Genomic DNA, 71,893 nt, shown 5'->3' on the forward strand with positions numbered 1-71,893 from the left:
AAAAACAAATCAAACAAATTCATATTCGAATGAAGGGTGGGTTATTCGAATGAATGCTTATGTTTTAGAAAGAAAGGCAATGGGCTATTTGGATGAACGTAAGGTTATTCGAATGTGCTGAGGGCTTTTTTAAACGATTGGACACTTCATTCAAATGAATTTGGCTCTCATTCGAATGAATTTTGAACAGTAACCCACTTAACAAAGGTTTTGCATAGGTCATTCAAATGCAACAGTAACGCATTCGAATGAATTTCACGGACATTCGAATTTCTTTGAGAGCATTCGAATGGTTTTAGCGTTATGCTCGCTAAGGCCTTATGGGTCATTCGAATATGCCTGAGCTCATTCGAATGCTGCAAAGATCACTTGAATATGTTATTTGAATATCAAAACTTCTTTCTCTTTTTTTTTTCTTATTTATTGGAATGAACTATTAACTAAGACTTAATGGAAATAAATTGCCACAATTTAAACACAAACAATAAAGCAAAAATAAAAATAAGCATGGCTCAGGCATAAGAATAGACATACCTTATTCCTTCTTACAGCATGAAATAAATCAGAGGGAGTTGGAAGAATACCTGGTAGTCTTTAAGACAGATGTGAATCCATCAGCTTGCTAAAATACTAAAAATCAAAATAAAGAGTGAGAACAGCATATCAAAACAAGACACCATATTTTTTTCATTTTCTTTTTATATACACAATTTTTTTTTTCATTTCCCTGGATCAGCAAGATCCATGCTCGTTTCCTCATTAGACAGCAGCTCAAGATAAGCTTTCAGTCTATCCCCATTTACCTTAGTCACTTGACCATCATGAAGATTTTCTATGTCATAGGCACCATGCTTTGAGATAGATCGAATTCTAAAAGGTCCAGTCCATTTGGACTTCAACTTTCTAGGAAACAAATGAAGCCTAGAATTATATAGAAGCACATATTGACCTACCTTGAAATCTTTTCTACTTATGTGCCTATCATGCAGGTTCTTGATGTGCATTTTTGAAATTCTAGCATTCTCAAAAGCTTCATGTCTCACTTCTTCTAGTTCATTCATCTGCAATTTTCTATTGTGGCCTACCTTATTTGGATGTTCATTAATTTTCTGATAGGCCAATAAGCCTTATGTTCTATTTCCACAAGCAGATGGCAAGGATTTTCAAATACCAATCTATCAGGAGACATGCCTAAGATGATTTTGTATGCAGTCTTGTAAGCCCATAGAGCATCAATCAACCTTAAAGACCAGTCTTTTCGATTAGAATTGACAACCTTTTCCCAAAATTCTCTTTATTTCCCTATTAGCTAGTTCAGCTTGGCCATTGGTCTATGGGTGATAAGGTGTGAAGACTTTGTGCACTACCCCAAATTTTCTCATGAGCTCTGCCACTGGCCTATTGCAAAAGTGTGATCCTCCATCACTGATGATGGCACGTGGCATACCAAAATGACTAAAAATATTTTCTTTCAGGAATTTCACCATTGTCCTATGATCATTGTTTCTAGCAAGTATAGTTTCAACCCATTTGGATACATAGTTTGCAGCAATCAAAATGTACTCATATCCAAAAGAATTGACAAATGGACCCATAAAATCTATTCCCCAACAATCAAAGATTTCTAGGACATAGATGGGCTGCAGAGGCATCATGTTTCTTTTGGTTAGACTTCCTAATCTTTGACAACGGTCACATGAAGCACAAAATTGGTTCACATCCTTAAACAATGTCGACCAATAAAATCCACTCTAAAAAAATTTTTGCAATGGTTTTTCTTGTGGAGAAATGGCCTCCGCAAGCAAGAGTATGACAAAAATTGATTACACTATGTTGTTCATGCTCTGGAATGCATCTCCTAAGGATTTGGTTAGCACAATATTTGAACAGATATGGCTCAAACTAAAAATAAGTTTTCACTTTTCAAAAGAACTTTTGTTTGTCTAATCTGGTCCAATGGTTTGGAATCAACCCTACAGCTAGGTAATTTGCAATATCAGCATACCAAGGGACATAGGCTTGACTAGAAATAGAGTTTGCATGCAAGAGTTGCTCATCTGGGAAATTGCCATGCATTGGCAATTCAGATTGTGTGAGATCCTGACCTGGGATTCTAGACAAATGATTAGTCACAACATTTTCTACCCCTTTTTGTCCTTGATTTCTAAATGAAACTCTTGAAGCAGTAAAATCCACCTTATGAGACGTGGCTTAGCATCTTGTTTTAGAAAGAGGTATTTCAATGCAGTATGATCAGTGTACACTATGACATGTGACCCTACCAAGTATGATCTAAACTTTTCTAGGGCAAACACAATAGTCAACAACTCTTTTTCAGTTGTTGTGTAATTCTTTTAGGTCTCATTGAGTGTTTGATTGGCGTAGCAAATAACATGAGGTTTATTTTCCTTCCTTTGCCCTAAAATTGCCCCTATTGCAAAATCACTTGCATCACACATCAACTCAAAAGGTAATGTCCAGTCTTGTGGTTGGATGATGGGTGTTGAGATGTGTGCATTTTTTAATTTATGAAAAGCATTTTGACAAGCAGGAGTCCATTCAAACGGAACATCCTAAGACAACAAATAGCACAAGGGCCTTGTTATGGTGTTAAAAGAAGCAATGAATCTCCTATAAAACCATGCATGTTCTAAAAAGCTTCTGATGTCTTTCACATTCCTAGGAGTGGGGAGTTTTTGAATTATTTCAATTTTTGACTTGTCTACCTCCATTCCCCTAGATGAAACTATATGCCCTAAGACTATGCCTTGTTTCACCATGAAGTGACTCTTTTCCCAGTTGAGTATCAGATTTGTTTCCTCACATCTTGCTAAAACTTTTTTTAGATTTTTCAAACATGCCTCAAAATTGCTTCCATAAACAAAGAAGTCATCCATGAATACTTTAACAATCTGCTCAACCATTTCACTAAAAATGCTCATCATACACCTTTGAAATGTGGCTAGAGCATTGCATAACTCAAATGGCTTGCACCTGTAAGAAAATGTCCCAAATGGACATGTGAAAGTAATCTTCTCCTGATCTTCTAGTGTAATTTCTATCTGATTATACCTTGAGTACCCATCTAAGAAATAATAGTAAGCTTGGCCTACTATTCTCTTTAAAACTTGATCCAAGACAGGTAGAGGAAAATGGTCTTTCCTAATCATGGAATGAGCTCATTCTTTTCATTTTGGACTACAGTGACTCTAGATCTCTTTGGCACTACTTGAGTTGGACTTACCCACTTAGAATAAGAGATTGGATAAATTATTCCAGCATCCAACAGTTTAAGCACTTCTTTTCTGACAATTTCTTTCATGTTAGGAATTAATCTTCTTTGCATTTGTCTAACTGTTTTTGCTACTTCTTCTAAGAATATCCTATGAGTACAGATCAAAGGGCTAATAACTTGCAAATCTGTGATGATCCATCCTAATGACTTCTTGTGTGCTTTTAGAATTTCTATCAGCTGTTGCTCTTGTTGAGGTGCCAAACTAGAAGAGATAACCACTGAGAATGCTTCCCTTTCTCCAAGAAAGACATACTTCAAATCATTGGATAATGGCTTTCTCTCAGGTGTGGACGAGAGGCTCATAGCAGATGTAAGCTTACTGTTCAAGTTCCCTAATGGCTCTAAACTAGGCATCCATGTGCGTTTTTTACTCTCTTTGCCTATGAATTCCACTTCTCTCATTTCCTCAAAATCATGGTTTCCTTCTTTGGGTCTTCTCATGTACTCTTCTTCAAAATAATCATTGGTCAGTATTTAGATCAAATCTACCTCCTCCACTTCACTCTCAGTGTCCTGATGTTTGGCTACCCTAAAGATATTCATTTCTACAGTCATATTCCCAAAAGATAGTTTCAACACACAATTTCTGCAATTGATGATGACATTTGATGTTGCTAAGAACGGTCTACCCAGGATGACAGGAACAAGAGGTTGAGGACACTGATGAGGCTGGGTGTCTAACACTATGAAATCTACTAGAAAGTAGAATTTATCCATTTGAACCAAGACATCCTCAACTATCCCTCTAGTCACTTTGACTGACATATCTTCCAACTGTAGAGTAACTCTGGTAGGCCTCAATTCTCCTAGACTCAATTGTTGGTACACACAGTATGGCAAAAGATTGACACTTGCTCCTAAGTCTAAGAGTGCTTGGTCCACTTTCTGGCTTCCTATGATGCATGAGATGGTTAGATAGCCTGGATCTTTGTATTTGGGAGGGGTCTTGAATTGTAGGATGAAACTGACCTGTTCAGTTAGAAATGTTTTTTCATACACATTTATTTTTCTTTTTACAATGTAGAGATCTTTCAAAAACTTGACATATGAAGGTGTTTGTTTTATTGCATCCAAAAGTAGAATGTTGATTCTCACTTGCTTAAACATTTCATATATATTTGCATTTTGTTGCTCATTTTTTAAATAATTCAATCTTTGTGGAAAATGTGGTTTGGGTCTATATTGAATTTATTTCCCTGAAATGTTATTACCTCTCCCATATTTTGTTTTTCATTTTTTTTTCTATTTTTTCATTTTTCTCCACGATAGGTTCATGATCTTTTGGTTCTTCCTCTTCAACAGCAGGTTGACTTATCCTAAGGTCAGTTGGTTTCTTAATTATTCTTCCACTTCTTAGGACAGTCACTGCTTGAACTTATTCATGAGTGTTGGTTTCACTACTTAAAGCTTCTACCTGATTGGTTTGCCTAATTGGATTAGGATTTGGTTGGGATGGAAACCTTCCAGGTTCTCTCACACTCAATATTTGGGTTAACTTGGTCAACTGGGTCCTGATGTCTTCCATGGCTCTGTTTGTTTGCTCCTGAGTTTTGGAAACTTGATTATTGATCCCTGTTTAGCTCTGGATGAATTGATGCAATGTGTCTTCTAAAAGTCTTCTATGAGGTGGCTGGTAAGTGCTGGATAAGGAACCTTGATTTGGTTAGAAAGATTGTTGTGCATGTTGTTTAGGGAAGAGTGGTTGAGAATGATTTGCAGAATCATTTCTCCAAGAAAAATTTGGGTGGTTTCTATTGTTGGGATGATATGAGTTGTAGTTCTAGTTATGCCCATAAAAGTTTCCCCCTTGATTTTAGTTTTGCCTACCCTCAAAGTTGTGTGGATGTGTGTTATTTGTTTGTCTATACAAAACCTCTTTAAAAGTAGGTAACGTAGGACATTCCTCAGTCTTGTGTCTTGTTGCGTCACAAACTGCACATTTCACTTCCACTTGATTAACAGATTGTGTTTTCTTGGTTTCTAGACTTTCAATTTTTCTTGTTAAGGCTGTTATTCTAGCATTCGGATCATCACTCTCACTCAGTTGGTACCTACCTCTAGACTGTGGATTTTCTCTTGAGTCATTAGAGGATAATGGTCTGATCTCCCAGTTTCTAGTGTTTTCTACTAAGGTATCAAAGAATTGGAACACCTCATCTAGAGTCTTCTCATAAAACTCACCATTACATATGGTGGACACTAGCATTTTCAAGTGAGGACTAAGAATGTCATAAAAGAAACTGACCACTCTCCATTGTTCGAAAGTATGGTGTGGGCAAGCATGGAGAAGGTCCTTAAACCTCTCCCAAGTTTGAGCAAAGTTCTCATTGGGTTTGCACACAAAATTCACAATCTGCCTCTGGAGAGTGGCGGTTCTATTGGATAGGAAATATTTTTTCAAAAATGTCGTTTGCATTTCCCTCCAGGTTCCTATGGACCTAGGTGGAAGAGTGCTCAACCACATCTTAGCCTTATCCTTAAGTGAAAATGGAAAGAGCTTCAACCCTATGACATCTTCATTCACTATGTGATCCATACAGGTGCTACACACCTCCTCAAATTCTTTCATATGGGTGTATAGGTTTTCAGAGTCCATGCCATAGAAAGTTGGCAACAGTTGGATGGTGTCAGGTTTGAAATTAAACCTATGATGGTTGATGGGAATAGTGATGCATGATGGAGTTATCTACCTAGGAGGATGAAGATACTCCCTAAGGGGTCTGATCAATTCCTTATCAACAGGATCAGGCTCACGGTGGTCACTACCATGCCCAGACATGTTATTATGTTGAGACAAAAGTGAATGCAATAGTGAAAGCTCAAATCAGATAAGAGTATTTTCTGAATGCAAAACTTGTTCCACCACTCTACCAAACCTAAGTCTTATGCACAACACAAAATTAAAAAGAAACTAAAACAAAGAGAAAGCAATGAAATGAGCAGAATGAAATGGGAATGATTACTTTCTTACCTTAACCTCCCCTGCAACGATGCCAAAATTTGCTACATCACTCACCCTGTATTGTCACTTTTTATACTTTTTCTAGTTATAACACAGATAATTTAATAGCTCAAATTGTCAAAAAGAGTGAGGCGTTTAGACTCGCTAGTGCACAAGTGTAATCCTAGTAGAAAATTAAATTTTTCGAGTAAGACCAGGTCGATTCTCAGGGAGATTACTCATGGAAGGAGGTAATCACACCAAATCAATCAGCTTAAAGAATATGAGAAATTGTTCAAATTGATGATGATAATCTGTTGTCTGGATATGGAGAAATCTTGGGTCAAGACAATTCAAGTGCCAAGCTCAACTGATTCCCATAAAACTTACTTAAGTATAATAGAATATTTAGATTGCTTGAGGTTTAGCCATTAAATGCACGATTGAGATAATGATAACTCTAGTTTAAGCAATCCCATACATGGCATGGAGGATTCTATGTCAAGCAGCTATCATAAATCAGTGTGTAAATAATGTGTTGCAAAGATAATCGTTCGGGCTTGGGTATGAGGACATTTCCAGGTTAAGTAACCTTCATACATGGCATGAAGACTCTAGGTTAGGTATACGAACCAATCCAAGCCTAAAGTTTTAAATGAAGAACAACTCTCAAGCTTTCTTGGTTTCTCCTATTGAACACATGAAGTTTGGTTACTTTGGGTAATTAAAGGCATTGGACACTGTCCTTGCCTTTCCCCAAGTTTAGAGTTAGCTACTCATCTTCATGGAAAATAAAACAAATTGAATTTAACTCAGTAGATAAAATGATGAACAAAATAGAGGCAAACAATAACAATAACTGGAAGATGAACTACTATTGCATTGAATACTTGAACAAAGCTATGACTGGTATTGAACTTACAGTAAACTCAAAGAACAAAACAAATAACGAGAATTGGAATGCTAAAAAGTACAGACAAACATGCAGAATGTAAAGACTACGCTACTGATTCCTTTCTGGTTCTAAACACAAAAAGAGATTTTTGTTCTTGTCCCTACTACCTTGATTCCGAGGAGGATTATCCCCTTTTAAGATTGTCACGCATGAAGGAGGGGGACCACTTGGTGAAAAGTTGTTCAAAAAATTCGTGAAATTTACCACTTGTGCCACCGTGTTCATTTGCACGTTTGAAGGCTTGTTTCGGGTGATCATTTGAATGAGTGAGAAGAGACATTCGAATGTCTTGAAGAATTCCTTTGGCCGCTTGCATCATTCGAATGAGTTCAAGGCTCATTCGAATGAATTTCATGTTTGTTGTTCATTTGTATGGCAATTTCCTCTGTCATTCAAATGCAACAGTAGCCAAATTCGAATGAATTTCTAATTTTACTCTTTGATTTCTTTTACACATTCGAATGACTTTAGCAACATTTGAATGTCCTTATTTTCATCCGAATGATCTTGGGCTATACGAATTACCTTGACTTATTGAATTGCTACTTCACATTTGAATTAGGCTAACCTCATTCGAATGTATTCCCAATTGCTACTTCACATTCGAATGTCTTAAAGAATTCATTGGAATGATTTTCCTTGACTGCTTTGCATCTGAATTGCTTTATCTTCATTCGAATGTGCACTTGGTGATCCTCTCATTCGAATGATTGTAGAGTTTATTCGAATGCCTTTGATTTTCTTCTACATTGTCTTCCATCTGAATTGCTCCATCCTTATCCGAATGACTCTCTCATTCGAATGACTGCAGATTTCATTTGAATGATATGCCTTGGCTGCTCCTTTTTTCTTTCTTTACTTGGGTCACTCATTTTCATTTGATTATGCTTGATCACGCCTCAATTGAATTATTTTTAGTCATTGATCCATATCTCCCCTTGAATCCTACAAACAAGTATTTTTTATATTTTATCTCATTAAATTGATTAGGGATCAATAAATATTATGAAAAAATTTGATATTTTTGATTATCAATTAGTAGCTCATCTGTCAATTCGAAGTCTTCTGAGCCCACTCCCGCAGCAACAAGAAGGTCAAGGATCTCGATCTCTCTGGTCGACAAGGTCAGCCTTCCACTTCCAAAGTATGCACAACATAGTAAGAATGTCAAAGATAATAAAAGGAAATGAAAGAACTTGTGCGAACAGGTATGTCCTTACTTGGAACCAGCGTGAAGTTGTAATTTTTGAGAGGCTGAAGAGAGGGGCAAGAAATGAAGAACCAATGGGACTTGTAATTGCCCACATTGGACTTCCCTTTGGCCCTGCATCGGCAAGGAAGGGATTTGTAGGGTGAAAGACGAGCTGTTAAGTAGTACAACCCGTCCTTAGCATTTTTTAAAGAAAAAAGAAATTTGATGAGTCTCGGTGATGGGGGAGAAAGCTCGTTCATAAGGAATAAAATGGATAAAGAAGTGAGTTGGGTGTAGGAGTTTGGGGTTAATTGGAAAGGCGCGAGCTTGAGCTCGTTCAGTAAGTTGAGGAAATATGGGTTGATTGGAAACCTAAACCCAGACTCAATATGATAGGGGTATTTTCTGAACCATTTCTTATGGGCTGAACTCGACTCAGCAGGTCGGCCCAATCTCCTAAAGCCCAATAGGCCCAAGGCCAAGTTCATCAAAACAAGGTCACACGTCATTGAGACTCGAGCTCAAATCGTGGAACTAGGCGAGCTCCCAGTGATGCTTCCAACTCGCTGGGCTTTCAGCTCGCTGGCCTAATTGTTCAGTTCGCATAATAACAAAGATCGTGGAACAACTGGAGGCAGGGACCCACCTACTTTATCAGAGGCAAACCAGATCCCTGGTAATACTGAACCCACTCCCGATTTCATGGAATTGATAAGGACACTTTATCCCCGATGACATTATCCTTCCATTTATGGATTTTGTGAAAAATTATAAATATCCCACACTATAAATAGGGGTCAAAACACCATTGTAAGGGGATGGACAACAATAATATGTTGTTACTCTACCAGAATAACAAAAGAACAGTCGTGGACTAGGCATTATTCTGGTCGAACCATGTAAAAACTTCCCTATATGTGACTTATTATTGGTTTTCATTGGTTCCTCCTCTTTGCATTTGTGCTCATTTTTCTCATTGCGGGCCTATGAATCACAGTCGATCGACTCTGAACGTCGACATATAGGAAGTTATTAAATGAGAATAGACTCGTTATAACTTAGAAATAGGGTAACAGATACTTTAGGAGATTTCGTAATCACATACTCAATTTATTTATTCATTGGCATAAAAATCTATGATTTACATTGCATAGCTAGGTTCATACATGTTCTTTAGTTATTAAAATCCACTGATTTCTTTGATTCAAGTTGCTTTCTAAATCAATTTTATTTTATTAGTTTAATTTAAATTTTCTTCATCAATTTTTTTACTTGTTCTTTATTAAACCTGAAATTTCTGATTGTCTAAATAATATAAAAAGTTTGAAAATTTGGTATTTGAAATCTGTTCTCGTGGGAATGATATTCTTACTCACTACTATATTACTTACGCGACCTATACACTTGTGGTAGATTTTAGGGCGATCACTGTCGACTGGTGAGGTGACATGTCGACCGTTTGGTGACACTAAAGCGAATCGCCGATCGGGTCGAGGACAGTTGTCGACTGATTGCTCTTAGTCATGGACTGTCAACCGACTCTACCATTATGTGACATATTGCATGGCATCGTAGTGCATGGGACTGGGTTTGCACCATTGGGGGAAACATAAGCTATGTATGCTTGGACACGTACATCTTAAAATGTCTAGGTGTGCAAGCATTGCATTAGATGTGTATTTATTACAGTAATGGAAGGATCCAAGAATCATGTCCCTAACAATTAAGCAAATCTCATCAGATCATAATCACATGATTTTAGGCAATCCCTTGATTGTCGATCATGGTGTAGATGGAATGTTTGACTTTGTTATTATCTTGTACAAAATATTGTATAAATTCAATATGTATATCCCTACCAGAAACAGTGGTGGATTTTCTCATTACCTTCTCTGTATTCCTATGTGGGCGAAACATGGCCTGATGCTTGGCTTATGGAGGTCAATGAATCATGTTTATGCTTACTACACCATTGCATTTATTATTTATTTCATTGCATGGTTCCATTATGATGTGGTATAGAGTTGACCCTCGATAGCGATGAGTGGAGCTAGGCTCCAAGTAGCTATGATTTGGGAACTTTAGCATGTGGATTATGTTGTGAGGGCCTCAGGCTCATGTGAATTATGTTGTGAGAGCCTCATGTTCATGTGGATTATTTTATGAGGGTCTCAGGTTCATGTGTCTTATGCTACCCAGTCATAGTTATGGCAAGTTTGTATGCCGGAACTTGGGTGCCAAGTTGTACATTTCGTATGTGGGCCCCAAAAACCAATATGTGCATTGGTATATTTATGTTGAGAACTAGATATCTTGGTGCATGACTTGATGTGACATTATCATTTGCAGCATTGCATTTTGTGGGACATATTCTGGGTGAGAGATTTATCCACATTCCTATCATTATTTCTCTTTTTAGACTTGCTAAGCTTTATGGCTCATCTTGATTTTAATATCATTCCAGTGTAGGAGTTGATGTCAAGAATGGATCATTTGGCACGTCAGTCTTAGATGGCTATGTGTACAAGGCAATCCCGACCGAAAAGATCTTTGGAAGTGAGTTGTTGACAAGGGCTCAAATGTTGTGTTTTGCTAGATTTGGTTAATTGATGTCTTGTAGTGTATGATAAAGTCCCTGAAATGTGTATCATAATTTTGTCGCTTCCATTGTTGTATATTTAAGTTATTAGAGTGTTTGTAGATAATAATTGAGAAAATTCTGGGGGTGTTATAATAAATTTTAATTTGTGTTTGATTAATCAATTTTTTAAAAAAGTTTTTTTGAGGAGAATTTGCTTTCGAAAGTTATCCTAAATAATAAGTAACTTAAATTCATACGGTCAAGGTACATGAAATTTAAAAATATAATATAAATTCATTTTAATATAAATGAGTTTAATTAAATTATTTTTTAAAATTAAATAAAAATATGAATGAAATTATGCTTGATCCGTTAATTAGGATCATTAAAAGAAATAGTAGTTAATTATACATTAAAATTAACATTTTATATACTTATATATGTTTATCTAAATATCCTAAATGCTAAATTAATCTTTTATAAATACTTAATTCAATTTGAATAGATTTAACTAATATCATTAAATATTATAGATTTATGGGATTATTAATATTGCATAACAATTTAATTAGGTTTAGGCTGGTACTCTACTCATTGCTTTCTTCTATTGTTGCAATTTCAGTCATTTCATTTGTATTTACAATTCATTTAATAATCTTATTAGTTGATGAAATAGAAAAATTATATTATTTGTCAGAAAATGGCATGATAGCTATTTTTTTCTGTATAACAAGATTATAATTAGTTACTTGTTGGATTTATTTGGGCTATTTCCAATTAAGTAATTTATATAAATCATTAATCTTCCTTTCAAAAGTGCAACAACTTTCAACTGCTATATATTTGGCTTCAGCTATTGAAAGTGTAATTGATGTTTGATTTTACTAAACCAAGAGATAAGTTAACTTTTCAAGAATTGACAAGTTCTACTTGTAACTTTTTCTATTAATTTACTTTCAGCCAAATTTGGATTTGAGTACCCAATTAATTCAAAAGAAAAGCATTTGGGATATCAAAGCCTTAGATCTTTTGTTCCTAAAAGATACTTAAAAATTCTTGTTACAGTCGTTAATTTTATACAATAATTTATATTATTAATTTGATACAATAATATAAATTATTATATTATCATATTTTAGATTATTATCATAAATTATTATTTAAAATATTTAATAATTGTCATAATTAATTTTTTTTTCAGTTATCATAATCATAAGTTATTTTATGTTTATCAATTGAATAATTATTAATAATATTTTTTATAAATTATTTTATCATTAAGAAAACAACTAAATGTCTAAAAAAATACAAAAAAAAGGCTCCAATTGTATTGGCGGGGGATTCCCCGCCTTTTTTTCCCTTGGCCAAATCCCCAAAACTCCAACAACTTGGCTTCATCTCCTTTTCTCAACCCGTTAAAGCATTCTCTGATTCTCATCGCTATCGCTACCTCTACGTCGTTGCCGCTACATCGCTGCCGTATCCAGTTCTTTGCTAAAGCCCTCTTTGCTTGTCATTGCCTCTCCTACCTCAACATCATCACTGACTCCAGCTCCATTGCAGCCTCCTTCCTGCCTCTACGTCATTGCCGCCTCCAGATCCACCGCTCCAATTGCCGCCTCTAGATCTACTATTGCCAAATTCGTTGCATCTACATTGCTACCACCTCTAGATCTATCGCCTCTAGATCCGCATGACCAGAGAGAAGTTGGAGCATGTAATACCCATAATTCTTATAGAATTATGTGTTTTGAAGAAAGGAACGATGTCCCAATGCTTGGTGAAAAATAGAAAAATTTTCATGCAAAAGTGTAATTTTTCGAAGCTATAGGGCAAAAATGCAATTTTTACAAAATTCAAACTTGGGTAAGGCGGGAAACAATGCCCAATGAGGGCTTGAGAATCTTATAGGGGCATGGATAAAAGATATTAGAAGGGGAAAATAATGTATTCAAGCTGTTGGGGGATTAAACATAAATATGCAAAGTTGAAGACCAAAGTGAAAATGAAGAAACCTTGCAACCAACTTTACTAGAGGAAGGAACCAGCCATCACCAGAGAAAGGAACCGCCTATAAATATGGAAGAAAATCTAAAGGATGAGGAACAAACCATGAAACCAGTCCAAACGTGAGAATCCTAAGTTTATTTGAGGGATTTCAAGGTGAGGAATAGAACCACAATAGGGAGAGGAAGATTCTTCAACAAACGGAAAGAGTTTTGGTGTTAAACTGAGAGAGAGATAGGTGGGTGACCAGAAAATCGCATTTGGCCGGAATCTGGGTTGGGTGACCAGAAACTCAATCTGAAAGTAAAAACTGAAGCTATATCATTGTAGAGGCGGGAGAGAGGAAGATATAGGTGTAAATGAGAGGCAAAATAGAGTTTAAAAGAAGGAGAAAAGTCGAATAAATTGGAGTTGCTCGTGATCGTCGACGAAGGAATGCGAGGAAGAAGGCACACATACAGTACACGCGCCAACCAACCAGGTGCGTGAGCCACGAGTAGGCTCCATTCCCGAGGAGTGTGGGGGTGCGTGAACAGGTAAGAAAATCTAAAAAAATGCAAAAAATAAAATAAAACAATATCTAGTGTTTTGTGGAAGAAAAATCCAAAAATTAGGTCAAATAACTCTCGATTTTATACATAAAAAGGCAATTCGGTAGTCCTAATTGCTTTATGTCAAGCCACTCAGTAAAGGTAAGTGGTTTTCTTGCCCATACTTGCATCTTGGCCATATTTGACTATCATTTTTGGTGATTTGCATCTCATGTTTCTTTTGGCTAGCATATCTCTTTGTTTCAACACTAAAATTCGATACACTAAGCCAACGATTATAATACACACCATGGGTGATGTTGGACATCATTTGGCCTAAATTTGGCTATGGGACATGGTGAATGGACGGGATTTATGGTTACTAACTCGGTGTTAATTTTTATGGATGTTGCATTTCAAATTTTATGTTTGTATATGCATATTTTGGAAACCAATATAGGACCACTTAGATGTTCATATCTAACCTCGGCATATTCAAATTTACCAGGTACCTTGAGCATGGGCAAAGACAAAGGAAATGAGGTGGCTAGTCCTTAGTAATTTATTTCTCATGTTTCTCTTGTTTAAAAATTTATTCCTTTTTTTCCCTCCACTATCTTTTTAAGCTATGTAATTGAAAGATGGATTTATTTTGGTTTGGGATACTATTGGATAATTTATATCATCTCTATATGGATTAAATATGGATGCATGACTGAAACTCATGTGAACAAATGCCTAGACAATATTTGGATTATGACTTATATTTGGACCCTGAATGGATTGTGTTTGGATCCTGTGTGGACAATGTTTGGACTGTGTATAGATTATATCTGAACCATGAATGAACTATACCTGGACTGTATTGGAACTGGAAAGGAAATATAAAACAAAGACTCCTAAACAAAGGAAACTAAAATTGTAAAAGAAAATAATAAAAATAATAAATATACTCCAGAGGTTTGATCCTTCAGTAAAATAGTCTTTTCACCCTATATTTTGGGTACGGTGAGCGGGACATTTCAGAGCACAACTTTTGGTGGACTTGGAGCAACTTTGTTCTTGTTGGTATCTTCGATATCACCCTCCCCCTCCTTGTCTATAAGGGCATTGTCCGTGAATTCGTATTTCTTTCTCCTACTGTAGATTTGATATTTCATTTTGTCATTCGTTACTTCTTTTAGAGTGTGCTTGATTGCATTATCTATAATTTAATTTTAGGTAATGATTGTCTAGAAAATAAAAATCACCACACCCCCTTAGAAAATAAATTTTATGGAAAGAAACTTTAAATGCTTGTACCATACATAATTTTTCTATAGAAAAGTTAAAGGTGTTTGATTGTTTCCGTAAAAAATATATGTAATAATTACATATGATTAGATATTTTCTATGAAAAATATGTGCTATCATACATACAGGCCCTTAGAGTTTCTTCTCTCCAAACATCAACAAACAGCTTCAGTCAATAAAACCTTATTGGTGAAGGTTCACTTGGCCGTGTTTACAAAGGAGAATTTCCTAACGGAAAGGTACTTTCATTTTGCTTCTATACTCATCCATATTTTTAGTTATTACTCAGATGTATTTTAGGATGTAAAATTTTGATAAAGCAGCAGAGTCATGGCAAAGTAGTAGCATATGGCAAAATGAAGGGGATTATAATGGTCTCCAAATGACAATTTAAGATCCAAACAACTTCCATTATGTAATACTTTCTTCAGAATTTTTCAATAGGATTGCAGTCTGTAATCTTTCATTTGATCATAATTAATCTAGATGATGCATATGTGCTTCTTGGTCTAGGCACTATCTTATGTTCAATCCCAAATCAATTTGCATCTTAGTTGAGGGATATGTCAGAAACTTGTATCTGTTGTTTCGGTTACCAACATGCTATCTTTTGTCTTCATAACATGTTGAGTTGCTTGCTACTTGATAAGTGTCTTTTATACACTTATTTTGGTCTATAAACTTAGCATTTATACATTCAATAAGCATGATTTCTATTTGATTTGGTTCTATATATGGTTATGTAGATGTGGAACATGTGTTGAAGACAATAGGAGCACAAAGTGATGATAATGTCGCATTTTTGGAGGTATAATGGCAGTAAAGGCAAGGTCAAAGGTCCATTCGAGGTCGAGGATGATGATGTCACAAAGCGCCGGAAGAATGACGTCATTGGTGAAGTGTTGGAAATCAAAGAGAAACTGCTCACGATGCTGTCACGCAAAGCATTGTGTGGTAGGGTCGTGGTAAGAATTGTTTTCTGTGACTCACGGTCTTATCGCGGAAAGCATTCCGTGATAAAGCCGTGGTTGAAGAAGTATTCTGTGGCTCACAACCTTACCACAGAAAGCATTCTGTGGTAAGCCCGTGACAAGATTTTCATTCTGTGGCTCACAACCTTACCGCGGAATGCATTCCGTGGTAAGGCCGCAGTAAGGCTCTAAGCTTCGTAAAAAGGCTGTTTTAAGCCCGTTTCCTTTCAAATCAAGTGGAGATGGGATCTCTCAAGGGGCACGACTTTGAAGACCTAAAAAGCACTATATAAGGAAGGATTCTTGATAGATTGAGGAGCTTTTGGAGGAGGAGAAGACGACAAGTCTAGGAAGAAGAGGGAGATTTTCTTGAAGATCTTCGGTTTGGTTGTATTTTTCCATTCTTTCTTCTCTCCAACATCATGAACTTTGTTTTTATTATTCTTTCATTGGTTGAAACTATGCTAGGCTAAGTACTTTGTTGCTAGGGTGATTGATGAAACCTAGTTCAATGATGATTTAACTAAAAGTATTTGGGTTTTATTATATTCTTATCTTTCGGGTTGATCGTTTGTTATGCACTAATTCCGTTTTGATGCTTGGCCGCCATTAGAACGTGTTTGTGATTTATATTGCTTTCGAGAGATTCAATATAGATTAGCACTTGGTAATAAACGACATAAGGTTCAATAATAGGTAGAGATACCGTTATGTCTTGTGAAATCTTATTTTGATAATCATTGTGAATAAATGCATGTTTGTATATTTGCAGATTAATTAGAGATAATTAATCTCATATGTAAGCATAGATTCAATCGACCATCGAGAGAGGCTTTTGATTAACTTAGGATCATTGATTTTCAACTTCAAGCAAGAATTATAAAACCCGATCACTGAAAGATTAAATCAATTAAAGAACTACGGTGGATTCATAAACCCTAGTGCATTAGATTTCTACATTTAAAACCTAAAGAATTATTTTGTGTTTTCCATTTAGTGAGTTGGTTTTAGTTAATATAGAACTTCCATTGAGTATTATTTTGATTGTGTGTGACTTATTAAAGTTAATAGTGGTTAAAGTAGAGATTGAAAGCTAATCCTCGTGGGAATGATACTCTATTCATCATTATATTACTTGTTACGATTCCGTTCACTTGCGGGAAAAAATACGCGAACACTACTGATCTTGATTGCTTTACCCAGATAATCAGGACTTCCCTTGAACTAAAATTAACAATACTTGATGGTAATCCATAATGAGAACAAGTAAAAACTATTTTTGTTGTGGTTTATGAAACACGTACAGACTTGATTAAACAAATTATCTTTTCTCATTGTTTGGAGTCATATATTTCCTGTCAACTTTATGTTAAGGCAAACGAAAGTTGAGTACACATTTTGTGCCTTATCCATTACATATGAGTCCACGTAAAAATGTTTCTGTTTGGATTTATGAAGTGCTAATCCACTTGGTTCTACTAGTTAATTCTCAGCATTTGGGGATGCTATCCAATCATGTCTTGCTGATCTGCATTATCCAAAACTTAACTTTTTTTGGTTTGGAATGATTTATCTCTCATTATTTCAACCACAGATGTTTGGTCTTCTTGCCCTTCAAGCAGCGTCTTTGATCTAAGCCATGTGAGATTTGTTAGAGGTGTACACATACGCGCTGCCTTTTTGTTATTAGAAATAGCAAAAGATATCATTGCATGAATGTATGAGCTGACCACTATGTAATGCATTCATGAAAAGTTATCTTTTGTTATTGCCATGTTCGAGGAATATAGCCATAAATGAGCTACTAATTAACTGGAAACGTCAAAATTTATAGGATAATGCTAGACGAACGTAAGGTTGGACAAACAGGTGAACAACTTCAATTTATCACGATATTTTGAAACCAAAATATCGCGATATTTTATATCTAAATTTTTGAATGCCCGCCCACATTTTCTTTATCCTTCCTCCCCCCCTTTTCTCTCTCTCTCTCTCTCTCTCGCTTCATTCCTCTGCCTCCGTCGTCCACCTCCGCCTACTGCCTCCATCTGCTTCTGTCTACCTTCGTCGTCCGTTCGCCTCCACCTCCACCCATTTTCTCTCTCATCTCTCACTCTTTGCATCCCCCTGCTGCCTCCATCTGCTTCTGTCTACCTTCATCGTTCGTTCGCCTCCGCCTCCACCTCCGCCCATTTTCTCTCTCATCTCTCACTCTTTGCATCACTCTCGCTCAAGCTAATCTAATATTTTTACCCTGATTAAGTAAAATGCATTGACACACACAAATAACTGCAGGTTCTCACTCTCATGCAAGCTCTTGATAACAAAAAGTTCCGGTATGCTTCACTGGATTTTCTAATAAAGGCCCAACAAATTGAAGCAAGTTTTGCAAAATAAAAAAAAACAATAATTAGATTAGCTTTCTTCAAGCACACAGAAGCATACAGGGTTCAAATATTAATGGGATGCCAGATTATTTTTACCAGATGGTATATAACTCAAGTACCATTTAACGTATATAAGCATTCATGTATTGTATAATTGCAAATAGGCATATTGTTACTTGAACTAAATGACAAATAGTAATTGGAACTCCTTAATTTAAGTGCTGCAAAGAGAAGCATCCTATGTGTTGTCCTTCAATTGCAGTGAGAGAAACTTTTCAGAACAAAAATGGTTCCTTGTGGGCATGTCATATTCACTGTGATTCAAACAACTTTCTAGTTTTTCCACGACATGTGAATATTAGTTGCTATTGTCTTTCATACTCCACATCCTTCACATTACCTCCAGTTGGAAGGATTTCTCTTGCAAACCTTTATTGCTTAAATGTTCAAGAATATAAGTTCATAGAAGTTATAAAAACTGTTGTTGAATTAAAATTTGAATAACCTTTCACCACATACTACTGAGGCTTGCAAAGCCTAATTCCTGGCGATTAAGAAAAAAGCATTATCCCTTCATTCCTCTACATCATGGGAATAAAAAAAGCATTGCTTTCATCATCACCTTCATCTCTATGAGACACTTTCTGCCTCACAGAGAATGAGAGGTGAGAGAGAGAACAGGTGAGAGGTGAGAGCTTCAGTGAGAATGATGCAGAGACTGAGAGATGAGAGAGAGAATGGGTGAGAGGTGAGAGTTTTAGTGAGAGGGATGCAGAGAGTGAGAGGGAGAGTGAGAGTGGGCAGGCTGTCTCGATAAAAGAGAGAGTGGGTGAGTGAGAGTGATAGAAAGACTGTCTCAATTGAGGGTAAATTTGTCTTTTAAACAAAGGGTTAATATGGTAATTTTCGACGAGTTGTTCACCCGTTTGTCCAACTTTACGTTCGTCTAGCATTATCCAAATTTATATCCAAATTTATATGCTTTTTTTTGTCTAAGCTGATGTGCTAAAATTTGGGTTTAAGTTAGTTATCATGTACTGCTGCTTCAACTTTTTGACTGAGCTTTGTTTTATTGCAATAAGCATGGCATGCCAATGTAGATTCCAAGGATTGTGTTTTTACTTATGCTTCAGGTGCAAATAATGCAATAGATTCAGGCTTGTTTCCATGAAGAGCTAGTCTGCTTTCTCTCTCATTGTCATCTATTCTACTTGGAAGTTGTGTCATTGGATAACTAACTACTTGTTTCCGAGTTTTGGAATCTCAAGTAAGCTTGACACCAACAATCATCATCATTACCATTAGCTGAATCATTAGATTTTTTTTTTCTCTGACTTGTATTTCATATATGTTTTAATGATCAAGTAGTTAATTTGAACATTATGTTTATTCTAGACAATAACAATTAAGAAATTCGACAATGCTGTGCTTTCACTATAGAAGAAAGATAATTTTTTTGAAGTTGTTTCAAATATGTCATGATTGAAGATGTTATATTATTATTATTGTATATTTATAGACGATGTTAGTATTATTACTATTGAATATTTTAGCATGGATGATGTTATTTATTATGATGAATGTATATTTATGCATGATTTTTAATTTAGTTTTTATGTTTTGTAATATTGGTCCATATACATACTATGTCTATCAGGTTTGATTTTGAAATTTTGAAAGAAAATTAATTTTTTTATTTATGAATTAATTTACATTTGAGATGGATTTTATCCATTTCAAAAAATATACACACAAAATTCGTCTAAAAATCCATCTTAAAATCTATTTGAAAAAATTAATCTCAAAAAATCCGTCTCAAATTACAGATGAAAAAATCTATCTCAAAATCTGTACGAAATTTTTGTTTCAAAATTCATTTCAAATTTTAGATGAAAAAAATTCGTCTCAAATTTCGTGGTAAATTTTTTTCTGACAGCCAAAATCCATCTCAAATTAGTGATTGAAAAAATTCGTCTGAACTTATAGATAGAAAAACTCGTTTCAAAATTCGTCTCAAATTAGAGATGGAAAAAGTTCATCTTAAAACTCGTCTTAAATTGTGAAACAAGCATTTTTTAATGGCTCGAAATCCGTCTCAAATTGACTGTTTTCTTATAGTATGGATAGATTGGCGAGATCATTGTTGGTCCCTTGACACATACTGGCCACTCAAGAGGGGGGTGAATTGAGGATTAAAAAATTTATTAAACCGAATTCTTCTCTTTTAAAACTCTTGAGCTTTTCTTATACAAAGAAAATACTTGTTATAAATATATATGTTGTTTGGTGTAATAGCAATATAAATATGCAAACAATAATAACAACACAAAAATATATAGTGGTTTGGTATCTCTAACACCTACTCCACTCTCTCAAATTCAACCCGATACTTAGGTTCCACCATAACAACACCTAGGTTTTCTTACAAATTCACCTATAAAACTTTTACTATAGGTGTCAAAAGGGCCGGCCCGGCCCGGCCCGAGTCGGCCCACGGGCTTTTTAAACGGGCCGGGCCGGCCCTTTTATTAAAAGGGCCGGGCCGGGCCCGGGCCCTTTTATCATTGATAGGGCCCGGCCCGGCCCACGGCCCCCCTACAAAGGGGCCGGGCCGGGCTGGGCCGGGCCAGCCCGTGGGCTAGAGGGCCGGGCCGGGCCCTTAGCCCACAGGGCCTAACGGGCCGGGCCCGGTGGGCCCGGCCCTTTTTTTTTTTTCTTTTTTTTTAAATAATTTTTTTAAAAATAATACATATAATATATACATATATAAAAATTAATTTGTTTCTTTTTAAAATATTTTCTATCTTAATTCTTAAGTTTTAAATATTATTTCATTATTTTATATGTCTTATAATTTTTTTTGTGAATTGATATGAAAAGTAATGTACATATAAAAAGGAGAATGTTTATTTATAATTTAAATATATAAAAAATTTAACTTAAAAATTTTAAATAAATTAATTGATGGTTATTATTTATATATATTGTGAAATTAAATTTTTTAATATCCAATATCAATAATTACTAAATAATAACAAAATTAAAAAAAAAAATGAGTAAAGGCCTTATTGGCCCATAAGGGCCTCATGGGCCGGGCCCATAAGGGCCCAACGGGCCACGGGCCGGGCCCATAAGGGCCCAACGGGCCACGGGCCGGGCCCTTAGACGGGCCGGGCCGGGCCGTGGGCCCAATTTCTTTGGCCCAGCCCGGCCCGTATGAACAGTAACGGGCCGGGCCAAAGCCCGGCTCGTCACGGGCTGGGCCGGGTGGCCCGCGGGCCGCCCGGCCCTTTTGACACCTCTAACTTTTACACAACATCGATGTTTTTCCCTTAACTCACGCTGAAAACTAATATAACAAAATACCTAGATTACTTGGGCTCTAGAAGACCACTCATAATCTACAATTAATAACAATAAATCCTATGTTCAAATAACCTTGGACTAATATGGAAATTAACACAATGATATTACAAGACAAATATGAATAATACAAAAGTTACCAATAAGAAAAAAAACTTATTCTTCTTTGCCTTAGGCTCCAATGGATTGATCTTTGTAGTTTGAGCTTTAGATTGCTTTTTTTGAAAGCTTGGGTGTGCTTTAGAATGATGAATCTTGATAGTACATTAGTCTTCTCTTGAAATCTCTTGAAGATATTTATATTTGAGTTTCCAATGGATTTGTAACGGCTAGCAGTCTATTGTCCCTTACTAGGAGTAGAGTCTCAGTCCAAATTTTCAAAAAAATTAGATTTGTTTTTATGATAGAATCCATACCATGAATATATCATGAATATATTATAACATATTTACATTTTCTTAGTTTAAATAAATGTAAATAAAAAAGTACCTCCATTTGGATTCAATAAAAATATCTAAAAAATTTAAATCCATAACAATAAGAAAATAGAATTTTTGTTTTAGAACAAATTCAGGATTTAACGATTTTACCATCCCAAAATACATATTTTCTATTTTTTGAAAAATTTATTAAAAATTATTTTAACTACAATAAATATTAAGGATCAAAATACTGGGAGATAGTTTTACAAAATGAAAATATTTTCTTATATGTTCTCTTATAGTGAGAATTAGAAAAATAACATTTCTCGATTCATTTTGATACACAAAATACTTTAATACTTAAAATAAGTTTTCCACCATAAGACATATAAAAAATTTATTAAAAAATTTAAATATATTAAAAATAATTTTACTATAATTATATTTTGTTAAACATTAAAATACACAATAGTTGTCTCAACAATCATCCTTGAGGAGAGCTTAACACCCTCGTCCAAATCGAGAGAGTCAGACTCATATTTTCTCCAGTCTGGAGACACGATGGAGGGAGTAGCTTCCAAAAAGAACATATCTTGGAATGACTCTCCAGGGCATCGGGACTCCAGGAAGCTGCATCCAAGATAGAACCCAAACTTGGAGTAGCAGTTGACATAGGCGTCCTTACTCTGGAAACAGTCGTTGGAGAGACAGTACTCTCGGATAGCCTCCTTCACCGCATTCTCGACTTCACGTCGCTGGCTTGAGTTGTCTCCTAGCGAGCCTGTGCCACCTACCCCTCAACCGTTGCAAAGGACTCTTTCAAGCGGATAATCTCATCCCGAGCTCCCAAGAAGGAGGAGGCCATCTCTTTGTATGCTTTCGTCCGCCCTTTTGACTTTTCCTTCCACTTTTGAGCATCGAACCCGGCTACTTGACATCCGGTGGTGAGGTTCTGCGTTTGAGATTGTAAGGCTAAAGGCTTGGACTTGGTTCTGGAGGTCTGATTGGTCCGACTCTAGGTGGTTGATCTTCATGTTTAGGACCTGTTCTTCCTCTTTCCACTTCCAATAATCCATCCAGAAGGTAACCATTCAGGTGTTGCATTTGTTTTCGTTGCCAGCTGTTAACATCATGTATAACCACACATATAAAAAATGGCCCATAGAAAGAGCAAGCAACAAATAATGCTCAAATCTTGGGCTTACTCGCATGGATCTGTTTTTTGAACACCTCTCTTCACGGTTATTCTTTTGTTCATGTGCCTTGCAGCTAACATTGCCAATTCCAACATAGCGGATCAGATCATTCTTGGAATAAAACTTCTGTCCAGTTTTACTGTTGAAGTAGTGCTACAAACCAGATCACAGTATAAGGGCAATATCAGATCAGATCTATGAACATTTTTACTTGTAGTCAGAACTAAACAACAAGTATAGCTTTCAGTACAGTAATATTTCTCTTTTGTTAGTGTTGAAACACTGTTCCCAAAATTACTATCACATTTTTGTATGACTGGTAAACCTGACTAAACTATAGTTCCCACATTGAATTCAAGAATATTAAGGAAGATGAAAGAAGTTTGGGGATTATCAATCGTACAATGTGAGGTACTGGTCTATATATTCTTTGCATTAAGAAAGAATATGATGCAGCAGACATAATAAACCTACTTGTATCTTCATCCATTGTGCGATCTCAGCCTCCATGCGTGCTAGATGCACTTGGTTCATGGCATTTTTGACCATCGCACCCTGTCAAGGGATGAATAGTCATTAGTCAGACAAACAGTGTGCACTCAAGAAACATAAAAAATAGTTAGCTTAAGGTGAAGTATGAGCAAGGAACTTATAATGGAAAGATGGCATTCAAAATCGTCCATGTCCACGGGAGAGTTCCGAAAGTACTGGGCTTCGTCAGGGGGAAGGATGGTGGAATAGGGAAGACGTGCTTCGATCCCCGGCATGTTCATCATATCCGTATCCAGAACCCCAAGACGTACCTCGAAATCCTCCCCACGTAGCCAGCGACCTCCTAGATTGATTGCACCTTGGTATGGACCCCTCTTGCTTGTTTACACAGTGCTTGCTTCATGTGATGTTGGAAGTGACCATGCCATCACAGAGAGTATCATCACAAACAGTATAAAAAGTAATGGAGTTCCATTCAATAGTCAATGGTGACAATGATATGCCAAAACCATAGACTTGCCTGATTACTGTACTGTAAAAATAGACCCCCCCCCAAAAAAAAATAAAAATCTAAAATTGCTATGTTCAAATCAAAGCATCTGTAGCATCAAACCATATTCCCACCACTAGATGAGTAGCACTGACCATCATGTAATCATCCACCCATCCTCTTCCTCCAATTCCATGAATTAAAAGAATTTGAATATAGTCATCGAGAACACAAATATTAAAAATTATGTAAAAATAATTATTTAAGAGAATTTAAATTTAATTCAAGACACAATATAGAGAGGGGGGGTTGAAATGTGAATTCAATCCCCTCATTCAATGGAGGTCCCCAAGTAAAGCAATCAGCCAATCACTACTTTTACTCCTACTTAACCTGACCAGAATAATAAATAATTCCAAATAATAAATAAAATAATAATAATAGGCGATTTGACCATTTTGACCCTGCAAAATGGCGAGCGAAAGAGGCGGGAGTACCAGGCGGCGTTTGGGGGCAGAGCGCGCGCGCGAAAGAGTTGAAATGTGGCGCCTATTTGCTTTGCTTAGCTTAGCTTATACATCAACAAAGGTACTACCATTCTCGGTTTTCTTTTGTGTCTGAGAGCACCGATCTCAATCTCTTCAGGTCAGGAATTCTCCATACTCCTCCTGTATTATTAATATTCCACTCAAAAAAGCGCCCAAGCCCTCATGTCGGAGCCTTCCAAGCTTCTCAATCCATGGGTCCTCCATCATCAGAAACTCGGTCTCGAGCTCAAGTGCCCTCTCTGGTATCCATCTTCTCTTCCATCTATGCCTTTGTTTGCTTACTTACTACTTTGCCATATATGTTGATTTGAGTCTAGGTTACATAGTTTTGCATGTTTGGGTCTTTCCTTCAGCTTGAACCTGCTTAATCGCCCGATGCTGCTTCCCTGCAATCACATCTTCTGCGAGTATGTCTCTTCTTATTCCTTCTGTTTTTTTTTTTTTATTAATTTAATCCGTTCTATCTTCCACATCTGACTTTGCGTCTGTTTGGGATATACCTTCAGTTTATGCGTGCCAAGATCAACCCAGTTTGGATCCGACTGCCCCGTCTGTAAACAACAGTTCGTTACTCGAGGTATGAATGCACTTCCCTACCACATTATTTCTCCGGGTTCGTTGTTTGTTTCTAGGGTTTTGTTTATTTTCATTTGGTTCATGGGAGAGGAGAGAATTCGTAATAATTAGGAGGAAAAAGAGCGAAGAAAAGTAGTAGGATAACTTCCAAATAACAAAAATGGTTCAATTTATTCTGAACGGTGAACCTATCAGGTTCTATGAGACATTTTAGTGCCATATTTGTTTGAGGTAGTTGAGATGATGATCCCTTATTTTGATGCTTTAACTAAGCTTGTAAAGAACCAATAATATCTTGTGACTTGTGGGAAAGGAATACAGGAAACCTGGTTGATTGATGTAAAATGCAGTAATAGAATACATGGTGTTGCAGATGTACGGCCAGCTCCTTATATGGATAGTCTGGTAACCATTTATAGAAGTTTGGATGCCACTTTCAGTGCTACTCTCTTTCAGCCTCTCACACCTGGTATGGCAAATTGTAAACTTTTGGTGGAAATTTTTGCCTTTATTTCGTAAAATTTTGCATTACAAGTGCAAATTTTTTTAACTGCTTCAGATTGTGGAAGAGTGTCTCAGCAATCCCCTGTACAAGGTGACAATGAATTAAAGGAGTCAGATGAAACACCTCAGGAGGGAAACTCTGGCAATGGGCTATGCAAATTTTTACTAGGAACAAGTAAACGAGTTCGGGCTTCACTTGACCATCCTGTTACAGAAGGAAATACACTGACTGGAAAATCTGACAAATGCACTCTGCAATTTTCTAGGAAGTCAGAAAAGCTTAAGATGTGTGATGTGGATGGAATGGTTTTCCATGGTAAAAATGAAACGACTACCCTAGAAAATCCTGGTTCAACAAGGGCTGCAGAATACAAAGACCCTGGTCTAGATGTGATAGAATTTAGTCAAATGTTACATCCATCACCAGTAAGCGCTCCTTCTCTTGGTGACAAACACATGGATGATGAAAGAAGTGATCAAGGCAGTGGCAATGAAGTAAGACATTACTATTGCTGATGAATCACTCAATATTGCATAAGCCTATTTTCTTTTTGGAGCTCCGTTCTGCAATTCATCCATATTTTTGTCAATTATCCCTCTTTTTGCAGGTTACAATTGTTGCACAACCATGTTTTTTCTTTATAAGGGAGTGGAACTCAGTCATAAAATTAGAAATTTTTGTTGGTTTGGTTACTGAGAAGCATGGGTATATTTGTTTATCATAGTTTTTCCTCTTTAAATTATGGTCTTCATGCTGCTTTTGAACATTTGTATTTCATGTCTAAAAATGTGTAATGACAGTTTTTAAAACACCATTTAAGTTCACAGAGCAATATGGTGCAAGTTTGGGGAGGAAAAAGTTGTCTGTGGTATTTTGAATGGGTGACTCTAGATGCATAAGATAGTGAAATGAGAAGAGATATGTTGCTAATTTTTGGTCTTGACAAATTCAGACTTGAATAGGATAGTAAGGAAAAGAGATCTTTCTGTTGCTAAGTTTTTGGGTTAGTGTCTTAGTTTTGAAAAATAATAATAGCAGCATATTATTATCTTTTTATTTGCTCAATTTTTTTTTTTTTTTTTTTTGTGGGGGGAGTGGGGAGGGGGTTGCTATTGCCTATGATTAACTCCCTCAACATTTCTACAGTTCAAGTTGTTCCTCTTAGTCGAACAAAGGAGGGTTGTGTTAGGTAGTCAATAGCTAGTGCAAAAATCGTTAGATCAAATGTCATGAATTCTTGACAAATGAGTTGTTTTGTTGAGGGATGCTAATTGGAGATCAATTTTTTGATAATTATTGTAACCAAAATATTAGGACAATCCCAAATATTTTGGAGGGCCAGGCCGATGGAAAATCTAAGTTTTATTTATCATGACAGGTAGAGGTTGAGTTATAAAGAAGTTGAAAATTCCAAAGAAGTACAGATATCCATCTTGTACTGAGTAAATAGCAAGCACCCTTTGTATCTATATATTCCTTAACCTGCTTAGATCTAGGAACACCGGATTGCTTTCACTGGGATGCATTTTTAAATTGTCTTGGGAACCATGTGAGACTGACCAAGTGTTGCCTGTTTCATCAAACTATAGCCAAATTATGGAGAGACAGATGCATGACTCTGTTGTTACAAAATTTTATAGAACTAGGTTTTATGGTTTGCATTTTTTCTATATTATGATTGAGTGCTGTTCCAAATGGATTTTATGGTTTTAAAAGTTTCAATGTTTTAGTCGGTTTATTTTATAGAATGGCATGATCCCCTAGGCTTTTGGAATAACCGGCTGTCAGCTTCATGTCATTTCTGCTGCTGCACAGTGTAGTTCATCTAATTGAGCCTCTGGATTTGCAGTACCATGGGTGTAAGCTTTGTTGAAAGCTAGTTAATCTACCATTTTGTTGGCATCAAATGGATATTTATTTGTAAGTAACTAGTCATTTTGAATTAAAATGCTGACAGATTATTTTTACAGTGTGCTGAAAGGCATCCAGGCAAGTGCTTAGTTGAGATGAACTCTGATAATCCTGGTGCTGGAATGAAGGAGAGAACTTTGGCTGAAGCTGGAGAATATCATGCCAAGGATGTCAAAAGACAAAAGAAACTGAACTGTGGATTGATTGATATGGACGTGACAAACAACAGCTGCAGTCAACCAAAATTTCTTAATTTTGGACGTGCAGCAACTTCAGAATTGATGTCAAAAGCTGAGGAATTCTCTAGGGAAAATGCATTTATGGTTTCAGATGCATGTGAGGCAAGTAGAAGTATTTGTGCCTTCTGCCAATCCTCTAGTGTTACAGATGTGAGTTCCCGTTTCTGGTTGCTTCTTAATCTGTCTTGTTAGAATTGGTACTACCATGAGCTTCATTTTTGTCATCATAAAGGTGAAAAAGTAATTTCCTTTGAATTGTTTTGTTCTTTTCTGCCTGCAAAATATTTCTGGCGGTAATCTCTTTTCTGTCTGTTTTTGGCGTTTGCAGAGAACTGGGCCTATGTTGCATTATGTCAATGGAAGGGAGGTTGTGGGAGATGGGGCAACAAACTCCAATGCAATACATGCTCACAAGATATGCATTGAATGGTTTGCTATCTTTGGGACCTTCTCTATTCTTTTGTCGAAATATTGTTTAAATTTGATGATATTTTAAGGCATATATATGGTCTGGAAAGGAAAAAATGAAGGCAATTCCTTTTATTCCTTTGTTAATGGGTTGGTCAATAAATTTAATTGTTTTATGTTTACATTATTAGGAGCGATGCAGCGCAATGAACTAACTAAAATATATGGAAGATGATGTTTAGGAAAAAAAGAAAATGCTGTTCAGCCTTTCCTTTTCAGGACCATGTTTTGCCTTAAAATTTATGGTTCTTGAGTTAACATTAATTATAATTCTTCTAATATTATAATTCTTCTAATCCTTACCTAGCAAGCTAGAATAGCTGAGAGATGCAAAGACTTGTTGCACTCTTGACAGCACGAGATGCAAATTATGTGTCACTGCTGCATAATTTGCAGGCTTAGGCATGCCTCTTTCTAGCCTTCCTTTATCTGAATGCCTTTCAGTTTGTGCTTGCTTAGATGAGATGTGATGCTAAAATGTGCTTAAATGCTTTTGAAAGTTATGGCGAAGCTTGTAATTTGCAGAGATGGGACAACTTTTGGAGTTGAAAAGTGCTGGGACATTTTTCCCTAATTATTTTCAGGAGATGTGATTATCATGATGATATTAAATCATAGTTGTGATTTTGCAACCTTATAATGATTTGTGGTCTTCATTGAGCTGATTGTAAGAGGATAGTTGTACAGTACATGTTGATGTATTTTTTTTCCCACCTCTCACTGAGGGGACCTTACAATAAGAATTGCAATGCAGGACACCTCAAGCTTATTTTGTTGGTGAAACTGTTAAAAATTTGAAAACAGAAGTTGCGAGAGCTGCAAAACTAAAATGCACCAGCTGTGGGCTAAGAGGAGCTGCTCTTGGCTGCTTTGTGAAATCATGCCGCAAAAGTTATCACGTCCCATGTGCTGTTGAAGTTCTTGGTTGCAGATGGAACTTCGTGAGTAATCTTTGATTTTTTGTCTGACTAAAAGACAACTCAATCACATCTTGTGTGGGAACCCTGCTTTATCTATGGATATTTTTGCTCTCTCTCCATGCAGGATGACTTTCTAATGCTCTGCCCAAGTCATTCTTCTGTCAAGTTTCCAAGTGAGAAGTCCAAATTTGGGAAGTGCACCATTGAAAAGCAGCATTTTGTGCCAACTAAAATGTATGGAGATCATTGGCTATTACTTTATCTTCATAATGTTTTATCAAACAATCAGAGTACATTTGTTTTCATATTTCTACTTAATAGCTAAGTGTGGAATAAACATATTGTTGATTTTGCTGAAAACTTTGTTTGGTTTGACAAATTCTTTGGGAGCTTCTTTGTTTGTCTATTGAATGTTGAACAGTTGAAGTGATAGAATTTTAGAAATGGATAAAATTCAGTCCCACATTATTGTGTATTTTCAGTGGCTCTTTTTGTCTGTGCACAAGTCTGTCCTGTGGCCTCTTCTTAAATCAACTTCAATATTCATGATGTTCTTACATATATATATAGCATAATACTTGGGGAAGACAACATAAATAGTGAACTTCTGTTTAAACTTTTTATCCCTATTCTGTAGCAGCATTGCGCTTTCCTATCTCTAGTTTTCAAGTTTTTGATTTAATTTTTTTCCCAATTTCTAAAGGTTCTAGAAAAAATATCCAAATTTACTCTAATTTTCTTCACCAAGTAGATTTTGATGAGGAAGGACAACATAAATAGTATTTTGAAGTTCAAATTTGTTTTTGAACTCAAAAAAGTTGATACTGAACATTTTAAGAACTAGTACTAAGCACTAGTGATAGTTGCTCTTTCCCATCTAATTTATCTATTTATTTTTTTATGTTCCGCAAGTTGGGCTAGTAAGTGTATGCTTTTCATTGCATCCACTGCAAATTTATGCCTTTGATATCCATTTTTTTTTTTATCCCAGTGAATCCAGAATGCCTAAGCAGTCCAACTTGTGGAGAGCCTCTCCTGATGGAGCAAAAGAATGGGTTTTTTGTGGCTCTGCCCTGTGTGCTGAAGAAAAGGTTGGTTAGGGTGGTTCTCTGTTGTGTATTTATAAGGAGTGCCTGCACAAGGTGTACTTTTTAATGGTTTTTTTCTTTTATAAAGTATTTCTCTAGAGCAACCTATTTCCTTTAGTCATGGCATGCAAGTTGTTGATCGCTAACATGTCATGGTTTGTGCTACATAGTATAATTCTCACTTGTTATATTCATACAACATGCTATGTTTTCCATATATATATATAATTCTCACTTGCATATATATATATATATATGCATATCTGTGCTTTTAGATCTTTCACATTTTCTCCCTTGTAACATTTTAGTTTTTGGTCACCAAGTGCTATGGTAGGTGTGTAGGGAAAGAAGTGTTGCAAATTCTTCTGCTTAGCTGAATTTATTTACCTTAGTATCTGATTGTGCTATTGTTTTTTTTCCACATTTAGGCGTTCTACAGGAGAATTATCTGTTAAGAACATAAGCTCTTGTTTCAATTCCAAAGTAACCGAAGAGTTCTTTCTAATTTCTCACATGCAGCATCTTTTGATCAAATTTGCAAGCATTTGCGGTGCAACTGTAACCAAGTTTTGGAGGCCAAATGTTACCCATGTCATTGCTGCCACAGATGAGAAGGGTGCATGCAGCAGGACACTTAAAGTTCTCAAGGCAATTTTGCATGGAACATGGATCCTTAAGACTGAATGTGAGTTTTCCCTCCTCTTGCATAGCCCTGTTAAATTTTAACTTTCTTGTTATTATCTGTTTATTATTTTGATGAGGAGTGGATGACAAATATAAATGCTTTTGTCTCACCTATAACTGCATTTTTATAGGTGTTTTACTATTGTGCTAAGTGGTTGGTTCAGCAGTTAATCAATGGGTTAAACTCATAATAGCTTGGGTTGTGAGCTTGCAGGGATAAAAGCATGCATGGAAGCTATGCATCCTGTGGATGAAGAGCCTTATGAAGTTAGTCTAGACAATCATGGCTGTTGTGACGGCCCCAAAGCTGGCAGACTCAGGGCCCTGGAAAATGTAAGTTCCGACTCCCTCTGGACTGTTAACTTGGTTGCAACCCAAACTAGGGTAATTTTGCCATGGATAGGTGTTGTGCTTCTTTTTGTAGCAATAATGATAAGATTGCGCTTTTGCGATGGGAGGGCAACTGGGCGGTGCATAACTTGATTGAGCTCTGCTGCAGGTTCCAAAGCTGTTTGATGGCTTAAATTTCTACTTCATGGGGGACTTCATACCAGCTTACAGGGAAGATCTACTGGATTTGGTGATTACTGCAGGAGGTGGTGTTGTTGAGAGCAAGCAACAGTTGGCTTCACTTGCTCATGCAGCAACATTTGTGGTCTATAACAACGATCCCATGCAAGTAGTGCAAGGGTGCATATTTGAAGAGGATGGTTCTTCTTCCTCTTCTTCTTCATCTGCATTGCAGAGACTGGAAGCAGCAGCAAAAGAGTTGAGTGATGAACTTGGGTCTCAGCCTCAGGTCATTGCCCACACATGGCTTCTGGAATCAATTGCTGCTTCCAAGTTGCAGCCTTTTGGTAAATAAATGCTAACAGTAACAAACAGATTTGCCTGTGCCCCTGGGATGTCTTAGTTTTCAGATGCAAGATGGTCATGTAAACTTGATAGGATTCCCACAAATTTCACTTGAAAGAGAGTTTTAGTTTTACTCTGTTTTTTTTATCGTCAAAATCTATAATTATTATCCTTTGGTTGTATTTTAGATAGAAATTTATTGCATGGATATGAATAATAATAATTTATGAATTGGAGTGTAAATGAATTATTACAGTTTTGAACAAGTTTAATTTGAGTTTTTTTTAATAAACTAGTTGAGTTGGAATAAAAATTTGTTTAGTTTATTTATGTTTAGAATAAACTTGTCTATGTTCATGAATCAGTTTGTTTATAATTTATTTATTCATCTGATAAGAGTGTGTGTATAGATAAATATATAATAGATATTTTATGGTTTATTTTTTTTTTCTTGTTTTGAAGTCTGATTTTGAAGTCTTATGTTCATGAATGCTTGTATTTTTGTTTATGAACAAATTTATTTCTTATTTATGAACAATTTGTTTAATTTTTTTATTCATAAATGAATTTGATATTTTTTTTGTTCTTGAATAAATTCAAATTTGACTGAATTTTTTGTTCTTGAATAAATTAAGTTCGAATGCTTTCAAAAGTAAATGGGCCGAACTTAAATAAAGTTATGCTCAACTTAGTTAGGCTAATTCATACTATTATTTATAAATTATGTACACAAATTTTATATCAGGTTTGTCTTAAATTCTAATTATAGAGGTGGATTATGTAGGTTTGAAAAGAAAAAATTGATTACAAATTGTTTAGAATAGCTTATGGTAATAGTTTTCTCAAATGTTTTAATTATTAACATTTAAAAGATAATATCTTATTTGGAATCTCTTAACTTTGAGTTTTTTTTTTCCTTTCCTTATAATAATATATGTATATGCAAAGTGCAATAAGTAAACGGTTAAGAATTATATATAATAGTTAATTTAAATTAATTTTAAGTTTAAAGGTAAAATAGTATAAAATACAACCACCCCTAAAATAGAATAAAATACAGCCCCCAAAAGATTAGATAAAATTGAAATGGTCATCCTGTGCTTGTGCCGGTTACAAACAAATTAGAAGAAGTTTGTAGAGTGTGTTGCAAGTGGTAAATCTTTTAAATTTTTTTAAGAATGGCGATGTTACTTTTTATTGGAGGTAAAAATATCTTATTAGATAGGGACTGATTGCGTGTTTGTTTGGGAGTGTATAGATTTGTAATTGCATCCGATATAGACTTGTGACCGCATTCGATTTACTCAGAAATTGAACAAGGAGGAAAGACCGGTTTTCTTCATGATTAGACAAATAAAGTCTAGACATTTGGGTTATCAAAAAAAAAATAATAATACAAAAAACTAAATTAAAGATACATGATTAATCTCTAGCCGGCATCAACCATTCTTATGTTGCCTAATGTGAGCCCTTCTCCCACCATTTTCACCCACTCTCCCCCCCCCCCCTTTCCCCAGTAGAGGCCACCCACTCCCCAATTATCCCCATATATTTAATTTTATATATTTTTTAAATATTATTATAAATTATTATTTAAATAAATTTTTAATTCTAATTTGTAAAGTTAAAGTTACAATTACTTTAATAATTATAATTGTCACGATCCAGAGTTCATCAGCCATGACGGATACTACCCTCTCAGAAGTCGAAGACTCCAATAAGAGATACTAAGCTTACAATACACACATCCCTTTAACACATGAACATTCATTTCATTTACAAAAATACTACCATATCATGTATACAGAACTTAAGGTGTCATCGACCCAATAAAAGCATATACTTACAAAAATATTCATAAGTTATTAATTCACAACAAGAAGAACTTAAACCTTCTCATGCACAATCTCGTGAGATGATGTGTATATGCTATATCGGAGCGTGGCTAAGGTATACAGTCAAAATGTATGCCAACCTATAAAATCTGAAATATTAAGGGTTAAGCATGACATTAACTTACTGAGGAGTAACAGGCATTATAATGGGGGGAAATATAGAATTAATGCAACGAATATAAATCATCATGCCATGACATTTCAAGTAACATATAATATTGAATGGTAAATGATGAATAAATATGTACATTGGGAGTAAACCATTTAGAACCAAAATTCACACATCATTTCTTTGGTGCAGACTATCTCTATGCCACCAAGATACATTTTAGCGGACTATTTTACACCAGATATAAACATAGATGGCAGACTATTTCACGCCTATCCAGAGTGGACTATCTCACACCCTAACACATACGTGGTGTACCAACAGCTAACTCTTACTGTGGTTAGCGATATAGGGTTCTAACTATTACTCCGTTTATCACACATTTCATACCAACATTCAGCATTATCAATGCCACATGTAGTATATCACATACAGGTATCACTATCCACAATCCATATTAACAAAAATGCAATCAATCATAGATGTCAATATGTGCAAAACAAATAATATGGATTCTAATTTTCCCGTATGCACTTCACAAACGAAGTCATGAATAATATATATAGAATACTAAAATAATGAAAGGTATGAATGCAACAAATACCACCATAATACAAATTACCTACTCACAATATAATGTAAGATGCAGGATTCCCTCAAACGTCTCTCGACTGGGGCATGTCAAAGTCACATAACAAAATCATCAAATTACATAAGAATTAAATAAAAATAAATATGAAGTCAACCAACTTTTGGACCAACCCATTGGCTGCCACAACGGGCCCAAAAATACAAAAAAAATAAAATAGTTTAATTAGCCACACTATTGCCACCACCGGTGGCCATCGCCGGCCCAAGATTCTGACGATCGGAACCCATCATTTAAACCGCCTAGCCAAAGGGGTTAATATATATAAAAATAGGCTAAATCTAATGACTGGATTTGTGTAGATTTGACTTTAAGTTTCTGGCCAGATTTTTAAAGTAAACTGTCAATCGCCATCAGCCACCTCGGTCGATGGTTTTCGACGATCCGAGACAGCCATTCAATACCCTTAACCCCAGTGACTAACATACCAACAAACCAACAAGACCCAACGGTTAGATTTTTCTATATCTAAGTTCAAAGTTTCGGCCAACTCAACCCACGCGTGAATACGTACATATATCACGATTTAATGCTAAACATAAGGCTGATGAAGCTAAAGAACTTACCTTTTTGTAGATCGGGGTTGATTTCACAGTGATAATGTGGTTAGATTCAAGATCCAACGACTGTATTTTGTAAAATCAATTGAAAAAGAAAATGAGAGAGAGAGAGAACGCGTTGCAATGAGAAGAAGAGGAGGGAAATGAGCTAGGGAGCCCTAGGGCCTTTTATATGGCCATTTGGGCTGGGTTTTTTGAGTCTTGGGCCTTCTCAACATAAGGCCCAGAAGTTGGGCTTACAATAATTATAATCATAATTAATAATTTATTTATTTTTTAATCGTAATAAAATTTATACATATTGTATGTCTTTTTTAATTGTATTTGTTAAATAAGAGTGTAATTGAATAAATTAAATTACTTAAATTGAACAGATTTTTTTTTTAAAATCGAATTAACTCGATTGAATAGATGCTAAAATAAAACTGATTAAAGAATCAAAAAAATTAAAAATATCGAATCGTTTGTTGTTCGATATTGATATAGTCCAGCCAATTACAGAGTTAAAATCTCATTCCAATTAGACTGTCTATTTTGCCTATCTTCCCAATTAAATCACATCAAATTTCTCTGAGTAATTTGATCGATTTGGTTACACTCTTATTTGACAGCACAGTTTAAAAAGATATAAAATATGTATAAATTTTATTATAATTAAAAAAGTAAATAAATTATTTATTATGATTATAATTACAATTATTAAAGTAATTGTAAGTTTAACTGAATAAATTAGAATTAATAATTTATAATAATATTTAAAAAAATATAATTTGGGAGGAGGGAAAGAGCCACATTGGGCGGCGACGTAAGAATGATGGACGCGAGCAGGAGATGAATCCTGATTAAAGATATACGAGATTATTAATTTATTATGATGGTTGTTTCGTTTGTAGTACATTTGTAATTATTAATTATCATAAAAAGAAAAATTTTGAAGTAAAGAGGTTTCCAGGTGGGCCCCAATATTCGTAACGGTTACAAAAGCCCTACACGGCACTACAGCCTGCAGCATCCCATCCCAAGTTTTTTCTTTTTTGATCCTTCTCTTTCCCCCCCCCCCTTACTACTTTCTCTCTCCCAAGTCGCAATCCAATCCAAACGCCAGATGAACATCTCTTAACTCCCACACGCATTCTTCATCCTCCGCCTCCACTGCAGTTTTTGCTTCAACTAGAAATGGGGTGTTTTCTTGCGTGTTTTGGGTCTTCGAAACATCGTGAACGCCGGAATCGGAAGAAGGTCCTTCCTTTTAAGCTCCATCACTTGCTAAGTTTCCCATTTTTATTTGCATCCATGTAATTGGTATGAATGACCAGAGAGAGAGAGAGAGAGAGAAAGAACAACTGGAAGCGTAAAGAAAATCTTGAACCCTTGTGGGTTTCTGTTTCTGTTTTGTTGTCTTTTCGCTTGGAGTTGTGCTTTTTAGGTCCCAAAATTTCGAAATTAAGAGGTCAATTTGGTTCCCTCTAATTTTCTTTTTTCACGAATTGTTTTCTCAGCATCGCAACAGAGCTTTCAACTGCTTTACGATATGTTGCATTCAACTTCGTTGTTGTTGTTGTTCTTTTTTATTATTATTATTATTATTATTATAAATTATTATTTTAGTTTTGGCAGATACATGGAAGCTGTAAACCTCTTAAATCTACTGTCTCCGGGAAGCAAGGCACCTCTGAAAAATCCGCGGACCTGATTTCAGATGTTCCGTAAGGAATTAAATTTCTTGTTTCTCTCGAGTTCTTGATTTTTGTTTAATCTTTATGAAAATAAAAGGAAATTGCCTGGTTACCCTTTTGATAGTGGAGATAAGCTTGAAGAGCAATTGAGCTTTAGTACCAGAAAGAAAGTCACTTTTGATACAAATGTGAGGGCGTATGAGCCTGTTTCAGTCAGAGAAAGTGCTGACCTTTTACCGGAAAGCGATAAGGATATCAACAAGGAAAAGGAGGAATGTTCAGGAGAATCAGACTTTTCTCCTTCTCTATCTGGAGGTGATTCTACCAGTTCAAGCATTGGATCTTCTGCCCTGAGTCATCGGTATAAGAACTGGGCAGGCAATGATGATGAAGCAGAGGAATTTGATTACGAGGATAATGATTTGGGTGACGGAGATGGTGATGATGCAGAAGAAGAAGAGAGCCCCGATTATGGTGAGGATGATGATGATGATGATGGCAGAATTGTAGGTAAAGAAGAAGTCTGGTCTGAGTCGATTCCAGCCATGCCAGTGGAGTCGAGCACTGAAATTTCTCCAGCAAGAGAGTTTACCGAGGAGGTGAAAGGCCATCTGACAATGAGTAGTTTAGCTGAGCGAGAAGTGGGAACGATTGGGTCAAAGAGTAATGCTCGAGATAGGAGTGTTTATGTTCATCCTGTGCTTAACCCGGTTGAGAACCTCACTCAGTGGAAGGCTGTGAAATCAAAAGGGGAACCGCCTTTGAAGCATCAGAAGGGGAATTTCACAGTGGAACAAGAAGCACCCCGTTTATCATTTAGCTCTGAGCAAACTTTGAAGCAAGCACCATTCAGTTTCAAGTCCAAATTGGATCCATTTAAGAACCAAAACCCAGAAATGGCTGTTGATGCCAGTCTTTCAAATTGGTTGGCCTCTTCTGAAACCACTCCCACCAAGCAGGCTATCCCCCTTGGACTTGAAACCATTACATCTGAGAGAAGCACGTCCCAGGGATCAAATTCAGTCATGACCTTAGAAGATAGACCAATTTTAGGTGCATTGACAATGGAGGAGCTCAAACAGTTTTCAGCATCATCCTCGCCAAGAAGGTCGCCTAGTAGGAGCCCTGATGAGATGCCGATAATAGGTATTGTTGGGACATACTGGAGTCACAGAGAGCCCAAGGATTCTCATTCACTCACTTCATATAGAGGCATCCCAAACACAACCAGCAAATATCGAGAGGTATTTATTAAGTAAAATTTCCTTGTCATGTCCGCTATAGGATGATGTGTATAAATAAGGTGGTAACTGTTTGCAGGATAAGAGAGTTAATTGGCACTCTACCCCATTTGAGACGAGGCTGGAGAGAGCTTTAAACAGAAATGCTGCTGAAGCATAATCTACATATATTCCCTGTGTTTTTTGTGCATGGACTTGAAGTGGTATTGCAGGTTATTACTCCTTTTTTGGTTGTTTTTATTTTTTATTTTTTTTGGTGGGAGGTTGATCTATTTCCAACAGAATTCATTTGTTCCTATTTGTTATTCTGTTTTTGAATTGATATGTGGTTCTGTACAAAATTTTGTTTGTTGTAATGTCTTGTTTGATTCAGTGATCAATAAATTGAATCTTCCTATGAGCTATGACCCTTTCTATGTGGATATGCTAATTATGTGTTGATATAAAACACTATAGTCGGTTAACCACACACTAACAGTATTCATTTTCTAGTTCCAATAAGATTCATTTGTTCTTATCTGTTATATACTGTTTTTATATTGATATATGATTGTTCCAAAATTTTGTTTATTGTAATGCCTTCTTTGATTTGGCCGTCAGTGAATTGAATCTTTTGAAAACCCTGTCTATGCGAACATGCAAATTATGACTATCCGGTGTTCAATTTCCTACTATTTGATCATTACTACTTCTCTTCCTATACGTAAAAAGTTTAGTGCAAACAGACTCGAATGGCTTTTGAAGATCGATATATTTTTTCTTAACGTATTAACTATTGTTTCTAATTGGGATATCTTGGTAAGTTTGAAAAAAGATAGGAATTATATGTTATATAGACATATTTGTAGCAAACCATGAAAAAAATAAAAAAAATGGTCAAACAGTTGGGTTAGATAATATCTCGATAAAAGTATAGAAATGCATAGGGGAAGAAGGTATTTTGTAGTTAACAAAATTATTCACAGTAATCTTTAAATCAGAAAGAATGCTGGATGAGGGGAGAAAGAGCACTCTAGTTCTGCTTACAAGACAAAAAGAGATATTTGAAGTTGTAGGAATTATGAAGAGGTTACGCTAATGAGCATACTATATAAAATTTTGGGAGGGGTGATTGAGCAAATGTGTTCGTTTTTAAGAAGAGGAACCAAGGCCTTTGAAAATCAATTTGGTTTTATGCCTAATATGTGAACGATGAAAACCATATATGGGCATTGGATAGAGGTATTGAGAGATAAACAAAAAGATTCACATATGGAATTTTAGACTTGAAAAACATTCAAAAAAGTTTTGCAGAGAGTTTTAGAGAAGAAATAAGTTCGTGTTGCTTATATAAGTTCTTAAAAATTTGCATTATAGAGCAAAAATGTGTGTTAAAATTTGTGGAGGAGATACTAAAGCTTTTTCAGTTCTCCACAAAGCACACTTTGTCACATACATTTTGAGCATGAAAAAGCAGGGCATGAAAATAATGGGCAAAAAGAACAAACCATATTACATTTCTTGTATTTGTCAAATGTATAAACTGCAAACAGCTTCCATTTCGCTCACTGCTAACATGTAGCAAAATCTTGTACTGCCCTACACATAATCACTTTTAAAGCCCCATAGGAATTATAGAAACAACCAAATAGAAGTGATAGAAGTTGAAAAGAGAACTGTGATTCTGTGAAGTTGAGAGTTATGGACCCCAAGAGGATGACTAGCAATCTACCCCACATTGTTTAAGGATTGGACCTGTTTGCTTAGGCAAGAAAGGATCAATCCGAACCCAAACCAATGAGAAGATTGAAGCTAGAAGTATTGACCAAAGCACAACAATTGTAGGAGTCCTGTTCTGCCTTCCCATCAGGCCCTTGAGGAAAGGATAGAGATGGACAATGACCCAAAAGGCGAAGAACAGCTTCCCAAACAAAGGGCCCCAAGAGCCATATCCATTGTTGATGGCATCAGATATTCCAGCTACAACACCAACCATGTTCAAGATTATTAGGGTGGTTGGGGGGATGAGCAGGGTGGTCCACTTGAATAGATAGAGTTCTCCAAACTCTGCATCATCGGCTGCTTTTGATGTCACTGTGAAGTTGGTGTCAACTCCAGCAAGGACCTTGAGGAGACCTTGGAAGACAGCAAAAAGATGTGCTGAGACACCACCAATAACCCAGAATTGTTCGTTTCTCCACCAGTCCTCAATGCTAACTCCACTCCACCTAAGCTCAAGCACACCTGTTACTATGATGGAGAGGAAAAGAGCCAAGAACCATACGCTAGCTAGGTTGGTCAGCTGCACATAAACATGCAATCTAGTGAGAAACAATTCTATGTCAAATAGCCTAATGGCATAATAGACCACCGGCATTAGAAGAAGGGTGTCTTCTACTTGCTCCAACTTATTCTAATTGATTTTTTTTTTTTTTTTCCAGTTCCATCTTGCAGGAATAGGCAAGTTAGAGAAACATGAGTTACTTACGGTGGGGATGATGAATTTCCCGGTTAGAAGGCAGACAGCAGGGATTGTGCAGTATGCAAGTAAAGGAATGGAAGTGAAAGGGTAGACAATGGTGTTAATGTAAGCAAGCCTCTCAAGCCATTTTAACTTGCCCCCATAAGCATACCAAAGTGGGCAGTGACGGCTAAGGAAAATCTCAACAGAACCAAGAGCCCATCGCAGAACTTGGTGCAACCGATCTGACAGATTGATTGGAGCTGATCCCTTGAAAGCTGGTCTCTTTGGCATGCAGTATACTGATTTCCACCCTCTGCAGTGCATCTTAAATCCTGTTAAAATATCCTCTGTGACTGATCCGTATATCCATCCAATCTGTCAGCCAAATAAATCAAGCATATAAATTCAATCAGATTTAGAATACCATAAGCTAAACATATGGAGGAGAAACTCGGTAGAGTTACTCACCTCTTTGCCCCATTCAGTTTTTTCTTCATAGCCACAGCTAATGACATGAATAGCTTCTTTGATGAGTGAAGTACTGTTAGTCCCTTCGGGAAGGCCACCGTCTTCCATCAGAGTCGAGGCAATGAAAACTGGCGACTGCCCAAACCTTTTTTCAAAGTTCTTCTGAGACATGAGTGACGATTTTTCTAACTCTTCGTAACCTTCAAGCCCTTCCTCAATCTCTTCAAGATCAAATACGGGTCCCGATGACTTCCTGGAGTAGTTCTTGCCCATCATTTTCTTCTTGTTCTTGCTGTACAGGCCTCCAAGTCCAAGCAGCCCTTTCAGGCTTTTCTTCTTTGACTTGGACTTCCTTGAACCACCACAGCAACAACAGCACCATGAAGGCCAGCAGTCACACGTCATCTTTTGGCGCTTCTCTGACACTGGCGGATCATAACCGTATAATGCCGGCCGGTTGAAAACAGTTCCCGTGCCAACATACACCGGTCCTTGGATCCCATCCAGGCCTCTCATGTTGATCTACAGCCACAAGTACCATATCCGAAGCATCATCATTGGACTTCAAAGCTTGGCAGAGGAAATGAAAATTGTAGAACAGAACAAGTGACAACTTACGTCAAAAAACACAACATTGCGATTAGCATATCTGTCGTGAAGATCAATGCCATCGAACCTCTGTGGGAACTGGACATAGCAGAGCTTCTTTCCAAGCTGGGGATCCATCAGAAAGCACATGGCTTCTCTCATAGCCTTGCTGTTGTTGATGTAGTGATCACAATCCAGGTTCAACATGAAGGGTGCATTGGTAAGAACCGCTGACACTCGAACCTGTAAGTATATATAGTCAGTGTTTAATTTGCCCTCACGTTGACAGAAACAATTGATTGATCATGCTTTTCTAATCAGGGAAACTCACCAAAGCGTTCATGGCACCGGCTTTCTTGTGGTGCTGATAGCCGGGCCGCTTTTCTCGAGAAACGTACACAAGCTTTGGTAATTCCTTGCCTTCCACATCAAGTGCCCCTTCACTTCCTAGGTAAACCTGAATCATTCCAGGGTGATCACGGGTGTTGTTTCCAGGCCATGGAGTCCCATCTTGCATCACCCATCCTTCTTCTGGTTTCTTCAGAGCCTTCGCAACTAATGCGTTAATCCTCACTTTGAACTCTTCGTACTCTCTCTGCAACAAATTTGCAAATTAAAGCCATTGATTGTTGCTCAAATTAACATTTCAAAGGGAAGTATTAATTAGAGAAGTAGAAAGACAGAGAGAGAGGGAGATTATTGCTCACTTTCATGGCTCTTCGATCCTTCACAAAGGTGGGCTGCACCTTATCCTTCAAGTAATCGATCTTCTCCGAGAAATAGAATTCCGGAGCCCTAGGCTCAATCCCGTACTTCTTGCAGAACGGCACCCACCGCCTCGCGAACTCAGCGGTCTCCGATAGCGAATCGAACAGCAGCATCGAAGCGCCGTCGTCGGAGACGTAGCAGCTCACCTTCTCGACCGGATAATCCGCGGACAGGATGGAGAGAACCGTGTTTGCGGTGATGATCGGCGGCTCCTTCAGAGGATCGACTGTGCTGACAAAGACGTCGACGGGAGAAAGCCGGTTGGGCTCGCCGTCGCGTTCGAAGCGGAGAGTGAGGCGGTCGAGGTAGGTTTCGCGGTTGATGGGGGCCCATTTGGGGAACTGGTCGAGAATCCATGAGAAGCCGAACCAGATCTCGCAGATGACGGAGATGAGCCAGAGAGGGAAGGCATCGTAAGCCGGAGTTAAGATCCGGAAATGGAAGAAGAAGGCGAGGATGACGAGCCGGAGAACGATGACTATCCGGTACGGGCTGATTAGGCTCGACGAGATCGGAACCTTTCGCCAGAGCGGCTGCCGAGCCTCCGCCAAACTGCATGCATGTTCAGGAGAGGACCCATAATAAGGTGTAACTTGAGTTGCATATTTGTATGTATAGCATTAACAATCACTTGGACACCTAAGGGGTACGGCACCGGCACTTCGTACAACAACACAACACGAAACATGAATTATCTCTATACAACATAATACAAATACGTACAGGTATTCGTCTTCTTCGGGTGGATCATTCCCGCCGTCGTCTTTGGTGACCAGGCCCCTCTTCTCTTGCCTGGTTTTCCACTTCTCCACTCTCTCTTTCCATTCAGCATTCGTGTGGCTCTCCTTCTGCTCGCCCTCCAACTCCTTCCCGGCAACTTGGTAACCCACCAAAACATCAATTAGCTTCAGCTTCAGCCCATTCACTACTTAAACCAAAAACTACAAAAATACCCAAAAATTACCACTTCCTGCCGTCGATCCGGGGAAATTGTTATGCCATTTCTGGTGACTGTAATCCCCATTTTCCTGCAGAAAGTCACTTCCTTGCTTCAGATTTTTCCTTGTTCAGAAAGTTATAGAGTTTATATATGCAGCTTCTAGCTATATATGCTGCTTGTCTCAGCTGATTGCATATATATAAGAAGTCTGTTGGGTTAGTTAACGAGGATAAGTACTTGATTTAGAGATATTACCGAGTGATTAGCAGCATGGTGCCAATCTGGGGGATGCTCTTGATGCTTGATCTGGAATTCATCATCAAAGTCATCGTGGTCATCACCTTCTTCGTCATCCCCGGAAACTCTAGGGCAACCTGCATGCATGATGTTAAAGAGCTGCTTGTATCTGCTTCTGCATATATGTATAATTAAAGCGATTGATGATGAGGACTTGCTTCTTTGCGTAGTTACGTACCCTTGTGACGCTTGTAGCGAGTGTTGCACTGGGGACAACATTGGCTTCCTTCACTTCTTTCGTACTCGTAGCAAGGCCGGCAAACCGGAAACCCACAAACATGACAGGCCACAAACAGCTCGCCGTTCTCCTTGAATCCGATCTCGTCACCGCAAACCCGGCATGCCTTCACGACAGCCGACTGGCCATGATGAGTCGGTGTCCGGGGCTGCAGAAGAGCTCAACACATTATCCAAACAAGCCCTCTCATGATCAGACAACAAGAGATCAGAATTAGAAGAAAGGTGACAATTTAAAATTGGGTACCTCGTCGGCGCCGTGGGAAGAGTGGAGTTCGCTGCGGCCATGGGAACCTGTGTAGAAGCCTGCCATGGTGTTTGATGCCATGGCAAAGCGAAACAAGAGGAGGAAGACAGAGGAGAGAGAGATTGTGAGGCGGGATGGAGGGAGTGGAAAGATGGATTTTAATGAAGGGTGGAAGGAATTAAGAGAGAGAGAGAGAGAGAGAGAGAGAGAGAGAGAGAGAGGGGTATTGAGAGAGTGTTTGTACCAACTGATGGTTGAGGGGTCGTAGGTTTGATTGGAAGAGAAGTTAAGGAGATGGTTTGGTTTGGTGGGGGAGAAGCAAGGAACTGTTTGTTTGTTGCTTTTGCCACTCTCTGGAGTCAGACCATCAGATGCCCCCATACCATACCCAATGCATATAGGAAGAGAGAGAAGCAAATAACAGCTTCCTTCCAACCAAAGGCTGACGCCCAACACTTAGCGTGCAAAAACCTCCAGTATCCGCCTCTGCCCTGCGTCCCAATCATGTCTTCATATGTACTAATCAGCAGCCAACACTCATATATGCATTACAGGGTCTTATATTCATATGCATTAGAGGCTCTTTTACAATCACAATTGGTTGGGAAGGAAGTTCAATAGACCCGTCTTATGCTTGCGCGATTTCTATACTCAATTTAAAATAAAAATAATAAAAAAAAATAATACAAGAGGGAGAGGGAGGAGGGGGAGGGAGGGATTAAGAATGATAAACCCCTCCCAACAATGACCGTGACTTTCCATCTCTCTTATAGCTCTCCAAATTAATAATCAATGTAGGCTTATGATCCCTAGAAATGGCTGTTGGCTGTTGTAGCTTTATTTGTGTCTCAACGTTTGCTCTTCTTGCTGCCTTCATCAAAGTCGCAAACTAGGGTTTAACCCCAATGGTAACAAATCATCATCAGTGAAACCAGGGGTCAAAACCCTATTTTGTGCCTTTCAACTCCTAATGGTATTGCCCTCCCATCCCTTGTTTTTCTCCTTTCAAGTTTGGTATCTATCAAGTTCATCTATCAAGATTTTAGGTGTTTTTCTTTTCATAACCAAAAAATAAAATGGACTATTATTTTCATATTGTTTATATACAAATTATTTTCAAATAAAAATGAGTGAAAGCTATAATTTGTGTAGCCCCACCCCACGTAGATGTTCTGAACTTGGGGAAATTGTTGAGTCTATATTGTGAATGTTTTGATGATGATTGTCCAATGCCAAAACAAAACTTTAATGTCCTCTTATGTCTTGTCAAGATTATTATTTATTTTATATGTGGAAGTGATTTTATTTCTCTTTAGCATGTTACTTGAGGATATATTAAACTTATCTTAATAATATATATATATATATATATGAGGTTGCCTTGAATATTTTTTTAAGGTCAAGGAACCTTGATGGATTTATCTTCTAGTATAATTTATCTATGTTCTCATGTGTGTTGTATTTGTTCTTGCCATATGCTTTATTGATATTGTTGTGCCATGAAAAATAAGTTGAGAAAAAATGAGAATTTTTTTAAAAAAAATAAAAAGGCTCACGGCAGTGTGCCACAAGCCCACTTGCGGTAAAGTGTACCACGAGCCTCATTTGTGGCAAGAGTTTATGGCAAAAACCTTGTGGCGGAAGAGTTAGTGGTAAAGCCTTGTGGCGAAAGAGCTAATGGTGAAGTCTTGTGGCGGAAGAGCTAGTGGCAAAGCTTTATGGTAAAGCTCTGTGGCGAAAAGCTAGTGGCGAAGCCTTGTGGCAAAATCTTGTGGTGAGAGCTAGTGGCGAAGCTTTGTAGCAAATTCTTGTGGCGAAAAAGCTAGTGGCGAAACTTTGTGGCGAAAGAGCGAAGGCGAAACCTTGTGGCAAAATCTTGCGGTGAGACCTTGTGGTGAAGGAAAATCCTTGCGGCTAGACCTAGCGGCGAAGTTAAAGTTTTGCGGCGAAACCTTGTGGCAAAAAAGCTTGTGGCGAGAGCTAGTGGCAAAACCTTGTGGCGGAAGAGCTAGTGGCGAAACCTTGTGGCGGAAGAGCTAGTGGCAAAGCCTTATGGGAAAATTGCTTGTGGCAAAAAAACCTTGCGGCAAGGCCTTGAGGCAGTGTGCCGCAAGGCTTGTGGCAAGGCCTTGTGGTAGTGTGCCGTAAGGCTTTGTGGCAAAGACTTGATTCCAGTCACACACCTTGAACATGGTTCATTCAACAAGCGACACGTGTTAGTACCAAGCATCCTTGAGAATTGTGCTCTATAAATACCCAGCTATAGGACATTGAAAAGGACTTCCAATTGGGGTAAAATTTAGACATTTTGAATGCATCTTTACTGTTTTTGTGAATAGACAATGGGATTCGAGACTGACTTTGGCATTGGAGGGTCTTCGTGGGGGAAGATTCCCACGAGCCTTCTAACCCATTTTCTGAGCATCAACAGGGTCAAATCCTTGAAGCGAACCTAGCGGCGAAGGCAAATCCTTGTGGCGCAAGAGTTAGTGGCGAAGCCTTGTGGCAAGAGCTAGTGGCGAAACCTTGTGGGGAAAGAGGTAGTGACGAGGGCTAGTGGCGAAAGAGCTAGTGGCGAAGCCTTGTAACAGAACCTTGTGGCGAAAGAGCTAATGGCAAAATCCTTGTAGCGAGCATCATAGCGGCAAGCTCCCTTGATGCGACCTCTCTTACGGTAACCTAACTTCACCCGACACCGAGCTCGAGTGGATCCCAGATTACAAATTTTAATTGTTGTATTTTGGCAACAACAGATATGTAGCTTAATATGCTTCTTCTTAGGGTTATCCTAGAAGATAATGCATGAGTGTTGTGTTTTGCTCATGATATGCTAAGTATTTTTATGTGGCAGGATTACTCAAAGTTTTAAGAGTAATGTGTTCTATTTTTAATATCTAAAGTTTAAATGAATGATTATACACTCAAGAATAGTTCTTTTAAGTTTTGATTTGTCTAATTCCTTAGGATGTGTTATATCCTCTTATGTATCATAAGACTGTTGAGGTTGTGTTAATAACCTTACAATGCTTTTCTTGTGCTTAAGGCATGTTTTATTTCTTATCTTCCAGTATGCCTAGCATATTTATAAGTTGCTCTAGGATTTCAAGGGATATCCTAAGTATTCTAGTGCATTAGTGTTATGGATATTTGTCATAGATCCTCATGACACTAGGAGTAAGCTTGAGGTTGAAAAATATCTAAGTACTCTATGTGTGTGAAAGCATTACTCAAGTCTAAATGCAGTGTGTTTTAGTCGATGCTTTAGTATCAATTATCTTTGATATTGAGTATATGCTTAGGCAATGATTCAAAATTATAATTCATAGAGATTATCATTACTTATATGATATTTATATTTGATATCAGTTGGTTGAATGTTGGCTGCCTTTAATTCATGTATCTATAGGATTATTGATTTCAAGTAACATTTGGTTGAGTTACTAAAAATCCATCTTCTCATGCTGTTAGTAAAGTGACAGTTAATCACTTGAATAAGAATGTAAATGCAATTAAGTGATTCTATGTTAAAGCATCTAGATTTAGTCAGAATGATGTACGTGTTCTAAGCAATGCTTCATAAGTGTTGCTCATGTTTAGGTTAAACGCATTTGAGTAATAAAATTCTGTAGTTCCTATCTTTTTAGATTTATTCAAAGTATGCATTTGTAGTATATGTGTATGATGCGTTAGAAGTTATAGAATAAATATCATAGAGATGATGTATTCATCTTATATATGCTCTTGTTTTGATAAATGAGTTTTCATAATAATCAAGCTAGAGTATTTTTATGCTTTGTTAAAGCTTATGCAAATTATAATGCTCAAGCTAGTGCTTCTTTGAGCTAATGATGTGTTTTGTTGTTGAGTATCATATCTTATGCTCAACATATTTGTTATGCTTTATGTGTTTTATGTTAGTTAAGTAATAGTTGTTGGTTCTAATGATGGCAAATATATATATCTCAAGAGGGGGTAAATTGGGATTCATATAAATTTTTTGATAATTAACACAATGGTTGATGACAGAACACCATGTTTCGAAATATATGGTATATGTTTCGAAATAAACCTTTATGTTTTGCAAGATTCGAAACCTACTATATATGTTTCGAAATATACCTTACTGTTATAGCTTGTTTCGAAATATAAAATGTGTGTTTCGAAATATACTTTTATGTTTTTCTTGATTCGAAAGCTTTTAACTTGTATTTCAAAAAAATGATCTTTAGCAAAGATGATTTACATAAGTAAGAGTATACCAAAGGTGTTTAAGATCAAAGATGGGTACTTCTGTTTATATGAATGAGTATAGGCTTATGCTCAAGGAAATTATATTTTAGTCTTTGAAAACAATTCTTTTGAAAGCTTAAGTAATAAATGATAAGTAAAAGTAAAAGATTAACTGCACACAAGATATATAGTGGTTTGATACCCCTTCTAGTCCACTACCTTCAAGCTTATCCACTTGAAGGATTTTCAATCCCAATCAATTTTACTGGTGATCAACCACAACAAGGGTTTTACCATGGTTCACCCCAAAACCTTGTACAATGAGTTTTTGCGGGTTTAACTCAAACCTTACACCAAATGAGTTTCAGGCTCAACTCAAACCTTTGAATAATCAACAAAATAAATAAAACTTATCTTTACAGCCTAATGAAATTTATAGCAATGAAATGCCTTACCAATGGTTGCACAAACCTCTATGATTGAGATGAGGAGAGCTAACGAGATGATACTTCTTGTTTTCGATTTGCTCCTCCTTTATACACTCATAGCACCACAAATGTATGTATGGATCTTCTTTGGAAGCTCAATCAAACGTTTTGATCATCACTTGTGCTTGTGTATGTGTCTCTAGTGTGTGCTCTCTTGTTGTGTCATTTCCCTGTCTTCAAACACCTGCTATTTATATTAAGAGGTAGAAATCTGACCGTTTATAGTCATTAGAGACAAGATAGAAAAGAAAGTTTCGAAACATAGCATACAGGTTTCAAAACATCACAATTTTATACTTAGGTTTCGAAACATACTCCTCATGTTTCGAAACATACAACCTTTCCAGCTGGACTTGCACTCAGAGATAACAATGAGTGGGAGACATCATCTATTCCCCACTAACATATAAAAATGATCTCCACTTTCAAATTTGAATTTGAATTCTTAGAGCATGGAGAATACATTTAAAAATACTTTGAAAAGCTTTTAGATAAATATTAAAATGCAAAACACAAGCATCTCGGATCTTTTAAATCTCTGCTGACAAAAATGTCAGAGGTTAACATATAGGTTTCGAAACATAGTCCAAAACCTGATTTGAAAACAAATGCATTACATAGATGTTTCGAAATAACATATACACTTAGAAAGCATGAAAACCTTTTCAGAAAGGGTTTCGAAACATGACAGATTTTCAAAAGAATTTACTTGAAAGCATAATCCATAGCATGTATACATTACAACATATTTACATTTACTTGAAGTAAATGTTCACATTTTTTTTTATTTATATTTTACCTTCCATTTACTTTAATACATAAATGTAAATAAGCAAGTATCCTCTATTTGGATTCAATAAAAATATCTAAAAAATCAAAATCCATAACAATAAGAAAGTAGAATTTTGGTTTTAGTACAAACTCAGAATTTTGCGATTTTACCACCTTCAAAATATATACTTTCCATTTCTTGAAAAATTCATTAAAAATCATTTTAGCACCAACGAATGTTAGTTATCAAAATATCAGGAGATAGTTTTCTAAAAAGAAAACATTTTCTTATATGTCTCCTTATAATGCGCTAACCTTCCAGACTTAGAAAAATAGGATTTTGCAAATTTTGATACTTGTAATTCATTTGGTTTTCATTTTCACAATATAATACTTGATATTGAAATTGATATATGTTGAAAACCACAACCTTGACTCATGATTTATGGATTACGCAAATAGATGTTTTTCATCACCAAAACTAATATACAAAAGTAAAACAACAATGGTGAGATGCTTGACTTATGAATGTTTTATGTGAATATGTTTCAAAAGGAATGTATGAATATGTATGTTGTGCTGTTCTTAATGAGAAAAATGAGTTTTATATTTAAACTTAATGTTCATGATATCTTAGATGTTTTGATGTTATTCAAAACATTATACATTGTTTGAATGATAATCGAGTAAGGAAGTGCATTAATTGAGTATGGTTGAATGTCACTCGAGTGTATGCTCGTGTTAATCAAGTATTTAATGCAAGCTTCGACTATTCATAAGCAATCATGTGATCAAAGTGATAGTTGAGAGGTTTAGCTTTGTAATTGACTAAGAATTGTGCAAAATTGAGTATAATCTTGTGTTAGTCGAGTATCTTTCCTCCTTAGTAGAGTATGATTGCTTGGACAATGATTATAAGGCTTTAATCGAGTACTTTTGGAGAGAAATCGAGTGCAGATTGATGGATAATCGATTATTTGTGAGTGATAGTCAAGTATATTAAGCTTGCTCTATGTACTCAAGTTTAATCAAGTTGTTGATGAACTTACTCGAGTATTTGATGGGTGTCATAGAATGCTAGCAAATATACTTGAGTATAAAGCTTATATAATCAAGTATAGAATTTCATTAGTCGAGTGAGAGCCTGAGTTAGTTGAGTGAATGGCTATTGAACTCAAATTTTATAGCCGTTAAACTAACCGTTGCACGTGTTTTTAAGTTGCAGATTGGACCGTTTAGACTCCAAAAAGGCTATAAATTTTTCATAAATCATTGGGTATGATATTTAAATATTCTAATGATTATTTTATAAAAAAAAGAAGATTGTCATTGTAGATATCTCATTCTTATGACAACAACTATATAAAAGGAGATGAAGTTTAAGATAAAAGTTGCTGATTCTGGAATTCTTTCTACTTCTAAAGTGAGCCAACGTTGTTCAAGCTTTCATCCTAAAATACAAAAAGAGAGAAAGAGTGCTTACATTCTTCACATTTTCTTTATCTCTCTTTTTTATTCATGAGAAGCAAACTTTGTATTCAATCTCAATCTTATGAGAGCTTCTCAAGTGTGCTTATCTGTAATGTAACAACCCCAATACGGGTCTAAAATATTTTGGTATGTTGGGTATTAATGAGATTTGAATGAAATTTTGGGACATTAAATTAAATGAATATTTTAAGTGTTGTAAGTTAATATATATGTGAATTTATGATTAATTAAGAAAGGAAAAAAAGAGAAGGGACTAGGTGGGCATAAGCAAAATCTAATGAGGGCAAAAATGGAAAGAGGAGATGTTATAAAAGAGAGAGTAGAGGGCAAGCCTCAATCACTATTTTCTCTCTCTCGTTTCTTTCTTCTTGTCACCGCCTTCACTTCCAAATTTCTTCTTCTCAAGTGGGAGCTTCAAGGAAGGGATTAAAGGCTAAGATTAAGGGCTTTTGGTAGAATCTTGAAGGCCAAGCTTGTGGTTTCTCCTTTTCTTAAAACTCTTCTTATAAAAGCAAGGCAAGTTCCTTTCTAACCTCTTAAAAATGGCAAGTTTCCATCTAGTGTAATACCCTAAACCATTGTGAATAAATTTATCGATTGGTATATAGTTTAATTATAAATGGTGTGATATAATCATAGTTAAATGCATTGCATATAGTTTAAAATAAATAATAATAACAATAATATCAGATATTGTTGAAATTTAATGATTTAAGGTATATAAAAAAAAAAATCAGAAATTTGTATTAAAAATTGGGGGATTTTATTCTAGTAAAAAAAAAAAAACTCAAGTGTATATGAATAGGTATATATGCATGTATAAGTGTATAAATAGGTATATGTATAGATGTACACGTATGTATATATGTATGATATAAATGTGTATATGTATATATGTATATATCTGTATATATATATATATAAAGCACGCGCCATGCTCTGGCTGCGCCTGCAACAAGCAATCCAGGGTAAGGGGAAGGCATTTAATGAAGAAATGGCCTTAGGGATGGCCTCTGGGACGCGTGACGCCCTTGATAAGACCATTCGCGACAAGTTTTGGCTATAAATAGTCGAGATCGAGTGAAGCTTTTCATTCGAAAGTTTTAATTCAAGAAGCGCTCGATTGGGGCAGTGTTTGAGAGTTTTGAGAGTGGGGTCTTGGTCCTTGAGTCGTGGGCAAACTTCCTGGTGAGTTTGGTGGCCAACGAAGCAGCGGAAAAGGAGATCCAAGCCTCGCCGAAAAATCACAGCTTCGCTGGAGTTGAGGCTTCATTGCTCAAATTGAGGTATTTTTGCTACTTTTCCCCCCTTTTTTAAGGCTATTTTTGGAATCAGGAGGTTGAATATAGGGGGGAGGCAAGCTTCTATTGAAGCTTTAGGGTCGGGCAGCATCGTCGGCGGCGAGAAGGCCGCTGGAGAAGATGACCCAGTCCGGTGCGTGGCTGCACGCGCCCGCGAGTGGGAAGAAGGCGCGTGCCTTCCATGCGCCCGACAGAAAAAAAAAATAAAAAGAAAAAGAAAAGAAAGGAAAAGAAAAGAAAGAAAAAGAAAATAAAAGAAATAAAAATTTTGCAAATTTTTTTATTAAATCTGGGATATTGTTTATGTCTTGTTTTGTAAAAAATATTATGGAAAATGCTAAATTACTCATTTATTTAAATAGTTTTGCTATTATGGAAATAAGAAAAAAATAGGAATTTAGTTTAGAAAATTCCAAGAAAATTTCAAGATGCTAGAAATATTATTTAAGGAATATTAGTAAAGAGAAATTAGATTATATGAAAGTCTAGATAATTATTATGCAATTTTGAAGAAATAAAGCTTAAAAATAAAGAGAAATTGTAGAAAATATGAAAAATAGTAAAGTAATATTCTGAAAAATAAATTTAATGTTTTAGGAGTCCTTGAGGGCAAGAAGATTGAGAAATAGCCGATCGACATGATTTTTTAGGCCAACACGCTTTTTGAGGCAACTTAGAAGTAAGTGTACCGTTTCAAGCTTAGTATGGTTATAAATGTTTATCTTCGAGAATGTTTTCATCATATTGACATATTATGATATGTACCCATCATACTATTGATCACACGCATTTGAAGCCGTAGGGAATACAAACTGGCACCGTTGCCTTACCAAGGGTGCACCCATACACCCCGGCTTCAAAAGAGGTGGCCGTTAAAATGGTAGGTAGCATGAGGGGTGCAGTTGACACCTACGAGAAAAGACATTGCATACACACATGACATAGCATTATGTACCCTTAATTAAATGGTTCATCATCTAACTCGGGTTCGCCCCTGAAACATTCGACGTTCCAGTCGGGATTTGTAGTGATGATACAGAGGTTGAGGATGTGTAATGACGCGAGATGTCAAGAAATGAGTAAATGTGCCATGTTATGTTGTAATTATGTACGTTAAATTTATTTTCAGAAGCCTATGTATTAACTTTGTAATGAATGCCATATTCAGTTATTTATATATATAATGCCATGAGCAAGTTCGATTCAGCTTCTGTTTTATACGATTGTATTTATTTCTAGTGTATAAAATATTTCGTCAAGCACTAGATAGGTCTTAGGGAATTTCGGGAGTAATGTAAATAAAAAAAAAATAAGACTCAAATTTCCTAAGGCATAACACGCCCAGGGCAAGTGGGGTGTTACAGTTGGTATCAGAGCCCAACTAAGTAGAAAACCTAGAAAGAAAAACTTAGCACTTATATCGAGGATCTAAGAAGGTTAGAAGTACCAACTCGAGGACAGTTAGGGGTACTAATGAAAGTTGTGATGACAGGATGGCTGTAAACTTCTTAGAGCAAGTCTTAGTCGATCATTGGGCACATTGCCTGGAGAACCGGATCCCGGAACCAAATGAGGGTATCATGGAACACCTAGTCCAAATGGAAGAAATCCTTGACGACGTATCCCCGAGTTACCGACTCTGGCTTGACCTAGTCCAGCTCCAGATAGACATGATGGTCGGTGTTTTAGAAGGTGACCTGCAGGACTTCGCAGATTGGGTACGGGAAGGCGAGCAGTTCCCTGAATTCTGTCTTTACTGCGCACGAATTCGTGAGCTACTAGTGGAGCTATATGAGCCGGTGCTAGCGGATGAGCCCGACGAAGAAATGGGAGACCCGCTCGAGGAGGAAGAGGAAGAAGGAATGGAGAACCTGATCGAGGTAGGAGAAGCAGGAGAGATGGGAGATCTGATTGAAGCAGAAGAAGAAGACAACATACCTATATTCTGGGCCGAAGATAACCTTCTTGAGTTCGAGGACACAGATTCCGAGGACGAGGAAGAGATTGAAGAAGTGATGGACAATCCCAAGGCACCACCATACAAGTCCGAAGACGAAGAGAACGTCTGGATATGGAGGTCATCCAGGCCAAAGTAGATCTAGCTAGAAATACTCTAACTATCTACGTGACTTGTATAGTGTGTTATCTATGATCTACGTGACTTATGTAGTGTATACCTATGACGTTTTGCAGTCGAATGTATAATATCTGTAGAATTAATGAAGGATTTACCTTATTGAATGGTAAGACCCTATTGTCTAATCCGGAATGCTACTTTCTTTTTAGATGGTGAACACTCAGAGGAGATTAACAGTAGGACCTAGGACACCCAACTAACAAGTTGGCAATACAGAAGGAAACGCAAGTGGGCACCCGAAAGGTGACTCTAGCCAGGAGACTAGGAGTAGTCGACTAGATCAAATGGAGCGAATACTAGGGAGCATGGTGGGATTCATGCAAGAAACTCACTCCTGGGATGGCCATACGATCAACATGCTCGACCTCTATCGTTGCCAGAACCCTCCCATCTTTCAAGGGAAACTTGGCGCAGACCCCAGCAAAGGGGAATTTTGGATCGAACAAACAGAAAAGCTGCTAGACCACCTACATTGTGGAGAAGAAGAGAAAGTCAATTGTACCACCTTCATGCTGCAAGATGAGGCAGACAGATGGTAGAAAGGAGTCAAAAGGGTAATGACCCCTCAAGCTAGGGCACCCTACATTACTTGGGAACGATTCAAGGAACTCTTCAATGAGAAGTACTTTCCCCTTAATTTAAGAATGAAGAAAGAGAATTTCTGGAGTTAAAACAAACCGGGGACATGACTGTCGCCCAGTACGAGGATGCCTTTAACCGATTGATTAGGTACATGCCCATTTATGAAGGGGATTAAAGGATCAAAGCTCAGAAATTCTTAGGGGGCTAAATCTGAAGCTTCAGAGGGCCTTGAACAGTATAAGTACTCAGTCTTATACAGAAGTGGTGTTGCAAGCCTTTACCACTGAGGCTAACCTAAGTCGGATCGAAGCTATCCAAGGAGAAAGTCAGCAAGGGAGCGGTTATAAAGCAGGCAAGAAGCTGGATCTCTAGAGGCCAAAGTTCAAGCCTGGTACTCCGTGCACAAGATGCCAGAAGCAACACCCTGGAAGGCCTGTGCTGGCTTGGAACGAAAGGTTGCTACAACTGCGGAGAAGTGGGACATCTCAACCAGAACTGCCCAAAGAGAGGAATCACTTGTTTCAACTACCAGTAGACGAGTCATTTTGCAAAGGACTGTCCCAAGCCGCGACTGATGAGTCAACCTCAGAGGACGTTAGGAAATGCTAGAGTGCAGCAAGGAAGGGTGTTTCATTTGACGCGGCAAGATACGACAGAAGACCCAGCAGTAATCGAAGGTACCATGTCTACATCTGGTATACCTATGCATGTTTTGATTGATTCAGGAGCAAGTCATTCATTCATGTCATATGCATGTGTTGAAGTACTAGGAGAAAAACCAGAAAACTTGAACTGTCGTAGGATTGTGGCAACCTCAATGGGGAAGTCTCTAGAAACCTCTTCAGGATACAAAAATATGAAGATTCAGATAGGAGAAGTTGAGTTCCTGGTGGATCTGATCATTCTGGAATTTCAGGATTTTGACGTGATTCTAGGAAAAGACTTCCTAACCAAATACAACGCTACATTGGACTGTAAAGCTAAGATAATCTGTCTAAAGAGCAGAGACTCGAACGTCAAGTTTCGAGGGCAAAAGAGGGCAAGTGAACGAAAGTGGATCTTGGCTCTAAAAGCTGAGAAACTATTACGTCGAGGGGCTCAGGGATACTTGGCTTGTGTCCAAGGGAAAAGCGAGGAACCATTAAAGATCAAAGAAGTGCGGATCGTTAGAGAGTTCAGGGATGTGTTTCCCGAAGAATTACCTGGATTGCCACCCTAGAGAGAAATCGAGTTTTCGATAGAAATCGTACTAGGGGCAGGTCCGGTTTCAATACCCCCGTATAAAATGGCCCTTACAGAATTAAGAGAATTGAAGACCCAACTTCTAGAGTTGTTGGACAAGGGGTTCATCAGACCAAGTATGTCGCCATGGGGTGCACCAGTACTCTTTGTTAAGAAAAAGGACGAGAGTCTGATGATGTGTATAGACTATCGACAGCTAAACAAGATAACAGTCAAGAATAAGTACCCACTCCCCAGAATCGAGGAGCTGTTTGACCAGTTACAAGGAGCCAAGGTCTTCTCAAAAATTGACTTGAGATCAGGGTACTACCAATTGAGGATCAAGGCAGAAGATGTGTCCAAGACAGCTTTTTGTTCTTGATATGGGTACTACGAATTTTTGGTGATGCCGTTCGGACTAACGAATGCCCCAACAGCTTTTATGGATACTATGAATCGAGTCTTTAGACCATTTTTGGATAAATTTGTGATTGTGTTTATAGACGACATACTGATATACTCTCCATCGGAAGAAGAGCACGAGTCAAATTTAAAGGTAATATTGCAAACGTTGCAAAAATATAAGCTATATGCCAAATTCTCAAAATGTGAATTCTGGTTATACCAAGTGGCATTTTTAGGGCATGTTATATCAGCCGAGGGAATATCGGTTGACCCGGCCAAGATAGCAGCTGTGAAGAATTGGAAGCAACCTCAGTCGATTATCGAAGTTAAGAGTTTCTTGGGATTAGCTGGATATTATAGAAAGTTCGTGGAAGGATTTTTCAGGATTGCAATGCCCCTTACTAAGTTAACTCAGAAAGGGGTGAAATTCGATTGGAGCGAGCGGTGCGAAGAAAGTTTTTAGACACTTAAGGATAAGCTGACAACCGCTTCAATACTGGCCATGCCAAATGGATCAGGAGGATTTACGGTGTATACTGACGCCTCAAAAAACAGTTTGAGGTGTGTGCTGATGCAGCACGGTAGAGTCATTGCCTATGGATTCCGACAGCTCAAGAACCATGAGCAGAATTACCCGATTCACGATTTGGAGTTGGCCGCGGTGTTATTTGCCTTAAAGATTTGGAGGCATTATTTATATGGCGAGAAGTTCAAAATTTTTACTGATCACAAGAGTCTACAATACGTCTTCTCGCAAAAAGAATTAAACATGAGGCAACGGAGATGGATGGAGCTATTAAAACATTACGACTACACTATTCAATACCATCCCGGTAAAACTAACGTGGTGGCAGATGCCCTAAGCAGGAAAGAAAACACTTGTGTGGTCGGAATGATGGTGGCAGAATGGAAGCTAGTTGAAGCTTTTAGCCTGATGACGGTAGGAGTAATTTCTCTAGGAAACTCTGCCTACGTAGCTAGTCTCACGCTGCAACCATAATTAATGGATCAGATACGACAAGCCTACTCAGAAGACTCCCGAATTAAGATGTGGATTGATGAGCATGGACAAGTAAAGAGACCAGAATTTGAGGTAAAAGAAACCATCCTTCAGTTTCAAGGAAGAGTATATGTACCTCGTGTGAGGGAATCGCGGCAGGTAATTTTGGGAGAAGCCCACCGATCCAGGTACTCGATACACCCTGGTGCCACCAAGATGTACCAAGACTTGAAGGCTATGTATTGGTAGCCAGGAATGAAGAAAAGCGTGCCAAGGTACGTTAGTCAATGTGACACGTGCCAAAGAATCAAGATTGAGCATTAGAAACCGAGGGAAAGTTTGCAGCCGTTAGAAATCCCGGAATGGAAGTGGGAACATATTACGATGGATTTCGTGACTGGATTGCCAAGAAGTCCTAAAGGAAATTATGCTATTTGGGTGATAGTTGACAGATTGTCTAAGTCTGGTCATTTCTTGGCCATGAAAGTAAGCCAACCAATCAACAAGTTAGCACAACAGTATCTGAACGAGATTGTCAGATTGCATGGAGTGCCTGTAAGTATTGTATCAGACTGCGACCCGAGATTCACTTCTAGGTTTTTGGGAAGTCTACAAAAGAGTTTAGGTACTTAGCTTAGGCTAAGTACGGCCTATCCTCCCCAGACAGATGGTCAATCAGAAATGACCATTCAAACCCTAGAAGATATGCTGCAAGCCTGTGCTATTGATTTCCCAGGTAGCTGGGAAGAGCATTTACCTTTGGTAGAATTCGCTTACAATAACAACTACCACAACAGCATTGGAATGGCCCCTATGAAGCCCTGTACGAACGAAAATGTAGGTCCCCAATATGTTGGACTAAGGTAGATGAACGTCAAATCTTGGGACCCAAGATAGTTCAGGAGACAACCGAAAAGATAAAGATCATTTAAGAAAGAATCAAGGCAGCTCAGGATCGTCAGAAATCCTACGCGGATGCTAGAAGAAGGAATTTAGAGTTCCAAGTTAGTGATAAAGTGTACCTAAAGATATCTCCACTAAGAATGGTGACCCAAAGCAACAAGAAAAAGGGCAAGTTAAGCCCCAGGTATATAGGTCCGTATGATATAATGGAAAGAATTGGACCAGTCGCTTATCGACTTGCTCTACCCTTGGCTCTATCGAACCTCCACGATGTATTTCATGTATCGCAATTACGTAAGCATGAGCCAGATCCTACTCAAGTGATGCCGATCGAAGCTGTTGACGTCCAAGAAAATCTTTTGTATGTGGAGAAATCGGTCAAAATTTTAGATCGTAGGGATCAAGTCCTGAGGAACAAATCAATTCCTCTTGTACAAGTTTTGTGGAGAAACTCAGTGAGTGAGGAGATAACTTGGGAGCGAGAGGAAAACATGAAACTCAACTTTCCATACCTATTTGAAGACCCTATAGTTAGGATGAGTGAGGAATGACCAAATTTCGAGGACGAAATTTTTGTAAGGAGAGAAGAATGTAATACCCTAAACCATTGTGAATAAATTTATTGATTGGTATATAGTTTAATTATAAATGGTGTGATATAATCATAGTTAAATGCATTGCATATAGTTTAAAATAACTAATAATAATAATATCAGATATTGTTGAAATTTAATGATATAAGGTATAATATCAGATTTGTATTAAAAATTGGGGGATTTTATTCTATTAAAAAAAAAAAACTCAAGTGTATATGAATAGGTATATATGCATGTATAAGTGTATAAATAGGTATATGTATAGATGTACACGTATGTATATATGTATGATATAAATGTGTATATGTATATATTTGTGTATATATATATATATATATAAAAGATCTGAAAATCGGAGCAGGTGCGTGCCATGCTCTGGCCGCGCCTGCAACAAGCAATCCAGGGTAAGGGGAGGACATTTAATGAAGAAATGGCCTTTGGGACGCATGGCGCCCTTGATAAGACTATTCATGGCAAGTTTTGGCTATAAATAGCAGAGATCGAGTGAAGCTTTTCATCTGAAAGTTTTAATTCAAGAAGCGCTCAATTGGGGTAGTGTTTGAGAGTTTTGAGAGCGGGGTCTTGGTCCTTAAGTTGTGGGCAAACTTTCTGGTGAGTTTGGTGGCCAACGGAGTAGCAGAGAAGGAGATCCAAGCCTCGTCGAAAAATCGCAGCTTCGCCAGAGCTGAGACTTCATCGCGCAAATTGAGGTATTTTTGCTACTTTTTCTCATTTTTTTAAGGTTATTTTTGGAATCAGGAGGTTGAATATAGGGGGGAGACAAGCTTCTTTTGAAGTTTTAGGGTCGGGCAGCGTTGTCGGCGGCGAGAAGGCCACTGGAGAAGACGCCCCAATTGGGCGCGTGGCTGCACGCGCCCGCGAGTGGGAAGAAGGCCCGTGCCTTCCACGTGCCCGATAGAAAAGAAAATAAAAAGAAAAGAAAAGAAAGGAAAAGAAAAGAAAGAAAAATAAAATAAAAGAAATAAAAATTTTGCAATTTTTTTTATTAAATCTAGAATATTGTTTATGTCTTGTTTTGTGAAAAATATTCTGGAAAATGCTAAATTAGTTATTTATTTAAATAGTTTTGCTATTATGAAAATAAGGAAAAAATAGGAATTTAATTTAGAAAATTCCAAGAAAATTCTAGGATGCTAGAAATATTATTTAAGGAATATTAGTAAAGAGAAATTGGATTATATGAAAGTCAAGATAATTATTATGTAATTTTGAAGAAATAAGGCTTAAAAATAAAGAGAAATTATAGAAAATATGAAAAATAGTAAAATAATATTCTAAAAAATAAATTTAATGTTTTAGGAGTCCTAGAGGGCAATAAGATTGAGAAATAGCCGCTCGAAACGATTTTCGAGGCCGACATGCTTTTCGAGGTAACTTAGAAGTAAGTGTACCGTTTCAAGCTTAGTATGGTTATAAATGTTTATCTTCGAGAATGCTTTCATCATATTGACATACTATGATATGTACCCATCATGTAGACTGCATCCATGACATGATTATGAAATGCATAAATATACGTCGATATCATTGATCACATGCATTTGAGGTCGTAAAGAGTACAAACTGGCACCGCTGCTTTACTAAGGGTGCACCCATACATCCCGGCTTCGAAAGAGGTGGTCACTAAAATGGTAGGTAGCATGAGGGGTGCAGTTGATACCTACGAGAAAAGACATTGCATACACACATGACATAGAATTATGTACCCTTACTTAGATGGTTCATCATCTAACTCGGGTTCGCCCTTGGAACATTCGACGTTCTAGTCGGGATTTGCAGTGATGATACAAAGGTTGAGGATGTGTAATGACACGAGACGTCAAGAAACGAGTAAATGTGCCATGTTATGTTGTAATTATGTACGTTTAATTTATTTTCAGAAGCCTATGTATTAACTTTGTAATGAATGCCATGTTCAGTTATTTATATATATAATGCCATGAGCAGGTTCGATTCAGCTTTCGCTTTATACGATTGTATTTATTTCTAGTGTATAAAATATTTCGTCAAGCACTAAATAGGTCTTAGGGAATTTCGAGAGTAATGTAAATAAAAAAAAAAATAATAAGACCTAAATTTCCTAAGGCATAACACGCCCAAGGCAAGTGGGGTGTTACATCTAGGATCTTTGTTGTGGGAAAAGTTAGGGGTTTTCCCTCCACTGTAGTCTTGAGAAGCCCATTTTTTGGTGGAAGTTAGAAAACCCTCCTTTTGGAAGGGGGTTTTGGAGAAAACCTGGTTGGTTACACCTCATGTATGTTTCTGTAAAATTTCAGTTAACCATTCATTCCCTCCAAATGGAGACTTTTTCCTCTCCATGATTTTATAAAGGAATGATACATGTTGTTAGGGTGTAGAAGCATGCATGAGTTTGGTGTGAATGGCATGCATTTGGGGTTCTGTTTTGCTACTTCTCGAGTTGTGCCTGTTGACAGTCTTTGGGCAATTGTCGACAGTTTGCATGCAGAGACTGTCGACAGTTAGTTACTGAGATGACGATTTTTGGTTGTCAACAGTTCCTTTTTTACTGTCGACAGTTTCCTCTCGAAAACCTCAAAAATGTCGATAGATTCTCTTAAACTGTTAATCGATTGCTCGTCTTGTTGCGTGATATCTTTATTTATGCATTCAAACTTACCCCAAATGAATGTGGGAACTTCTAGTAAGCCCTCCAACCTATTTAATTTACAAATTATGCATGGAAGGTAGGAATGGTAAGCGTATCCCAAGATTGGTGAATATTGTGTAAAGGAATGAATGGGGATTTGGGTGCTATTTTTTGCATATAAGCATAACAAGGAGAGATTTTTTTTTTATGAAATGCATCAGTATGAGGGGGTGGTAGATGTTTATGGTAATGCATGTTATATACATATGCGTCTAAGGATATTTAATTATGTCGGTGGGCTTATGCTTGGTCGTGGTTATCATGCCAGTGGGTTCATACCTGACCGTGGATATTATGCCGGTGGCTTATGCCGACCGTGGGAGCTACGGCTCATAATACTGCCTAGTATGGATTACGGCGGGGGTGGATAATGGCTCACAATTGATAATGGTATAAATTTAGCAATATAGGGCATAAAGGCATGATGTGTTGATTTGGTACATGGATGATTTCCTTTATGTTCGCATCTGATGATATCTGTTGTCATTCTTGCTCTTGATTTATCATGTCTTATTATTTTATGCCTTCATTTGTTGCTTATACTTGCTGAGCTTTATAGCTCATGTTGTTTCCTTGGGGGTTGTTTTGAGGGTGAAGGGTTAAAAGTTGTATTTGTTGTTTTTATGTTTGTACCCTTCTCATTATTTTTTTATATATGGACTGATATGTCTGATTAAATGGATGATGTAAATTTTGGGAATTTGTTGATGAATGGGAAATTATGCTTGGTCTATGGATTTTTGTTTCCGTGAATTCTCTGCGGCGACTCTTTCACGGATCTCCTATGCTAGCGCGAGTTTCAGGAGGCAGGGCGCTATATGTAATCTATTTTTAACTTGTTGTAGTTACGCTTGAGCCCTAAAAAGGCAAGAGGTTGTGCTTAATCCTTTGAAAAGGTAAGAGGTTACACCTAATCCAGTAAAAGGTAGTGGTTTCAGATGAACTTTTAAAAATCGATTGTATTGGTTATTGTTGAACCAATTAAAAGCGGAGGTTATAGCTACACTTGTGAAAAACTAAGGTTATAGCTGAGTCTGGAAAAACTAATTGGATTGTTAAATTCTTGGTGAGGAGTCAAGGGAGTGGAGTAGGTTGGTTGAGGCCGAACTACTATAAATTTGTTGTGTTGCATTGTTTTTTTTTTTTTGTTTCAACACTATTGTTCTTTTTAACAAGAAGTTTCATTTTACAGCATCTTTGATTTAAGTTTTGCATTTCATAGCAACAATTTTCTGAAACCGTAAAAGAGTCCATCTTTTTTGTATCAAATTTATTTTACTCTTCCTCACATCATTTTTTGTCAAGACTTTATTTAAACCATCAGTCTTTATATATTAAAAAGTTCAAACTGTTTTATCTAAAGAATTTTTTTTTTCATCTTTATTATTTGTTGAACCTTGATGGGAGCTTCTATTAAAGAAATAACTCGTTGATCTAGTCGCCACATGAGCTACAAAGGGTTACTTAAATTGATTAGTTTCTGTTGATAAACTCCAATTGCATTATAGGAATTACAAAAAAAAAAAAAGGTTTTTTTTCTTTTGTATACTTATAATTATTACCTTCAATTCTTTCATTTTGATAGTTTTTGCAATTATATGGATTGTACCTATTTACACAAATACTGCAACGATTCCCGCTCGTTAATATATAGAGTCCCATAAGCATATCTCAAGTTGGTACGAAAATGGGATCCCCAATAGTTGGAGACAAAAGATTCATATGACAAAACATAAGGTAACGAGTCTTAGCTTGAGCCTCTAAAGATAAAGGTACATGAACAACCATTTGATCCCCATCAAAGTCTGCATTGAATCCTTTACAAACTAATGGATGCAAACAAATTGTTGCATCCCTTTCGATTAAAATGGGTTAGAATGCTTGTATGTCTAATCCATGCAAAGTAGGTGCTTTATTTAACAAAACAAGATGCCCTACATAACTTCCTAAAGGATTTTCCCATACAATTGGTTCATTTTTCCAAATTTTACTCTTCGCAACTCCTATATTCAAAGCAAGATTTTGTCTAATTAGACCACGAATTACAAATGTCTAGAAAAGTTCTATTGTTATTTTGTGGGGCAATCCACATCGATGTAATGAAAGTGAAGGACCCATGACAATGATAGAACACCCTAAATAATCAACCCATTTGTCAAGCAGAGTCTCACAAAATCTTCCCTCTTTGCCTTCAATTACATTTGAAAATGAATTGTAAACTTTATTATGACTATCTCTTATTAGTTGTCCATAGATTTCATTATCAAGAAGTGTATCCACAGTTTCTCGTACCAATTTCTCTTAACACATTACTAATTCTCTTAGATAGCATTTGTTAAAATGAGCAAGATAAGGGAGTATCAAGATAAGCTCAGAATGGTTTTTGGACCAAGATATGGAATGGTCAAGATAGAGTTGGGAAGCATTCCAAGATTTTTATCAAATTGTTTGTTAAAATTTTAAAAATCCACTAGACGACACAAATGTCATTTTTTCTTATCTATAAAGACCAAGATATGCTTATCTTGAGGGGGGGGGGGGGGGGGAAGAGATAACATATCTTGAAAGATTAAGATAAGAGATCATTAATGATTTTTCCAAGAATGGTCAGATAAACTTAATAAACATGTTGGAAATGATAGAAGTCTGGGATGCATCCCATATCTTGACTTTTCCACCTCATATCTTGATTAACAAATGCCCCCTTAGCGTAGATCTACTTGCTGTTAATAGATCGGTAAGAGTGTGTTATGATACATAACTCTTCTATAAAGTTCATTAATATCCAAGCTCATTAGTTTATCCCCATCTATCTAAATGATTGGTCTTAACTCAGGGGGGGGGGGGGGGGAAGAACTAGTAATAAACACAAAACTATCCTACCAAGGTCAAAGGCATCAAATGTATAGTCACTTGAGGTGGTTGTAGGGAGTTGATGTGGAACAAATGGTGGGTGATCGATTTTCCAAAACTCTCATTGGGACACATGTGATATCCAATGTTCAATATTATAAGCATTTTAGAAATTATGAGGTCAAAATCGATATTTATTAAAGTTTTGGGCTTTTGTGTAATATTCAAAATGCAATCGAAGGATGAGGGACTACGTCAAGCAAGCCAATAAAGGTAAAATTGTTCAAATAATCGATATTCGACAAAATCAAGTTCTTCAGAATGTTTTTGAGGAAAATGAAAAATATGGAACTTATGGGCAGTTGTGAAAGTGTTAGATAGTCTAGGGGTATCTAGGATTGGGAGAAAATGCAATTAAAAGTTGGCTAGGGGCTAAAATGAAAATTTTCAAAAATTTCATGGTGTCAATGTGACCGCCGCACATGGCCGCCGGCAGTCGCCTCTGGATGTCGGGAAGCTCGCCTAGAGGTGCTAGAACGGTCTTCAAGTGATGATGAAGCTTCAGGGGGTGGCCATTAGCCAAGCACGGCGGCGACATGACCGGTTTTAATGGCGGAAGAAATCTTTGATTTGGTCGAATCTTTCGAGGGTTGTAGTTCGTGATTTGGGGTTGTTTAATTGGTTTGGAGGCTAGATCTAGGGTTAAGGGGATAAGAGCAATCGATTAATGGTGAAAATTTGGGTCGAGCTCGAGTATAAAATAGGGTGGAGCCCGAGGGTTTCAAATACAAAAATGGCCAAAATTTCTCGTGTTTTTGCTTGAATCGAGCTTAAGGGATAAGGGGCTTTTGATCCTTGGGTTGTGAGGATAATTTCTGGAGAATTTGGGATCGTTTGGTGTAGAAATAACAGGGTTTTAGTGAGTTGGCCGAAAAATCGGGCTCGCCGGCGCCGCGACCTGCAACTGGCTTTTAAAGCCATTTTCAGTGACTTTTTCCGACGTTTGAAGGCACCATTGAGGTTGCCTCATCGAGATCTACAAGGCCCCATTGTTGTTTTGGCCAAAAGAGATCGCCGGAAAGCCAGCGTGGCCAGAGAAGAAGACCAGAGAAGGCAGCAGCGCGTGTGCACGCGCGAACCCCCAGCCGCACCCACACGCCAGCGCATGAGGGTGCGTGAAGCCCAGGTTTTCCCTGATTTTAATTTTATAATTTTTATAAAATTATTTTAGGATGGTTTATGTAAAAATATTTGGGAAAACTAGGTGTTTGGCATTTATTATGATTTTTTGAGAGGTAAAAATGTTTGAAAAATAAAAAAATAAAGAAAATTGAGGAAAAATGGAAATATTGATTCCTAAGGTCTTAATGGTGAAATAGGAGTCAATTGGGTTATTGGAAGAAGGATTACACGAATTTCGAGGTATGACACGTTTTTTGAGGCAAAAACTGGATTTTTCCAAATCGAGATTAGTGGTTTGATTCTAGCTTTACCTTGTCTTGAACGTATTTTGGAGTGTGTGTAGTGAGTTCTAGTGAGCTGTTATACCCTCCTGAACTTGGGTTGTTTACAAAAACGTTTCACTTATGTACTTTGTGGCATCATTTGCATACTGAACATCTGATATATTGCATTAACTGTTTTCACTTTTAAAACGAGTCGGTGCATGGCGTGTAATTTCATATCATCGAGGTGTCGATTTTTGGTGTCGTTATTGGGTCCGTATGGGACGGGATGGGGTCTTCTTGAGAATGGGATAAGGTTAATTCTGGTGAACGAGTGACACGGTAGGGCACTTGAGGGATTAAGTTTGTCGCGGCAAGGTCAACCCCATCGATGTGTGGAATGGTTTTTCTACGAGAGGTTGAGTATGTCAGGGAGATTTCTCAAGTTAGACACGTTGCATGTTGTCATTTGTCTGTATATGCCATGCTCATGTGTTGTTCATGCATTGTATAAACTGTTTCATGCCATCACTTAGATGTTTTATCATCTAACTTGTGTTATGTCCCTGGAACATTCAACTTTCCAGCCAGGGATTGCTGCGAGGTCGAAGAAATGGCCGGTGGGGCCAACGGTGTTTAGCTGATAGTCATTGTACCATTTTGAAGATGTTAGAAATTATTTTGGTACATGTACAAACAGTTATATGATACTGTTGTTATCATTTTGTAACACTGTAACTCGTGTTTCGATGTAGCATTGACTTGTATGGAAAATTGTGGTAGGCCATGACATTTTGATGTATTGATTCCGCTGTGTTGTAATATATCTCGTTTAATTTTAAGTCTATTAATCTTGTTAGTTAAACGAGTAAGACTGGGGTTCTCGGGATTTGTACCTGCATGTGAAGATTGCTCTTGAAATCACCGCGGGTGCCGACCATTGTATGCGATGAGTGTTTCATCTGCATGTGAAGATTGTTCACTTGGCGTCGCGTGTGACAGGCTTAAAAAAAAAAAAGAGATTCCCGGGATTCCTTTATAGTGATGCGCCCGTGTAAGGCGGGGTGTTACAACACAACAATTCTCATCCCAAAGTTGGGATCCCTTGCTATCCAAAAATACTCAACATGCCAGAGTGCCCATTTTCCCATGTGGTGGTTATGGTGAACAGTAGGTTAACATGTTATAGTTCATTAAAGGGTGGACTATCATTTTGTGATAGGATGTACTTTTTGATCGTTTCCATTATTCCTATCTCAAAGTTCCAAGTTATCCAAGTGCATAATAACAAGTCCAAGTTGCTGGTTTTCCCGTTCTAATTTAGTAACGAGTCCAAATTCAAGTCGTGTTGATCAACTCGTAGTAATTTAATTCTTCTACATACACAAAAAAATGTTAGGAAAAATCCAAAAATACCAACTTGCTCTAATCTTGTTGGGTTTGTGTAATCTAATGGCACCACACACCCAAGTGGGGAGGGGGTGAATTGCCCGTTTATAATTTTTAAAACTTTTGTAATGGTTTGCAAGAGAAATATGCAAAGATTAATTAGGAGCAAGAGAATATAAATCAAGATAAAGAAATGACATAAAGAATTTAGAGGGGTTTGGCTTAATCCAACCTAGTTCACTACTCTAGATCCCTACTAGAAATTTCAAAATCCACTATAATCTCCTCCTTAAACCAAGTAGGCTCTCTAGCAAAAAACGCTAGGAATGTACAACCTCCTACTTACAACTAAGTAGGTCCTCTAGCAAATTGCTAGGAATTACAAGAAGTTAAGAGATACAAATCTCTCAACAATCTCTCTAAAACAAGGCTTGAATAAGTCTTTACAATGAATAAAATAACCTTGATAAGAAAATAAGAGTAAAAATAAAGCATAATAAAACTTGAGTATGAATGATGTAAAACGTGTAAGCCCTCTTATCAACATATTTTCAAGCTTCAAATCTTATCCTATTTATAGGCTTTGTCATCCCTTCTTGAAGATATAGTTGTTAAAGAACCGTTAGAGACAAAAACTGTCTTGCAGAAATCAAGTACTTTTAGTTATTGTAATTTCTGCAACAAAATCAATCAACTGTTTTTCCAAATCGGTGGAGGGTGAAGGAAAAGGAAGGTTGATGGGTTATGGTTGACTCGAAAGGCTAACTTTATCTTGAGCACTAGCCCTCTCCCGTTTACTTCTTCTTAACAAGGGGACTTTGGTTTCCCCTTGGCTCTCGATAGCCTATTGTTGCTACTATTGTTGTTGCTATTGTTGCAGTCGTTGTCGATGCTGTAGCTGCTACTATTGCAGTTCTTATGACTATCATTCTAGCTTAAGAGCATCATCCTTGCTATTTCTTTCTTCTTCTTCTTCCCCTTGGGGGCATCATCGGTCCTGACAACCCAGCTTCCTTCATGATAAACCAGCCAGGATCCTTCAATTGATCATCAGCTAGAAGATCTGGGAGGATGACTAGCCCATCACTTAATAGTTGGTCTACAAAGCATGGTTCGCCCCCATCACCAATTTGACCTCTAGTGGCTTAGGCAGATCTCTCATTACCTCATCGGTACACTAAAATTGAGGAGCTCGCCAAGACATTGGGGGCCTCACCCCTATCCATTGAGACTTGAAATGATCAGCCTTGGGTAAAGACTCGGTGAATAACAGGTCATTAGACCATGCTTTCTACAACCCAAACAACCTTTTCCACTCCTTCACAGGCCTAAAGTAGAAAAGCAGTAGAATAACTCAGTAGTTGGCTCCACGCCTCATTCGTTGCAGAGGAAGAAGAAGCTGATTAACTAAGCCCACCCATTCAGATGTAGTTGGATTGACACCAATTTGTTCTCCCTCAAGTATCTCATCTCGAATAGGTGTAAGGGGAACTGCAAACCCATTTTCATGCTATCCTTGTGGATGACCATTCCTCCAATTTCGACCCTCAAGGTTCACCCTATTTCTTTGGCTTTCTTGGCTACCACAAGTTGGGTATCCCAAATGCCCTTCACAGCCTCTCAACATCCTTAGTGCGAAGGACAGAGGGTTGACCTTCGTTAATTAATGCCTCATTCCCTACTTGTCTTAAGACAAGGATAGCCTTAGTTCTCGCCATTCTCTTAGTAAAAATTACGATTAAAAGTTGTTTGGGGTGGTGCAATTTCTCCAGGACAGTTTCTCTAAGGTTAAGTTATGCTTTACAATCAGTTAGTTCCTTCAGGAAACAAGAGTTCTCCGAGATGAATCTAACTCATAAGAGTCTCGAAATAGGTATAAGCAAAAATGGGGACTTGTGGAGGGACCCCCTCGCTATTTATAGAGCTTGAACCTAGGAGGTGAGCCAAAGCATAATTATTATGCATGAGCCTGTCTTGGATCAACAATGCACTACTCTCATGGATCGATCACACGTATACTTCTCCCAAACAACTCACTCCTACTTCCTCTCGAACTATTGAAGCATAAGATAAAAGCTAGCAACTGCTTCTCTAGAATAACTCTACCACTCTTAAGGTACTCTTCCATCTGACTTTTAGTCGAAGACAAGAGTGGGGAGCTATTGTTATAGTCTATCCTTAGAGGATGAGTTCTCCTAGAGAATGCATCATTTTCGAAGAGATGAAGCTCTCTCGGAAGATTTCTCTTGGGAGAAGTTCTCCCACGTAGTATTTCCAGGACCAATCCCCTTGGAGATACCTCGCACAATCCGCCCTGTCAAGCCAATCTCTCGAGGATGATCAAGGGAGACTCGTCTCCCTAACAAACTTGTCTCACGTTGTCCTGCATAATGTGGCTCGCTTATAATAGGCTCTTCTTCCTTCGGAGGATCATTCATCCGAAGGGATTTCTCACCAAGGTTGTTTTTCGAGCTTAACCTTGGGATTTCACCGTCTGTAGCTGGGATAACACGTCGTGTGCTGTCAGGCAACCCCGTGTCCCAGTTACTGATCGATGGGTATAAATACCCACTAACCCCTCAATTTTAAGGCCTTTTTTCTAACCTTTCGCATTCTAGACAATCTGACAACTCCACCTCGGTCGAAATAAATCTGTTTCTCCCAAACCTTTCACTGCATTCCACGACATACTTTTACATACTTTTCCTATACTTAGACTTCACCATGTCACTTTCTGACTTAAGCATTGGAGGACCTAAGAGAGAGAAATCCCTACATGCCTTTTAACCTGGTCTTGTCTTGTGGACTACTCCTTTCGACCAAATCCTAGCTTTTCTAGACAACAGATTGAGCTTGCCCCAAACAACTATCAGCTTCTCCTGGTGTTGGTTCCTTCTACACAACCTTGTTCTTGGCTAGGCCTTGCCGATTTCTTATTGAGATTTCCCTAAAATAAACAATTTTTAGTTGTTATATTCATGTAACAACAGGTTGCAATTCATTTTTGTTGAGAGATTTGTGTTTTGATTTAATGAGAAAATATTTTTCAGTAAATTTGAATGAGAAAATATTCATTAGTAAATTTGGTTAGGGGGTGAATTGGGTTTTCAAAAACTTTTTTTTATTGTAAAGAGTTTTTGAATGAAACAGTTTTGCATTTTTTTGAAACTCTGAATGCTAGAGCTTTTAAAAACAACTTTGATAGAAAATGATATGTAATAAGCATAGATTAAATTCAATACAAGAAAACTTATCATTTTTAAGTTTTTGAAAGCTTTTGTTGAAGTATTAAAACTGATATCAAAATTTGCTGAAAAATAACTCTTGCTAAAATTAAAATGAAAGTGTTGAAGTAAAAGAAAGTAAACAATGCAACACACAAGAAATTTTATAGTGGTTGAGCTCAATTAGGCTGTTTTACTCCCTTGGCTACTCACCAACAATTTAACAAACCACTATAGCTTTTGCAAGCTCAACTATAATCTCAGCATTTCACATGTGTAATTGTAACCTCTACTTTTCACTGGCTCGACAATAACCAAATACACAACTTTTACAAGGATCAGCTGAAACCTTTTTACATTGTGCTTTTTACAGGCTCAAGCACTTACCACAATAAGATAAATGATGAATATAAATCAAACACTTTAAGAAGCTTTTACAAAGATGAAATCAAGTAACAAAGGTTTCTTCTCACAAATAAAAGAGAGATTGAAAGATTTAGAAGATGAACATTGTTTCTCTCTTTTTCTGATTAGAGATGAAAACTTAACGAAGCTTTTTGGCTCAAAGTAGTGGTAGAAAGTCTTAGAACAACAACATTGTTCTTCATCTTCATCTCCTTTTATACTTGCTATCAAAATAATGAAATCTACAAGTATAATATTCTTTTTCCCATAAAATAATCATTAGAATATTCAAATATTAAGATAAATGAATGGGGTAAAATTTAGAGCCTTTTTGGAGCTTAAATGACCAAAACTGTGCATTAAAAGCTTTTACAACGACTATAAAAATTAGTTTCAGCACACATTTACTTGAGTAAGTATGGCCTTTGCTTGACTAACTTTGGTCTCTACTCGAGTAAGCTTTGATTGCATTCGATTATACTTAACAATTTCTCAATTATACTTATCAGGTACTCGATTGTGTAGAGACATGAATTAAATACTCGACTATCACTCACAAATAGTCGATTATATATCAACTTTTACTCGACTATGGAATTGAAAGAACACTCAATTAAAAGAAAATTAAACTTCATAATCATTGTTTAAACATAATCACTCAACTATGGAATTGAAATACTCGACTAATATAAGATTTTACTCGATTATGCTAAACTCTTAGACGATTAAAAATGCA

The 71,893-nt window shown here is 37.2% G+C and overlaps 4 protein-coding genes across 5 annotated transcripts; 3 read left to right on the forward strand and 1 right to left on the reverse strand.

Annotated features, from left to right (window-relative positions):
• Positions 1 to 24,679: 24,679 nt before the first annotated feature.
• Positions 24,680 to 32,175, forward strand: LOC127796574 (BRCA1-associated RING domain protein 1). Its single transcript, XM_052328764.1, has 13 exons — positions 24,680 to 24,905; positions 25,017 to 25,070; positions 25,170 to 25,240; positions 25,613 to 25,708; positions 25,799 to 26,238; positions 27,715 to 28,044; positions 28,223 to 28,323; positions 29,117 to 29,303; positions 29,407 to 29,516; positions 30,274 to 30,373; positions 30,890 to 31,055; positions 31,269 to 31,387; positions 31,554 to 32,175. The coding sequence occupies exons 1-13, from the start codon at positions 24,826 to 24,828 to the stop codon at positions 31,917 to 31,919; spliced, it is 2,220 nt and encodes a 739-aa protein (XP_052184724.1). The 5' UTR covers positions 24,680 to 24,825; the 3' UTR covers positions 31,920 to 32,175.
• A 3,972-nt stretch (positions 32,176 to 36,147) lies between these two features.
• LOC127796575 (protein JASON-like) lies at positions 36,148 to 38,455 on the forward strand. Of its 2 annotated transcripts, none has more exons than XM_052328765.1 (4): positions 36,148 to 36,361; positions 36,731 to 36,828; positions 36,923 to 38,042; positions 38,119 to 38,455. In XM_052328765.1, the coding sequence occupies exons 1-4, from the start codon at positions 36,299 to 36,301 to the stop codon at positions 38,197 to 38,199; spliced, it is 1,362 nt and encodes a 453-aa protein (XP_052184725.1). In that variant the 5' UTR covers positions 36,148 to 36,298; the 3' UTR covers positions 38,200 to 38,455. The 2 variants fall into 2 exon arrangements, with proteins under 2 accessions (XP_052184725.1, XP_052184726.1); XM_052328766.1 differs by having other exon boundaries at positions 36,740 to 36,828.
• A 1,050-nt stretch (positions 38,456 to 39,505) lies between these two features.
• LOC127797785 (cellulose synthase A catalytic subunit 4 [UDP-forming]) lies at positions 39,506 to 44,185 on the reverse strand. Its single transcript, XM_052330927.1, has 11 exons — positions 44,028 to 44,185; positions 43,722 to 43,929; positions 43,502 to 43,620; positions 43,271 to 43,334; positions 43,030 to 43,183; positions 42,246 to 42,858; positions 41,870 to 42,133; positions 41,569 to 41,781; positions 40,951 to 41,472; positions 40,507 to 40,857; positions 39,506 to 40,320 (listed from the first exon to the last, which is right to left on the reverse strand). The coding sequence occupies exons 1-11, from the start codon at positions 44,106 to 44,108 to the stop codon at positions 39,739 to 39,741; spliced, it is 3,171 nt and encodes a 1,056-aa protein (XP_052186887.1). The 5' UTR covers positions 44,109 to 44,185; the 3' UTR covers positions 39,506 to 39,738.
• An 11,249-nt stretch (positions 44,186 to 55,434) lies between these two features.
• LOC127796850 (uncharacterized) lies at positions 55,435 to 56,246 on the forward strand. Its single transcript, XM_052329256.1, has 2 exons — positions 55,435 to 55,558; positions 55,753 to 56,246. The coding sequence occupies exons 1-2, from the start codon at positions 55,435 to 55,437 to the stop codon at positions 56,244 to 56,246; spliced, it is 618 nt and encodes a 205-aa protein (XP_052185216.1).
• Positions 56,247 to 71,893: the final 15,647 nt, after the last annotated feature.

The sequence above is a fragment of the Diospyros lotus genome, chromosome 3 (assembly GCF_014633365.1).
Source record: "Diospyros lotus cultivar Yz01 chromosome 3, ASM1463336v1, whole genome shotgun sequence".
NCBI lineage: Eukaryota > Viridiplantae > Streptophyta > Magnoliopsida > Ericales > Ebenaceae > Diospyros > Diospyros lotus.

What these genes read in the sequence shown, in the direction of transcription:
- LOC127796574 (XM_052328764.1), top strand. Translation starts at nt 24,826, where the DNA reads ATGTCGGAGCCTTCCAAGCTTCTCAATCCATGGGTCCTCCATCATCAG. An exon ending in GAGCTCAAGTGCCCTCTCTG is followed by an intron (nt 24,906 to 25,016) that starts GTATCCATCTTC and finishes TCTTTCCTTCAG; the next exon opens with CTTGAACCTGCTTAATCGCC. An exon ending in CACAAGATATGCATTGAATG is followed by an intron (nt 28,324 to 29,116) that starts GTTTGCTATCTT and finishes ATTGCAATGCAG; the next exon opens with GACACCTCAAGCTTATTTTG.
- LOC127796850 (XM_052329256.1), top strand. Translation starts at nt 55,435, where the DNA reads ATGCCAGAAGCAACACCCTGGAAGGCCTGTGCTGGCTTGGAACGAAAG. An exon ending in ATCACTTGTTTCAACTACCA is followed by an intron (nt 55,559 to 55,752) that starts GTAGACGAGTCA and finishes TGATTGATTCAG; the next exon opens with GAGCAAGTCATTCATTCATG.
- LOC127796575 (XM_052328765.1), top strand. Translation starts at nt 36,299, where the DNA reads ATGGGGTGTTTTCTTGCGTGTTTTGGGTCTTCGAAACATCGTGAACGC. An exon ending in AACGCCGGAATCGGAAGAAG is followed by an intron (nt 36,362 to 36,730) that starts GTCCTTCCTTTT and finishes TTATTATTTTAG; the next exon opens with TTTTGGCAGATACATGGAAG. An exon ending in CAACCAGCAAATATCGAGAG is followed by an intron (nt 38,043 to 38,118) that starts GTATTTATTAAG and finishes AACTGTTTGCAG; the next exon opens with GATAAGAGAGTTAATTGGCA.
- LOC127797785 (XM_052330927.1), bottom strand. Translation starts at nt 44,108, where the DNA reads ATGGCATCAAACACCATGGCAGGCTTCTACACAGGTTCCCATGGCCGC. An exon ending in CTTCCCACGGCGCCGACGAG is followed by an intron (nt 43,930 to 44,027) that starts GTACCCAATTTT and finishes GCTCTTCTGCAG; the next exon opens with CCCCGGACACCGACTCATCA. An exon ending in GCAATGTTGTGTTTTTTGAC is followed by an intron (nt 41,473 to 41,568) that starts GTAAGTTGTCAC and finishes TTGTGGCTGTAG; the next exon opens with ATCAACATGAGAGGCCTGGA.